Here is a 72,089-nt window from a genome sequence, read left to right as displayed (position 1 = left end):
CTTTCAAAAAAAAGCATATATTCTAGATCTGTCAATGAATTCATAATAAACAAAAAACCAAAGCCCGTGCATCCTTTCATGAAAGCCAAAATACATAGCATTTGTTTCCAACTCCATATCTCCAGTTAACAGTAGTAGCACTGGTAATCACAGATAGAATAAACAGTAAAACAGTAGCTCTTCAATTCCTACTGAAAGGATAGAGAACACTTAGAATTATAAAATTAAACCCTTAAGCATTGTAAAGGCAAAAAGATACTGAAGAACAAAAAACTGCTATCCAATTATTATAAAAACAGGAAGCACAAATGATAACGTTCAATTGAAATGTTTGATGATGTGCATGCAAATAGAAAAGTTAAAAAAAAAGCAAGAGGAGGTAGTTGAGGAAGGCTACAGTGTTTAATTTTTCCTAAGTTTCAAATCTTAATTTCTGTCTCTTGTGCAGTGAGATAGCATTTTATGCATCTACGGCACAGTTTGGAAAGAGAACTTCAGTGATATTCCAGGTTACTAGTCACTTTGATTTAGAAAGTAGTTTCCATGGCTTTTTCAAATCTGAAAATTTTAGCCCATTAATCCTGGTTACAATGCTATGCTGACTCTGCTGTCTCACTTTCTTTGCTGTTGCTGTTCCTAGTACACCTCACACTAAACACAGCTGTCACAAACCTGGACTACTTCTTCATGTTTTGCTGGTAATATACTGCCAGTGAGCTATATGGACATCTAGTAACAGCTTAGGATAAATTCTGTCCAAGTTGTGATTTTATTTCAATTTGCTTTAAAAAGATGTACTAAGATTTACTTCTACTAAGTTTTTTATTTCAGAGTATCATAAATTATGTCTTTGTCTTGTTGTAGCAATTGTGGCTGGCCTACTTTAAATGATTTTACTCAGACTAGTATAACAGTTTTGAAGAAAATTCATTAAAACATTCTTGGTTATTGTCACATGACGTAAGTGTGGCCTCAGTTTCCTTATATGCATCTATGTTGTGTGTTCTATATCCTCCAGAAAATACCTGTCAAAATGGACCACTGCACATTATTCATTTGGGAAGGAAAGTATCTGTTACTACTACATGCTCTATACTTTCTTAGTTAATCTATTGTGCAGTTGCTGATTTAGCACAACTATTCATTATCATACTGTAAAAACTGCCATAATGTTGAAAATTAATGTTTTACAACAAGCTGCATATAACTGACATTCCTTCCATAGAATAGAATATGAAGAGATCAGTTTTAACAACTAAATGAATTTCGCTTTTTGGCCCATATAATCAGGCTGTTACTTGTTAGGCAGTAAGACCAGGGACCCTGTCTCAATCTTGCTATGGTAATAAACAGCAAATCAGTAAATTGGTAATTGAGAGTGAAATCTATAGCCATAATACAAATTTTAAAAGAGAATGCAGCCACTCAACACTTCCCCTTCATGCTGAGCTCCATTCTGAGATGACAATTCTGCAAATATATCTTATTTTTCTTCAGAGCAACAAGCAGCTCTTTTCAGGGCATCTGTTCTCTGTATACAACAGAGTTATTTTATACCCTTCCTCCAAATGAAAATACTGTCTTATTTCAAAACTATCTGCAACAGCTGAAAAGGATAAGCGTCTCTGGATCTGGGCTGGGGATAAAATGAACGAGCAGGTTTCCAGGCAGCCATACTGTTTTTTTTAAAAGCCTCTTGAGAAATCCTGTCTTAGTGAAGTGGTGCATTGCAGAGAATCAGCTAAGAATCGTGGCTTTCCCTCAACAGTTTACTTACTGGCTTCGCAGAGTTTATGTAGCAGGTGTTATTAGCACTTCTCAGTAATAGTCACTTTAGGGGGTTTGTCATCGATCTTAATAATGCCACCAGCATTTCAGCAGATGGTAGACATGATTCCATGCACACACTGCTTCTAAATTGCACCAGAACGGATTTCCATCATATTTTTAATTACAAATGAGAAATATATCAGAAACAGACTTGTCTCATGCTGGCATTTCCAAAGGATTTCTTCCAGGCAGGCAAGGGCTATGCCACTTTCTGTTTTATTTTTTATGTTTCACAAAGATTGAATGATTCACAGGAGATATTTTCAGCTTGTTCAGAGCTAGAATTAAATCCAAATCACTCTTGTGTACCCTTCAGCTAAGCAGTCTCTTGTTTTGAATTGGAAGATAAGGTGCCAGTTTCAGCGATGAAATTTTGTGGTAGAAAGCTCTCAAAAAAAAGCAGAACACAAAATATTTTACCTCAGTAAGACCACCTCCTCTCCAGTCCAGACTTGACTGGCCACAAATATAATCAAGTGTGAGGAGAAATCAGGCAGATAGGAAGACAGAAGATTTTACATTTCTCATTAAATGTACTGTACAGGCAGCCTAAATATGTGGTTAAAATGTCTTCTAAAATGTCTTCTAAAAAGTAAGTGAAGAGTTATGACTGAGAATAAACACTAATTTTGGATATCCTTACGGTGAAGAGTAAGAAAACATTTTTAGAAATAAATATATCATATAATTAAAGAACTTAATTCCTGTAATAGGACCTCCCATTTAGTTGCTAAGCATGTAAGGTAGTAGTAGCACTTAAGAGCCAGTTCAGCAAAGCTCTTAGGCAAACACTTTAATTTCTACTGAAAACAATTCTTCAAAAAGCAACACTCAGGTATTTAGAGTTACAATCACAATAAAATGCATTGCAGGATCAAGATTTTACATAATTAATTTTACAGCAAAAGATCAAATTTCTGAACGTTTATCCTACTACTTCATTTGCTTTCTATGTCATAATCCATTTATCGGGTTATTATTTTCCTTTCAACCTCTGCTTTTACACTTTTTTTTGGGGTCAATTCCTTCTACCCCTCTTTTTTTTTTTTTTTGTAGACATGCATTCTTTTAGTGGAGATCATAAATAAATGACAGTTAGGTGGTAGGTAGCTTTTCTTTAAATAGCACATTTAGCAAGAGTAGTCAAGATATGATGGGATGGCGATGAGAAATTGACATACCAGAATTCTGGGTATTCGGTGTGCATTTTTCAAATACTATTAAACATGTATTATTTTAAAAGAAGGTTAAATACTTGGAACATTAACAGTAGATTTTGGCAGTCTACTTAATGTAGCGACTGCAAATTATTCTTTCAATCTAATGTTGTTCAATGCATTAAAAAAGGTAATAGTAATTTGGTAAATAGTTTTCCTCTATTTAAAACTTTATGTGTTCTGGCTTACTGACTTTCAGATTAGTGCAGGACTGGATAACGAGTGGAAAATCCACTATCTAAATGAAGCATAGTCAATCAGTAGGCTGATTGAAATTGGAATCTTTATCTTTGACATCTCTAAGTGTAATGACTGCATATTCAATGAAATTTGGCAGTCCAATGCTTCATACTTTTCATCATGTCTAGAGGATGATATCAGAACACAAAAATAGCTTCTTGTGTCACATTTTTCTGAGGAGCCTATTAAAAAAACCGAATGTAATATCAGAGCCAGTAACTAAACTGAAGTAATTAAATTATTAAAAGTTACTTACATACAGACAGATTTCAACAAATTGTGTCCAACAAAAAACAGAGTAAATACTGTTAAACAGGATGCACCGCACAAGTCTGTGTATTAACTGAACTTTTGCTCCCATCCTGACCACATGCATACACAGTTACAAAAGCCTGCAGTAATCGGGAAAAAAAAAATCTTATTTTAGTTTTCAGTTAGCAATTTCCGCAAAAGTTGCATATATTAGCCTCTAATTAAGCACCTCTTGGCACAACCTCAGTGCTTTTTCAATAAGTGGCACTTATGGTAATTCTATCCTTATTAAGCAGATGTCTATGCCACTCACTGACATTAGGTTATCTGGGGAGATATCCCAATAAAATAGTATGCAAATTAAATTTGTCCCGATTAAGAGGAGTTTATGGAGATTGTAACACCCTTCAGTAAGTTTTTCACAGTAGGAAATATCATTTTCTTAAAATAAATCTGAGCCCTAGCATTTCAGCAGGAGCAATAGTGCAAGAAAATCATCCTTCAGGAGCCCTAGCAAAACAAGATTTCTGTTTGTGAAATGGTGCTAAAGCATCCTGGAGACTGTCATGTGGGTGCCGCTGTGAGAGTGAAGAGGAGGAACAAAAGAAAATGCATATGGAATTGGTTACTTTAGTGAAAAAATATTCTGTGGAGTGCTACTACTGCTGCACCTTTGCCCCAGCAGTCATCACTGTATACCAGAACAGCACTGTCCTCACTCAGAAACCATTAAAAGGACCATTCACCTATCAGGCATTTAAAGATTTAAAGAGTACGGATAACTAGAGATCATTGTGATAAAAGCTAATATTAGCAAAGAAAACCGTGATAATTTAATTAGAGCATCTGAAAGAGAATTAATACATTCAAAATGTTAAATTTACTGAAGTATAATCATATTTTTGACAAATACATTATCAGCCCCCCAGCCCCTCCCCCCCCCCCAGTCTGTGTAATTATAGAGGAATATACAGTTATTCTCTTTTTGCATACATTATTAAAGACATAAATACATAGAAATGAAAAGACAAATGAACAATGTGATTTGGAACAATAAACATCAGTTTCAAGCTACTTAATATGAAGTTAGAGGAAATGAAATTCAGTTGCCTATAATAAAATGCTTCATGAAACTAGAATGACAAATTAATACCATGGCATAAAACTGCAAAGAGCTTTCCTAGAACTAGTAATTGACAGTGTTTACTGAAATTCCCAAATTATGAAAACACTGAACAAAAACTCCATCGCAGTCTTGAAAAATGGGAATGATGTGCACTACAAATCACAACCTGAGATTCAGACAAGTTTGCAGATGGAAAAACTGAGCACTAAAGTCAACTAGCAATATTTTATGTCTAAAAGGCTTTTCAGTTTTATTTGATAAATACGCTTTTCTGAACTTTAAGATGCAGGAAAATAAGCTTGAATGAAAATACCCGTGTCCATGGTGGCCAACATCTCAGAAATTTGTCCATAAAAATATTTAGGCAAAAAACTCTGAAGTAAGACTAATATTCCTATAATTTATATGAAACATGGCCAAACAATATAAAGATATATTAAAATTTATGTCCAAAAAGCTAACTTATATAAACCTCATGAATAAAAGAATTGCTACTGCAGAGATGAAAACTTGAAAACATTACAGAAATATACTACAAGATACAAGACAAATATAAATGACACTTATTTTGGTCCCCACCTTGCAATAATAAGAATAAGAAAGTGTAAATTCTGATGACTTTTAGCTGTTTCTGGTAACTACAGACAAATGTATTACGAATACATTTGATTGATTAAGAATACAAACAATATATGGACTCAGAGATGACAGCAGTAGTTGAAAACACAGTGTGTTTCGAGTGTTGTTTTTTTTTTTGTTGTTCTAATACTGCAGATGCTAGAGCATTATTAAAGTGATTCTCTGGTATCCTAATGACTGCTGAAAGCATGCACAATGCTGAGGCAATATGATCCTGAGGCTGTTCTCGCTTACGCCAGGCACTGGGTGGTTGCAGAACTGGAGAAGCAGGAGACAGCCATGTTCAGGATGATCTAACACCACGTGCACCTGCATTTTTTTCTTATTTCTCTTATCCTTTCTCCATCCTTCATTTTCCCTCTGCATAACTATTTATTCATCACAGATTGTCTGTACCAGATTTCAGACGTAATGGTCAGCTCTTCAGCTGCTTTTAACCAAAATATCACCATTAATACTGGGTTGTAAATGTAACTGATGATCAGCCCTGAAAAAGGGGTACGTAATGATTAGCAGTTTGAAGCTGTATCCCTTCACACACAAAACATCCTATTCATTTCAGCCACCTGCTGTCTCCTGATCCCCTTGGCAGAGAAGTATCTCATTGCTCTCAGCCTACCTACATCCCAGCCAAGCCATCCTCCAGTGCTGAAATCACCCACTGTTGTGTCTGCATCGTAACCCAGTCTGCTCTCAGGGATTATCTTACTGGCACTGTGTTACTGTGACATTTCTGAGTTGGAAGGACAACCTGTGAGTATCCAACAGAAGAGTGTGGAAGGGATACGTGAAAGTGGTACGGAGCAGAAAGACAGCTACTTTCTTTACTCCAGAAATCCTCCTCTTGCTAGTTTCCTCCAAAAATACTTTCCATAATAGTCAAGGAAAATATACTTCTAACAGTAGAAGCAATCAGGAAAATAATTTTAATTATTTTTAGACCAATTATCTCCTTTAAATCTACTAAATTAAAAAACAGAAAACCCAACAGTGTTGTTTAAGGCTTTATATACCTTAAAAACTAATCAGGCTTAGGTTTTCCAGTGTACCTCCTGGTCTATCTGCTAAAATTATGATCCAGTGTATTGAAAATTTCCTTTCACGCTCACTTCCATCAAGGTGGTAGCAGCACTTTTCTTCTTGAGGAAGGAAGAGATAGGGGAAACACTGATGAGACAAGATGTGTAATGACTGGTGACGCCACAAACATATGTTCTGAAACAAGGGAGTTAAGATACTCATGGCACCATTTCATTTTTTAAATAGCTTTTCATATTATCTCAGAATTAAGGCTATTTGTCCGAAAATATTTTCACCTTGTAGGTATGCTAATCTACAGTAGAGGGCATGAGGGTTCATTAATGGACAGCATGACTAATAAATAGGCTACTTTACACGTTTGCCCCAATCACCTCTAAAAGCTACGTCATTCATTTTAATTGTTTCTGCTGAGCAGCTACATCCCTTGCTTTCTGTGGCCTCTATCAGATGAAGCAATAGCCTAAGGTAAACATGCTCTCTTGATCCTTATAGCAAACTAATTTTTGTTCCCTGTTATATCAGGAAGACAAGCCCCTCCAGGACTTTATCTTCCAGTTTCACTGGAACGTCAATTGCTAGCTCATAACTGTGCACCTTAAGAAAAACATTTCATCACTGCATCATTCTAGTTTTCTTTAAACATTCTTAATAGACTTCCTTTGATTCCCTGTCAGGTTGCATATGTTCAGACTTAATCACAGGAACTCCATATGCTTATGCTTTTTCCTTCATCAGAAATACCTCAATACATGTCTGTTGGCCTTCTGCCCTGATGTTTGCAATTCTCTGTTATAAAATCAAATGCTTCCTTGCTTTCCCTGAAAGCTGTTTGAAGGAGAGACACAGTAGGGCAGGATACAGGCCATGCTATATTGCTGTGGCATATTCAGCGGTGTTCAGACTCAGTGTCTTATAAACAGTTAGCTTTGACCCAAACTTACTCTCTTTATAATAACCTGAATCTTTAGCTCCATAACCTCTGAGAATCCTAATTATTTCCAGAAAAATCATGCACCTGCATGTGCTTCTGCAAAGTAATCATGTCAAGTAGATTGGGTGGAATATAGCATGAGAGTACCATGGAATTGTGTCCAAATATTAAAAACATAAATTGCAAGTCTTATGTTGTTTAGGTGTGAAACTACGAATGTCTTCCTTTTGAAATTCACAGTTCTTTGGCTGTAGGCATGGCTTCACACAGCTAACTCCCAACACCATCTTGGAAATGAATTGTATCCCAGTCACTGGAATCTGGAATACTGAGGATTTCAAATGGCAACATGAAGTAGTTTTTGAGCATGATGGAGGCTGGAAAAGCTAAGTACAGAATTCCTTCATGTTGATAAAATGAAGTAACATTCAAAGAACATATCTGATCTGGCTTTTGGAGCTCAATAATCACAAAATGCATTTGAAAGATAGAATGGTAGAATGCAGTTAAACATTTGATGAGTTTACATATTATGAAATCAGTCATACTTAAGACTGAATACCAACCACACTAAATATGCTGGAATGGTTACTCTAAAATCATCAACCACTTATTCAGGTAAGGAAGAAACTATCCCCATAGTAACTCATTTCCCACTTTTCCACTTTTCTGTGTTATATGTTGGTTCATCTACCAGACAAGATCAAATAGAGTTCTCATATAATTTAGTCATTTTTTAAAAATTGCAGCTGCTTATTCTGTCTTTTCCTCAATAGGCTTCAAATATCTGATCAGTGGTCATTCAGATAGGGGAGAAAGAAAAGTCTAGCTTATTTAATTCTAACACATCAGAACTTTTCTTTCTTTGGAAATGGAAATGGCTACCCTCACGTAAACAACATCATGGGCAAAAATTATAAACAGAAATTCCAATTCAGTTTCATAACATAATGTACCACTAATAATACATATCTCCAAGATAATTCAGCAAACATTTTTAACATAATTATTTCAGTAGACTGCTGTTACAAAATTATTTCAGCAAATGTACAAATGATTGCACCTGTGTGCTCCTTTAACTTACTAGATGTTATTCCTAGACAAAACTGAAGCTAAATTCAGTATCGTATAAAATAGGATGCATTATAATGAATTAGGAGGCCATTCTATGCAGATAAATATACATTTTCTTCATGTGTGCTCTTTTACTAAGGTCGCCCTCCCTCACATTCATTCACCAGTTCAGCTTCCCCAGCAGCATCTCAAGACCAGACTGTTGAACTGGTTTAAGCTATCATAAATAAACTTTAAAAGATGTCTTGAAACTCAGTGGCTTCAAACAGAGATCTTGAGAGTCATGCCTCCCTTCCAGGGCTCCTACAGACCTGACTGTTACCTTATTAACAGGAAAATATGAGTTTACAAGAACTCACATGTACTCACAGACCTCTCTTTAGCACAGACACGACACCATACCATTCTGCTAAAGCCCTGGCTTCTTCTGTAATACAAAGTTTAGGGCTGAGGTTTGAAGTGCTCTTTACCCAGAAATGGCAGAGTTATAATTATTCTCCTTATAGCTTATTAACAATTAGAAGCTCCACATTTGTGAACTAAGTATATTTTTCAAATCTCACTTACCAATAGCTAAATTGTTTTGGAAGACTTGCATACAGCTCAATGAGGCCATGAAATAGATTTTTGCAGTGCATGTAGATGTTCATTTTCAGGCGTTTTTCATTGCTAGAGCAAAATAAAATTGTATCCAATTCAGGTTGAGTTCTAGCAGTAGATCAAATCTGACTTGACAAGGCCACAAAAGCAATTTCAGAGTTAAAACGACGATATAGGCGGGTCCCACAGACTGTGAGTGAAAACAGTCTTCAAGAATATGATTTAACTTTACAGGAGGCTTCTCAATTTTCGGTCTGAATAGTTTCCGCTTCATTGATACCCATCTGCCTATGAAAACAGTTTACACAGTTGGAATACTGCAAAAATCTGTCTGACTGGTTAATTCCACTTACCAAAAAAAAAAGTCTCTTGTATCATACACGTAGCTATTTGCACAAAAAACAACTTGTGTTTCACACTGTCATTTTGTCAGTCATGAGTCTGAAAATGCTGTATGCCAATACACTATTACTACAAAGAAAGTAATAAAATGTTTGTGTTAATTAGCATTATAAGTCAGATTAAATACTATTTCATAGCACTGAAAGTTCCAAGCAGTTATCTAACAGATACTCCGAAGCAAATATCTTACCATATCTTATTTAGTATGACAAATAAGAAAACAGAAATCTAATGAAGAGAACTTGCATACAGCGTTTGAAAAGCTGTGATCTGTTATATCCAATTCCAGTGCAGCTCTGATTGAAGCAAACTTAGAATAGTAAAAATTTTACAAGTGACTTTTTGGTTCTCCCCCCATGCACTAGTCCAGGAAACAGATTCTTTTAATATTCAGGCTAGCAGTATGCACCCACTGTTTACAGGGGATTTTTCATCTTATTTGGAAATAAATATATATTTTAAAAAGTATTTTTTACTATTCCTGCTGTTTCAAATCCTTGACGTAACAGTTGTAGTCAAGACTTTACAGGTGTTATATCCAACACCTTGCACTGATCTGTACTGAGTAGTATATTGTATGAGAGGAAGGAGAAGCACCCCAAAACACAAAGTTCAACACAAACCTTTTGCTTTGCTATAATTTACTCACTTTGCCTCGAAGGGCTGAGACCACAGAGGGAAACCAATGACATTCAGTAAACGGTGGAACATTGGATCACGATAGCGATAAACCATATTCAATTAATATATATCATAGCATAATTGAAAAACAAGCCTCTGAATAATGAATGCCCATGTACATCTGGTCTCATTTGTTGTGTTTACAAAATCTTGCATACCAGGTAATGAAATTAATAAAATTCCCTCTGTCCACTTTTCTATGCACAAAAAAGTGTTTATATGAACAGATGGCATCTTTTACTGTGATCCTTACCACCAAACCTTTTCACTTCTGGAAGGATGAGCATGCAGGACACAGCAAGACACTGCCAAGCATGATGACGTGTTGAATTATAAACTAAGCTGCACACTAATTCACTATCTGCAGTGCCACAGAATTTACCCCAGAGAATTTCGGAGCCCATTACCACCATAACAGTACCCTCTTCCTATCCACTGCCTCTTTGTACCCTTTTCCCCCCTGAAAACTATATCTGTTTCCTACCAATAACTTTCAGCTCACATCACTGTCCTGTTTTCTCACAGGAAGCAGAATGTGAGAGAAGCTCACTTTCAACAACACTGAAGAGTCAGCCTGGGAGCCATTCTGACATCTCTTCGAATGAGTCCAGTGTGAAAAGGGGGAGAGCAATCTTTGAGAAGATGTCATCAGGAAATGGACAGAACAACTTTGAAGGTTAGCTTTACCACTTTGATCTGATTTCCTGTTTTAGTAGTTTACAGCAGTGGTCTCCAAACATTTCTGATGGCACCCCTACCAGTAAGACAATTTTGAGCATGTCCTCCCAGCGTCTGTATATTTATTTACAAATTATATGCATGTACTATTCTACAAGTACCAATATATTATGTACACAATGAAACATACACAAAAATAGGTATTAAAAAGGATGAAAGATGAAATAAACAATTTTAAATGTATTCTATTTATACTGGCACAAGAAATAGTTTCTTTCTGCAGCCTAATTGTCTTGTACAGATCCTGGGGTACATGTACCCTCTTTTGAAGACTACTACTCTCCATTGTAAGAGAGCATATGTACCTGTGCTTTGGTTTAATAGAGAAACAATATTGATGATAAACTACTTGGTTCTGAAGTCAAATGTCTGTTATACAATACACTAACTTGCAAACATATTTGAGATTTCTCAATTGTATACTTCTGGTTGCATTTATATAGTAAATACATGCAATGTATCACTATGCCAGTGCAAAAGCAACTCACTACACGACTATCTCCCTTTTACCTCTCCCCTTTCCATTTATTCCTCCTATTCTCTCAACTCTATGCCGATAATGTCAGAGAGAATAGTGCATTTAATTCCTTTATACATAAATTAAACAATGTACTTCATCACAGAAGTGGCAATGGACAATCAGTCATATAATCAGGGCAGCCTCCAATAATAGAATGTGACATGCTTATCAATGCAAAATCAGCTCACTTTCTTTCGGGGTTTTTTTTTTTTTTTTTTTGGATGAGTGCCATAAGCCCGTTAAGTAATTTTTGAATAAAATATGACAGAATGGATTTATGTTTTGAGAATGTATTCCATGTAAATTTTCATTTATGAATGTTTTCAAATGTTTTTGAAATCTTCAAAGCTCAATAATTTAAAGTTTACTCTTCCCATAATTTTTGATGAAGACAACCCAAATCTACAAATAAATTATCAAAAATATGGGCAGCATTCATCTATTTGTTCAGTTTGGAGAAGAGGAGGCTCAGGGGAGACCTCATCGCTCTCTATAACTACCTGAGGGGAGGTTGTAGTGAGCTGGGGGTCGGCCTCTTCTCTCTTGTAACTGGTGACAGGATGAGGGGGAATGGCCTCAAGTCGCGCCAGGGGAGATTTAGGCTGGACATTAGGAAATTCTACTTTTCTGAAAGAGTGGTCAGGCACTGGAATGGGCTGCCCAGGGTGGTGGTTGAGTCACTGTCCCTGGAGGTGTTCAAGAAACATTTAGATATAGCGTTGAAAGACATGGTTTAGTGGGGTTATTGGTGGTAGGTGGATGGTTGGACTGGATGATCTTGTAGGTCTTTTCCAACCTAGCTAATTCTATGATTCTATGATTCTATTATGAAAAAGCAGTAACTTGATTTTATATTTTGGTGGGGATAGCTTGGATTTGGCAATGTGTTGCCTTTACAATATTTTATCACTTAATTGTGGCTTTCTGTTTGTAAATTTCACATGCCATATCAACAGTAATGTGTCATCTCTAGGTAGAACTTAAAGGAATATTTAGTACTGAAGAATTCAGTTCAGTAGAACACTCATTAACGAAATACAGTTTTCACTTAATTTCACCTGCACAGAGCTAGAATAGCAGGAGAATAAGGATCTTTGGATAAAAGGCAAGATGATAAAATTTACTTGTTCATTAGCCTCATAAATTGAGTATTCATACTCTTTGATGAGTTCAGAGCAAATCTTGACTTAGTTTTAATGAGCTCAACCTCACTCTCAGGTTTCATGCAATACCATGACAAATTCATACAGCTTAGCCTAATATATTACCTCATGCGGGTAAAACATGTATCATAACTTTGAGATGGTAAACACCATGCTGTGCCAGCAAATTGTATCATTCCTGTTAGTTCTTTTTCTGTAACTAGTAAAACATAGCTACACTACATTGAATAGTTCTGAAGCCCATCGTTTTACATTTTCCCAACTTCTGGTCCAAGTTTACTACAGATAAACCACAGTTTGACTCTGGATTGTTACAAAATGCAACTTTTCCTATAAATACTTCCACAACAGTAGTCTTTTTTTTTTTTTTCCCAAACAATGTATGCTATTTCTAGAATTAGAACTGCGAACATTTTCAGGACATGTATTCTTATAAATAGCAAAAAAGTGCTCATAAAAGCTCTAGCTCTCAGCTAGGATCAGCCTTTCTCATGACTATCACTGTTATTGCTTTACTGTTTGATTAATGAGTTGTTACATTTACCATTAAAATAATTTCATTTCTAAGGATTTTCTTCAATTCAAGGAGGATGTGAGAGCCAATGGTAAAAGCCTGTTGTAAATCAGGGTTGAATTCAGCCCAAGTTTTTGTGCAGTTTACATTTCTCTTGATATTCAGTGACTGGGAAGCGGATCCTTGCCTAATGTTGAAGCATTTCACTCAGTGTAACAACAAACTTCACTATGGAAAACAAAACACCTTAAACGTTAGCATAGATCAAGTTAATTTAAATGCTAATCTGAAGAAGAAAGCTAAAATGATTAATCATATTGAATCTGCAGAAACACCTTTTTTTCCTCTCATGATCAATGCACAAAAAGCATGGGCTGGGGTTTGAACCCAGCCTATATGATAGATAGACAGATCCTACAGAATTGCCACATCCTTTCCCTCTACTGAAGCTTTTCTCACATTGTAGAAAGGCAAAAAAGATATTCAAAGAGGCACAAAATAGACCCCTCTCCTCAAAAGCTTTGAAGAAACAGCAGCTTCAGGCAGAGATTAGGAGGCAGATAACAGAGTTCCCTTTAAAGGTGGGTCACAGGAAAAGTACTTTCATAAACATATCTCTGATGTTCCCAGTAACTAGCCCTGTAATATATCATTACCAGTTTCCCTCGTCCGTGGAGATTTCAGTGACATACTTCAAACATCAACCTCCCTTTGTTTTTCAGATTCTAAACCACTAAAACTAGGGTAATAATTCACCCTGACATATGTAATAGAATTTTTTATCTATCCATGAATAGTACTGAATACTTACATCCATTATTGCAGACTAGTAATGCTGTAGTTGAATGCAGTTTTTAAACAAACACGATCAGCTCAGGAACAAAGAACACTAGTACCATGAGCATTATGTCATTAATACTGCAGAGAGAAAAGAATGAAGATGTCACATAGATTAACTGAAATTCATTGGGCTGAGGCAGTTTTTTCCACCTCAGTGAAAGCTCTAGTGATACGATCAATATTTTACTCAACTTTCCTTAAGACATATACTATATATATTTAATGACTTGAATAAAAGTTTCATCTTGGTGAAATGAAGTGACATGCAGGAAGAGCATCTGATACTAGTTTGAATCTAGACCCAGGCACACAGCAACTTACGGTTATAGTCACTGAGTGGAGGTTCCATAATGGCATTTGGAGACTGCTTGGAAACTCAGGCTGGGGGAGATTTACTGTTCCGAGAATGAGAAGTCCTTTCCAGCACATTTATGTTTACCACAATGCAAATCATAAACTTGCATTTTGTAACACCATAAGAGGCTCCTAAGTAAGAGGTTAACATGCAGGCTAAACATTACCTGTTACTTACTTAGCGTGAATTCAGTTATATTACAATGTAAAATTACAGCATCAGTTAATATTAAAGATACGACGCAACTGAACTCCAACAGCATAGAATGAAACACTTTTAATCACACGGCTAAATAGACATAAGACTTGTTCACCTACATGTCATAAATATATTATTCAGGTATTATTTTGTAAGACAGATACAATTATTTCCATTCCAAAGGAGAAGAAATAATAAAAATGTGAATCACAAGAATCCTTCTGTTTGGTTTCTCATGGCCTGCATGTTTAGCAATTCAGACTCAAGTAGACCAAAGAAAAAAGTAAATCTCAGTGAGCAAGACCTCTTCCAGCTATGGCTGCCATGATCTCCTTTATCTATAAACTACTGTGACACTTATTTAAATATCTCTGCTGCGATGTTTTGAAGGACGAGTGATCATTTCTTTGGTGGTCAATATTTATTATTTGTCAGTTAAAGTTATTACTGTAGAAGTGGATTTATTTTAAAAATATTCTCTACATATGGTGTTTGGAGAGCTATATTCATTGGCTTTCAGTGACTTAAAAATGTAACTTTGACTCTTATTTTGAACTAGCTATTGTCTTCACAGGTTAGGCTTCCAAATTCATCTTCGTTAACAGCAAAGATTATTTTATGTTGTGAACATTACTACTTGTTTCCCTATCCTCATTTTTTTTTAATTATCTTTTTACTTTTTTTTTTCCTTTTAAACACAATAACTTTATTTTCTCCACAGACACATGAGTAACAGACAACCTGTCTAAGTTTTGGGAGATAACAACATTGAGAAACAGAAGCCAGCTTTGTGGCTCTGACAAAACTAAAAAGTCTTTTGCCACAAAAGGCAACAGATTAGATTTTGTAGCAAAGAAGAGGAAGAATATTTGTAAGAAATTTCCTCATTTATAATCCATTTAATTAATGATGAACTGAATTCTACAATCCAGAGTGAAATTACTCTGAGGCAAGAGAAAAAAATTGCTCTAAGTAGGAAATCACTTTTTACACATCTTTGGCAATGCTGGCTTAAAGAGCCTCATTCTCTTCTTTTCTCACTTTTAACCCTGTGACCACACTGAATGACAGTGCCTCTCATTTGTGCTGCCAAATCAGTCAGTGCACACTGTGATCCAGATCTAAGAACTGATACAGATAAGAAAAGCAAGAAAATAATAATAATAATTAAAAAATAATAATAATAATAAAAGAAGGTCTTAGTTCAACTTGGATCAGTTCACTCAAGGCCACTGGTTTGATTTACAGTGCAGGTTCTTAAACAGTTGTACCACCACAAGTGACAGGAATGGTGTATTGCAGCCCAAGAAGGAGTGAGAATGAACAATTCTGAAGGTATCACTGCTGTGCAAACACCAGTGTTGTGAAACCTCTCCTTATTTCCAGAGACAACAAGTTGAAGCTTCAGCAAAAGCTGTTAAAATAACAGCTTTGAAATGACAAAGCTTTACTAATGATATTTAGGTCTGTATCTGAGGAAGAAACACAGCTCTGGACAAAGGGACTCTCACCAAAGGATTGACACAACTGAAGAAATCTTAGCACTTAAACTCAAAAAATACAAATTATTTCAATGAACTAATGCCATCTTTCAATGACCTAAGGGTGAATTATCAGCTTTTATTGATGAGTGCACTTAACAGAGGCCTGAGGCTATAGCATGAATTTTATTTGTAACTAAACCAAGCAATGCTTGGTTTGGGGAGTAAGCAAATAGTAGTAGTCATACAGGCAACCCAGTGTTGCTAGGTTCTGTATTAGGTGTAATTGTTCCGTGCATGTTCTGTAGTAAGATTCCTCTGAGTACCTACTATGAACTGAAAAAATCCATTGTGCTTAATTCAGGTTCTGTCTTCAAAAAAAAGAAGGGGGGGGGGAGGGGAATATTGACAATAGCAAGTTTTATGAATGATTATTTATATACTTGATTGTAAAATTATTTACAGGAGAGAGTGACTGTAAATGGAAGGGTTTTCTCTGAAAAATTAACTGTAGGTTAATTAGGTTTCTCATTCGTTTTTGGTAAAAACATTGTTTTCTGCAAATAATATTGTCAAGTTGAAACTATCAGCTGAATTAGTCAGTATGTAGGTAACACACATGATGCTTTGCAAACATATCCGCTAGCTACATACTGTAGGCAAATACTAGACATGGCAAAACGGTGTAAGAATCAGAACTGCAGTTGATTGATTTAAATTGCAGGTTGTTGCTCAGGCTCCAGAAAGCCCACATTAACTAAAGGTCTTTTTCTGGTGCTGTGATCACAGCAACTATTTTGCATATTTAAATGAGGTATACATCATTGCACATCTATTTTGTCCACTGCTCTGTTTAAAAGTCTGTCCCAGTACAGCTTATGAAAGAAGATCCTTGCTAAAGTCATTTACAGCTAGTCTACGTTGGTCTCTAGGGCTGCAGGGCTTCACAGAAAGTTATTTGCATTTCAAATAACTTACAATGAACACTGATTCAGACAACTTAAATGTTACAGGGAATAATTAATTACTTGAAATAAAGTTGTTTAATTGATAGTCAATGGGCTGAATCCTGAATTGAAGAGGACTACTTTTGCAAAAGTATAATAAAGTGTAATAAGAAACTTGCAATTGTGCAAGTTACATAAAAAGGACCAAAAATAAGTTTGATATACTTGATTAGAAGATAGAATAGGCTTAGATTGACTCTGTAATAAAAATATTGTGTGATGTTCTTATGAATTTACACAAGTTGATGAATACAAAGACTTACAGGCCTCTGCAGTTAATGGGTCTTACCTTCTGAATGATCATGTCCATCAACTCCAGTGGTTACCCTAGATTTATGTGGCTGCAGATGATGGAGAAGCAGGTAGAATGGTCTCAAGTGTATCAGTTGTAATCTGGGACAGAAGTTCATACTTAATCTAAAAAGCATCAAGAGAAATGATAGGTCAGCATGTAGGGTCCAAATCAATTCTTCATGGCAAAAACAAATCCATCTTTGAAAAGATGATAGTTTGACTTTTAATCTGTAGTGAATTAGTATCCAGTTTGGGTAACCATCTTTGAGTACTTATGTAACATCGGGCAGAATGTTAGTGACTATTTGCTCCTTTTCTGCACATATAAAACACTGCTTTACAGACAGTCTTCCTTTGTTCCCATAACTAATTACTGTCTTGTTTCTAGCTCAGTTTCAAGTAATTGTTACCTAACTGAGTAAAATCCATCAGCTCAAATACACTGATGATTTAGAAGCATGTTTTTCACATCCCATCTTCGCCTCTGTTAGGACTGTGTACATTTCTGCACCCATCCTGTCCAATAAAGGCAGCAGCTGTCAATCTCAGTTGCATTTTTTGACCACTCTAACAGCATGTCTGGTGGGTGCAGGTGTTTGGTAGTTACATAGGTTTATTGTGCTTAGTTTTCAAACTAAATACATGATCTCCTATCATGTTGAACTTTCAGCCACTGGATATCTTCTCTTTCTCTTTCTTCTTTTTTATTTTTTTTTCCTCGCAAATTAAAGAGATTTTTAACCTGCTCATTTCTTCTTGGAAGGATGACTATGATCATATCAACTCACTATCCTCTTTACCATTAACTAGATACAATTGTATTTTTCCATGTGGGAATATTTTTCTTCTCTGTATGTTCTCAAGATTTTCAGATATCTTTTTCATAAAAATGGTTGTAAGGAACCTTTTCTTTTTTCCTTTCTCCCTTTAAGCTCTTTCAGTTTAAAGATTTTCTTCTTCCTTTCTAACAAGAGAAATTAATCTTACATTTCATACCCTCTTAGTCTCTGATTCTAAACTGAGCAATGTATGCTTCAGAAGCATTTTTTGGTCCATCAGGAATAACAAAGCATATGAACTACATAAAAATGCACAGTCAACGATTCATGTCTCTTAAAAAAGAAGGTTTTTCTAAATATGTGACAGACCCATAGAGGATAGTGTTGTTTTTTTTTTTAAGGTCCTGTGAGAGCCGTAATATACCATTTTGCATTCAGACAGTCTTACGAGAAGTAAATTCCCTATAGGCTCTTTTGAGTATTTGAAATCACTGGTGAAAACTCTTCAACTTCTAGTGGCATTGAACTTAGAAGCTAAAATCTGCAACTACACACTTGAATAAATCTTCAAAACCTGAAAAATACAAGATAATGCTGATCTACAGGTTATTTCTCCCATGAGTTTTGGGTTTTCTATACCAAATGCTTCAATATTCCAGCAAAAGCAAAACCCTCAAACCACATCAGCGCTATGGAACTTTTTACTACATAATTCAGGTATGCCAAAGCCTTATTTTTCTAGAAGTATCAAGTAACATTTACAGCAAGCTTGTGGCTGGGTACCAACAACACCCATTATCTCCACTGAAAAACAATGAAGGCAGTGCTTATAATGCTGTTTAATCTATTGCGAAAACATGGAGAAGCCCAAAACAGATAGTTAATATAGTTATATCACCGAATACAACCAGCAGAAAGACAGAATTCTCCAGTCCTACTATGCCTGGAAGATTTGTCAAGCTTCATTTACTTTTTATAGTTGATATGTTATCATTAATAAAGAATTACATCCTCTGAAATAGATACTATCACATGAGTCCCACATGACAAAGGAGAACAGCTTTTTGTTGGCATACCTTATGCAGGTAAACATAAGGCTCCTATGACAAAATATTTCATCGTAAGCACACATTTATCCTCAAAAGAATCAGAAGATATTACACCTCTGAGTACTCCCGAATGAGCAAAATCTTAGAGCAAAATGAATGAGCAAGAGCATAGATTGCTTAATCCCTTATACTATCAGAAAGGGTTTCATGTTAACTTATAAAATAACTAGCTTCCAAGGGCAGTACATTTCCTTTTTTAAAGGTAACAGGAGAATAGTTTCTATTACTTTCACTCCTCAAGCGGCTAATAATATGTATCTATTAAAATGTTTTTTAAAACAGTCCATTAAATTCATTGGCCCCAATTCAGCAAGGAATTTAATCACGTCTAACTTTAACCACATGAGCGTTCCCATTTCTCTTGACGAAACTATTTGCATGCATACGATTAGGTAGAATGTAAGAATCCCTTGCTGATTTGGAACAACACCAAGAAAGGTTTTAAACTTGTAAATGTTTTTGAAAATTAGAGCAGGGGCTAATAAAAATCATGCTGGTAGTAGTCTGTGTTAAACACTGCCATATGCCTTTGAAATGAAATGATATTGTTGGATGATAGAGGACTATCTCTCTTGGTTTCTGAAGAACATGTTTGACTTTTCCACTCTGTTGGTTAGATTTGGTTTAATGTACAGAATTCTCACTTGGAAGACAGCAGTTTAGTCTCTCCTGATTTCCACTTCCTCTGAAAACCATTTTTTTCCTTCCAGCAAGCTTTCATTGATTGTAACTGTTGCTATACTTTCTTAAGCTGCAGCAATTATTTTGCATATCATTATTGCATCCAATATACAAATGCACAGAAATAAATGTAAATAGAAAATTATCTTCATATAAAAGTTCTGAGTAGGGTGAGGAGAAAATATTTAGAAGCCGGGTGCGTTTATACTGAATGCCATCTTCAGTGCGTGTTTGTATCTATGTCTGATTTTATGGGAGATTGTGATTGCTTACTACAACTGGATGTTGAACACCTATGCCAGCTAAGCAGCTCTACAGCAAATGGGCAGACAGACCAGATGTGCCCTGGCATTCTTCCCTGTTTGGTGGGATACCTCTTCCCTGGCACTCTGTTCTATGCTAGGTGAACAGACAGTGTTTTGGAAAGTCTCTCTTTGCTGCATGTCCTAATGCCAAAGCTAAAAAAATGGCAACTTCGTAAGAAAAAGGGGAGATTGTTGATCTGCGTCTTTTCTTCCTAGCCACCATCTTAGTAAAACAATAATCAAATTCAGCCAACTTATGCAAGAAGAAATGTGACTGACCGAACCTGCATTTTTGTTATGTATACGCATGACATTATGCCTTACAGTTAGGCTTCCAGAACAAGGAGTTGACTCTGGCAAAGGCTATACAGGCTTCAAGCCCTAAAAACATCCAGCAAGTTCCACCCCATAAATGTGGGTAGAAAACAAAACCACCTGTCCCACTCTACTTGCTCCAGAAAAGGAGTGGTGCATGCTTCAGTGGATCTGGTCCCCACAGGATGGTGTATTACAGTGGACTGGAAACTTTGTCTTAAAAATTGACAAAAAAAACTGTTTGAAAAGGATTTTTTTCTTCGTAAAGACATCGTTCTGTAAACTGTATTGATTAGCACTGAAAGACAGAGAAGTTAAGTGCACTCTATTATGTTGTTGGTGTTTCATATGTATGTTAAGAGACAGCTGAAATTGTATGAAGCAGAGGTACTAATTTCTTAGTACATCTGTGCCTAGCAAGTTGATAGAAGAGGAGGATTTACCTGTAGTGCTTCTACCTGTCTCTTCCTCTTACTTTTTAATTCAGTAATTTCCTCAACTTTGAGAAATTCAAAGAGGAAAAACTATGCTTGGATTTTTTAGGGGATTTCTGTGGCTGTTTTTGTTGTTTCAAGGTGTGAGTTTTTTTGGCTTTCTTTGGTAGATTTTTTGTTGTTGTTGGGTTGTGGGGTTTTTTTGAGACAACTTATTTCATCTAAAGCCTGTTTCTGTAATCTCAGAGAATGTAATTGTTTAAGAATAAAAGCAACGCTAGTTGTGACAAACTTATTCCATCCTATTATGCAACAACAAGGAGAAACGTAGATGGATTTAGGGAAGATCAGGGCGTACTGATTTGTGCAGTACAAGCACAAGGATTAAAAGAAAAGATTCTGCTGGCTTTACTAAAAATACATGTTCTTGAATTCTCAAGGATTGGAGTTTCCCCACCCAAAAAAAGGGAGCGGCCTGTTTACAGAAATTCAATGTTAACTCAGTTTTCCGTGGACTGCAGAAAAATAGTGGACAAGAGGAATTTCCAGTGTGTGGGATTAGATTAAACCTCTTTTGCTTCTGATTATAGATGATAGAGATGCTTACAGCATATTCTTTTTCCCCTTTACCTGAAACGAGAAGGAAAAATACATTGATGCTAAATCTAAGGCACTTTTCAAATAAATTCACATGAATTTATTAGAAGAAAAGACATCCTAGCACTAACAAGTCAGTGCTGCTCTTTCAGGAGCACTCTGAACCACTGTCTCCACATTCATTGTTCTGAACTGCAGACAGACAAGCTGTAACACGTTGTCATAAAGGTAAGAACATTCACACACTCTAATGTTGAAAAACGCAGTTCAGTTTTAATTCTTGTCTTGTATCACGTGTGATGAGTAAGATTCCTCTTTTTGCACAGCCCTGAAGAAGTAAAGCACAGTGATATCTATGGGTGCTTGAAAAATAGCCAGGAACTATCCCATGACCTAGAAGTATTTTCCAACATCATTTGAAAATTCCTCTAGCAAATGCTTTATTTCAAGTGTTTACTTTAAATTAAGTTTCTGCAAATCAGTCACTCTTTAGTGAAACTTAATTGCAATATCTGATTGATAAAAATAAAAGAAGTGGAAATAGAGCAAATGATCAAGAGCATCACTGTCTGAATTCATAAAGCTGAATCCTTCAACAGGAGTGACAGCACACAGCCCTTGCCCAAGCTGAAATAGCCTTATGGAAGCAGTGATACTGCACTGCACGCTGGCCATGGTCATAGTTAACACCTGAAAATGGACTAGCTGTTTGTGTTCATAAATTAGCTAGATTACATTTTGAGATTGGAAAGTCACATATAGAGCTATTATACGTGGGTTAAATATTCTTTTCTAAGTTGGTTGTGTTTTGTCACATATGGTTAACAGGTTACAGACTGATTTACAGCTATTTTATTTGAATTCCATGCTACATTTAAAGGCTGGTACTGCTTACGGGTATTATGGGCAACTTCAAATTCCTTTTCCAAGCAAAACTTCCTTGACTTCAGGGACAGTAATGCAGAAGTTCATTTTCAGCACAGGCTTTCAGAATTAGCCTTTAAACATCAGCACTTCCCTAAACATTTTCAGTGAAGAGTTTCTTAATATTATCCCCCATGATGCAGTGCTATCAAGACAAACATGCTTAAAACTGGATGTTTAAAATACGGTGTTCCTTTCTCCCAAAATGTTCCCTAGTTTCAAAAATTGAATTCATTTTGTCTGTCCTAAGTAACTTCTAAACTGAAAATAAGATACTGTTGCTAAAAAGTTGATATTATTGTAAATTTCTACTTCTGCTTTCAAGATTTGAGGAAAAAAATGCACTTGTTTCCTACTCAGGAATTGTGATGTTTCTTTGCAGTGGGTCGTCACAAGCGTGTAAGAGGATTACCAGAAGAGAGTACTCCCAAGGCTGGGAACACAATGATGGACTTCGAGGAGACTGTCTCCTTGAAAGAAAAACTGGCTCTGTATCAGGCTGCTGTGTCCAAGACAGAGAGCAGCAACTCCTTTTCTAATGTAAGATAACAGTGTTTCACTACTTGTTCACCACTTGTTCTGTGCTTGCTCTGGATACCAACACATCATAACATTCTGTATTTATATGAGCTGGTGGATCATTGTGTGGATCAAAATTTAAAACATAAATTAGCAAATGTACATAGGAAACATACTGATCCATCAGTCTCTGTCTCTACTGAATGAGATTTTTCACACTATATACCTTTGGTCATTTGGACAACCGCCTTTAATTCAAGGAATTACTCTTTTTTATTGCACTGCTGCATGAACTTCACTTATTAGGACTGTACACATAGAAGAGTTAAGCAACATGGTTATTCTATTAGCTCATGGTAACAAAAAAGTGACAGATTACTTACCACTAAAAGTATTTTCAATCACAAAATAGTAAAATCATATTCAGAAGATTAAGCTTAGAATTCCAGCTGTTCAAATAGAAGGATTACTACATCATAAAATAGCAGCCCTATGTGATTAGATATAACAAAATGCATTGTTTCATAATGAAATTACTAAAAATAAAGTCATCATATGAAAAAATACTTTAAAAACCTTCCTAATGTAATTTTAACCATCTCTACAGGGCTATCAATAGGAACTGAACATTTTACAGGAAAGTTTAATATTAATACCAAGAAGTAACGGGGATGAACAGTACAAACAGTTTAAAGAAATTGAAGGAATTTTAATTAAAGGAAAAAAAACTTTTTTCACTCAGTACTGTAGGATAGCATAGAAGACAGAGCTTATACTTCATGTGTCTCAAGTAAGAACATCGAAAGATTAAGTAAAAACATCAGTTACGAGTTTGCTGAGAGATAAAGCAAAGAAGTTGGTCATCAGCTTCAAAAACCCAAGATGAAACTGCCAGACAATGAAAGCGTTAGAAAATAAAGTGAAATATGACACTTTCAACATCATAGAATCACAGGAAAAGGTGCAGGTGGTGAAAGCAATCCAGAATTTCATTGTAAGAATAGGAAGATTACTTTCTTATGTTGTAGTAGAAACTTGCCATTATTGTAGAAGATACTGTAATTTTTACCAAAACAATAAAGTAACAGGTTAACAAAAACTTCTCCTCTCCCTGGAAAAGTTCAGTTATATATTCCACAAAGATTTTCATGTAATAGCAAGGCTCAGAAATGTATTTCAATAGCAAAAAGTACTCAATTGTTATAAAGAATAGGGAGTGATCTCACTACATACTGCATTCTGAACATTTCAATTGAAAATATATTTGATGTATATTCTGAGCACTTACTGATTAAAAAAACAATGATCGTTTAGTTCTTTGCATAATAAACCAGAGTACTTTCTAGTATCCCCTGTAATTTTTATATTGCATCTTAATCTGAATAACTGTCTCAATAATAGATTTTGTTTTCATTTGTTATAGAATTAAGACAGCTACATAGGATTTTTACAATGCAGTATTCTCTGACAAATCTGCTAAAGAACGCACTTATACAGATAGCACTTGGGGTTAAAGGAAGAGGCAGGATTGTAAGATACTACTTTATGGTCGTGCACAGTGTGAAGAAAATAATAATCAAAAAGGTAATATTAATTTTATATTCAAATAACATATTATTCATTGTAACGCAGTGGAAAGCGCAGCAATGACAGCAGAGTAGCAAAGACCAAATTTCAGCAAGTAAAATTTGCTCAAATGCAACAGCCTCAAGCACAGAAATAAAAGAAAGAAGCTGCTTATCTTAAGAAGGCCTCAGGTAGGCAGAGATTTTTAGCAAGATACCCTTGCCCCCACTGCCAACCCTTAAATGAGGTCTGGGAAGGGGTGGCTCCTGGCTCCAACCCTGCTGGTCACTCAGGGGCATTGCATGCACCTGAGCTCCCCTGGGTTGGCCCTGCCTTCCCACCAGGCGCTCAACCACTGGTTCAAGCCATGACTTAGCATTTCTGCCACACTTGTAATATGGAATACCATCTAAAAATACAAATGAAAATGAAATCCCATTGCACAGCAAAGTGATGTTGTACCTTCTAACCGAGGTGGTACTTCCTTTATTATCTTAGTAGCAGACCACTTCACTACATATTTAATGATCAGGAAAATAGGAAAGTTAGATTTTCAGATATCAGCCAGCAAAATCAGTGAAACCTATCTCAGTTCTGTTGAATTAATGCACATAAAGGCTAAAGGGTACAAAGTGCATTTTTACCATCCCTTAAAATCCTAACTAGAAGTTGTAGTTCAACCAACATTTATCAGGAAATGGAGGCACTGTGCTGGCTTGGTACAAAAACAGAACAACAGTTGGTTTCTGCTTACACTAGAATTTCAGAGCACAGTAAGCACCCACTTTGTCCTTGGGAGGAGGGGTTTGCAGCAGCTGCAGGGACCTCCTGAGTGCTTGGGTAGCCCAAAAGCCATCTGGTGCCAACAGTCACCCAGGTGGTTTCAAACCATGCAAATCCTGTCTGCTGGTTTCAATCTCCTAATTGCCTTTGTGTATTCAGAGCAGATACCTTCAGTTCTTCTGGCTGAGAAGGTGCTAACTCCTTTCTCCTGCACCTGCATTGCTGAAATTAGTTCTCCCTCTCTGAAGAAGGCTGACCCAACCTAATTTTGTTGAGAGCATACCAACTGCTTCCATTACACTCCAGAACACCTTGCTATTTCCTGTTGAAATTGATTGTTGCCTGAATAAGGAACTGTGTATCAGAGTCCATTAAAGGAAATCAACATATTTCCTTAAAGGATCCATAACTGCATTTAACTACTCTAAGTACCTCCAAAAGGCTGGAAGGTGTGCCTGCAATGTTTGTTTACTAATTACTTTTCACATTCGCTCATCTATTTCTACATAGAATTGTGCCTTCCACGGGAGAAATCTGTTTTTCAGGATCTGCTTACTTACTCATCAGATGTTAAGTACTAAACCTACATTTATTTAGTAATCTTCATTACAATGCAATTTTCAATTACCAGATATTTTATTTTCTGCTTATCAGTTTATAAGCTCAAATGCATAAAGGTTTGCTCTCTTGCCATCTAAGAGGTAAAACAAATAAGGGACAGAACTAGAATAAGGAGCCTGAAGGCACTCTTCTGGCCTTTATCACCGTTGTTGAGGAAGAAAGATCATCTCACAAAGGTCTGCTTTAAGTTCTCTATATGTTTTTCCACAATAGCTACTGAGAAAATACAGAAAGAGCCAGCTGGCAAAACTGAAGGCAACAGAACTCAAAATATACAGTTAGAAGAGAGAATGGCAGAGGTTTCTTCTGAAAAGTGACTGCTACTGGCAAGCAAGTTGATGGGGACCTACTATTTCTGTGTTAAAGATTCTGGCCCAAAGTCCGTATTTTTCAAATATAGGTAGTCCTTTTGTTCTCTGAATCACAATTTATGGCTCTTATTCGGTAGTCTAAGAACTTGCCAGATATGCTATTTATGACCGTCTGTCTTCCCTGCCAATGACTGGGTAATTCTTGCAAATGAAGAGTATTACACGGCTGAAAACATGCAACTAAGTTTCTGAGGAAACCAGAGTCCTCAGACAGCAGTTTTGGCAGAGAGGAATATGCAGCTATTTCAGCTGGATCTATTGCACACAGGAGTGTTTAGCAATTAGTGTTAAATAAATTCTGAGTGTAAAATTCCAAAACAAATTTATAATTTGCAAGTCCTAATTATTGATCTTAAATAAACATCCTAAAGTAGGCCAATGAGATTTAACAATTGATCTTAGCAATATATATGTCTTCTGTATTTTGATGACAAATGTAAAATAACTGTCTTACTGCTATATATCTATTCTGAATGCTAATGCTAATTCATACACAGTATTGAAATTTAAAAAAATTACAGATTGTGTGAGCTGAAGTTGAATGTAATATATGAGAGTATGGACGTATTCAAGTGCATTCAAATTGTCCACTTAAAATTAAGAAGCATTATGGTGTACTGCTCTTAAGTACTATATATATATATAAAAAAAAAAAAAAGCATATTCTTACTGCAAATGGAAAACAACTGGCCTTATTTTATTGCTCTAGACTCCAGAGAAAACCAAGTCCTCTACTGTGTCTAGTGGCCTGGCAACAGTAAGGAAACAGTTTGAGAAAGGGAAGATGTCTTCTTCAAACAGGACCTTTGTTCAGTACCAGCGCCAGCAGAAATCTGCACAGGTAACAATGGCATTTTTAATACTAACAAATGAGGTATGCCCTGCTAAACAGCTTGATGGAAAAATATGATTATATGCTTTAATGAAGAGTTTTCATTACAGACAAGACAATGTTTCCAAAGCGTTCATACTTGTAGGATTCTCTCTTTAAGGATATACTATATTACACATGCAGCAATCAGCATGTCTGAAAGCAGATTTTGGATATAAAACTAAAAAACAGACAAAACAAACAAAACAACCACCACCAATTATCACAAATGATGCAGTATGCTGTAACAAGGTTACACAGTAAAATAAATCTTATCTGGAGGATGGCCACTGTGCCCATGGTGCCTAAGCAATGAGTAAATTAGGAAGGTAACTGCAAACAAGAACCTAAGAAATCAGAGAATCATGGAATGGCTTAGGTTGGAAGGGACTTTCCAGTTCCAATCCCCCACCATGGGTAGGGCTGCCACCCAACAGGTCAGGCAGTCCAGGGCCCCAGCCAACCTGGCCTCGAACATCTCCAGGGATGGGGCAACCGCAGATGCAATAACTGAGTTAATACAAATCCCAATCTATTGCTGGGTGATGTGTACCCCTTCATTACTGGGAACTCTATAGCAGTAGCATTTTACTGCTTTTCAAATGAAGAGATGGGAATATGGAAAAGAATGTGCATGTAAAAAAGATGGATTTAAAACTACAGTTTAACTACAATTAATTAAAATGCTGAAACAAGACCACAAACTGATTATCACTATAGTCATTATTCTGGAAGTAGTTTAATCTAACAACTGTAAAATCCCACTAGTAAGAGCAAGCAAAAAGGTAATGAAACAAATGCTTGAGTAAGCTAAGAACAGAAAAGAGATGGTAAATTAAAGAGACTCACGTTCAAGGACACAACAAAAATAAGACAGACATATTTGGGAAAATATTAATCAAATAAAAAGTAATTATTCTACCCTCCTTCAAAAAACAGTAGCTCTGCTGACTACCTAGGTTTGGGTAGACATTAATAAACTAGGCAGTCTCGCTAACTAGAGTCAAATTTTATCGTAAATTAAAAAATAGTGCAAACAAATTGCTTAAATAACTTTTCTGCCTGGGCTTCAAGTATTCCTTTGTTAACAAAGACACTAGTCACTTCATTGCTTTATAAAGGTTTATACCTCCAACTTGCATGAAAATTAACAGGACAAACCCAATTGTCTTACCAACTTCATGGCAAATATTCATGGGAAAAGCCAGGGATTCCTGAGAAAAGAATAGCATTTCTTCTTTTTTTCTTGTAATAATTTCATTCATATCTTTCCCTTCAACTTAAGACATTTGCATATTCTTTTCTGATTATGTGATCCAAACTTGCTGCCATTTACTGGATGAAGAAATGCAGAATCATGCACAGAAATTATGTGACTTTTTCTCTTACTCAGAACTAAAGAGTTTTCTTTTTGTGATAATGAAGATGACTACTTCTGGCCAAGAAATGAACTCTAGTTCTCTACAAAGCCACTATGACAGCTTCATTTCACAAAAATGTGATCTCTAAGCACAAATCATTAGCAGAAATCATTACCGTCACAGGAAATAAAATCACTCAAACAATGTAGAATAGTTTTTGAATTTAGGTTGAATAACTTAGAGAAAGACCACAAAATCTCATTACTAACGAATGTAAATGCACTCACATTGAAAATGGGATTTTATACTTAGGTAGCTGAACTGACTCAAGGTCATCAAATCGATCCTTGGGCAAAATACAGAAAGCATGTCATTTGAACACAGATCTCCCGATCTGGATAAAGCCAAGGTTAATCAATGCTTAAATAAGAAAGAAATTATTATTTTTTAAGCAGTAATCTAAATAGCTGAAGATTTTACTAGATATTCAAATATTTCATGAAGAATGCATGGCTCATCATTCAAAATATTTACATGATGCAGGTAATATTTAACTCTTTATCTTTCTGGTTTTTTTGAGACCACAGTGATCACTTTTAGCTCTCTCTATTATATGAAAGATTGTTCCTCTGAGAAGTGGTCTATCATTGGTAGAAAGCACTAAAATCTTGTCCAAAATGGTGAGCAGCAATGAAAGCTTACCATAGAACTGCTACCTGATTGTTTAAAGACTTCATCTTTAACTTGATTGCAGGCATCATGAATATCTGTTGTTCACAGCCACGGGGCTAAGAAGATGTCATGATCTTCAGTATTATTGCTCTGAAAATTCTAGCCTGGAGTTGTTTGCTCACAGTCTGGAGCAAAAGCTATGTTTGCATGTGGTAAAGCTGCTTAACATGTAACTGAACAACCATCAGGCTGAGACTTTGGGAGAACAAAACAATTATAAAATTTTTGGCCACTATATTCTTTACATCAAACCCATAGGTTGCTGTTCTTCACTGCCGAAACAATTACATGTCTGGTATAAGCAGAACAGTAAATCAGTGATTTACAAACAAACAAACAGCAACAACAAAACAACACTCCAAATCGGAAAAGAACTATTACTGCCACTCTGGAAATGAAAGTAATTCCTTGATCTTGCCACAGAAGCTGTAAAATCACTGTTAGAACAGATCTGAAGGGCACAACAGCTGCTCAGACAAAATCTCATTATCCAGTGTCATACATAAGCACTTTCTGGCAAGCAAGCTTAACCTCCTACATAGGAAGGATGAGTGAATTTTATTGGAAGTATTTGATTTGCACTCAATATTACAGTATTGTCTGCTGGGAAAGACACACATATAGGTAAATCTCCTTCATCTAGGGTCATTCCGTACAAACTTTTTAAAGGTGGCTAGAGTAGCAATTACCAATTTTCCGGTGATTGCAGAAGCTAAGAATGAATAACGTGACAATTTTAGTGAATGGTGGAAACCTAACCTTCTCATGAGAATCTTCCATACTGTGTCCAAAAAAAGTATTTACATAAAACAAAACAAAGCAGACAAATCATTGAGATGAAGTGCAGAATTGCATTTGAGAAATTTCTGTAAGATTCTCACACTACTGATGTGCAGATGGTACCACGATAAGAACATAAGTATGTAAACAAGGATAGTTGACATCAGTTATTCCCCCTATTTGTGATTTTGTGATAGAAGCTCAAGGTTCACAATTTACTGCTGCTGCTGCTGCCTAAAGGGAACAGTTATTTGGTACAACACGTTTGGAACAAGAAGTTGTAAATATGCTAATACATAAATGATATTATATTATCTTGGCCAACTTCACACAGTTCTTATATGATGATCATATTGTACAGCTCAATAAGAGTGAGCAAAAGGTTTCTGTGCTTCTGCAAAGTTTGGGGCTGCTTGATCTTCTTGCTCTTTTTTTTTTTTTTTTCAAAACATACATAAACTTGTATACATGTTTTTATCTACACGTATGTATTACCTGGTGCATATTTTCTGATTCTCAAAACAGAGATTCAGAACAGAGAAAAACTGCAAACTGCATCTATGATATCCCACAGTCTGCCTTTATAGAAGAAGGGATGAAATAATGGATATTCCTACGTTCCACTTGTTTTGGAGAAGCAAGCATCGTTTTACCCTCTGTTAATGAAATTTCAATCAGGAATCACGACAGACACAGAAAACATGAGAACCTCCAACCTCTCTTCCTCCCTTCGTACCCAGAACTAGGCCATGTAATTATATTGTCAAAATCTGGCCCATAATGTTTAAGCAGCTATGGCTGTCACATTAAACTATTATAATCTTTTTCAATATTGCAACTACTTCATAAGCAGTACAAAAGTTATAGCAATAAAGCAGTACTGGTTTTCAGATTAGATTTGCTTCCTGACTACATTAAGCCTAATTTTATATTCCTTTTTAATATACCACACCATTCAAAGGACACATAATGACTATCATGAACATATTTTGTGTCTCATGAATGAGCTTTTCCAGTAATGAGAGCTTGACTTACATATCTAAAATATTAACATTGGAATGGAAAAGCATGTATTTGGTGAAAAAATCACATATACGCATAAATACATTCAAAAGCATAGCCTTATATAATGAAAAAGCACATTACACTTACACCCACACATACACATACTCCTTAACAGAGAAGAGATGGAAAAACTTTCATCCCGTTTTCTTTTCGCCTTGCTAGGGTGCTAACTGTACACCTCCTCATGTTGTGTGGCTCTCTCAGCTGTTACACACAACTTGTGCACACAAATCATGCTCTGACTTGTCCTGCTCAAGCTTCACTTAACCTTGACAGTTCAAGGTAGATCGGATTATTGTGATGCTAGTAACATGCTAAATCATTTACATACGCTGCTGTAAAATAACTATTTACTAACTTTGCTAATTTATGTGATTATTTTTACTTATCTTTAGGAGGCATCTACTATCAATCAGCCTAAAATATTGAACAGCACCAGGGAAGCTGAATGCAATGGAATGACCTCTGAAGAAAGTCTAGAGGAAGCATTTCAACCACAAGAGGTAACTTTATCAGTTAATCATTATATTGTTAGGTAATTAGAGCAAGATGCTGATACTCATCTGCTTTGCTTATTACTCCATTACTACTTAGGCCAGAAAGATATTGCTGTTCTGCTGATGGCAGCCCTCATGAGGCACTATATAGCAATGGCTTTAAAATACTGTTTTACTTAACAGTGTTTTTTCAATGTGGTAATTAACTGGGTTTCTCATTCATACTTCTCTGTGAAGTTTTAAACACAGTTGCAGAAATAAGGAAAATTTTTACATGTCACACTGAATCCTGTAGTGAAACAAAGGTTTTGTGCACAGGTTTCTCCCGGGGAGCAAGTAACACCTGAGACAAACAAGGCTTCTACATTCACACAGAGCACTGATGAAACAGGTAAGAAGTGGGCTCACAAAGGAGCATAATGGACCAAGCTCTTGGCAATTGTCTTTACTCCCACAAATGTCCAACTCTTAGTGTACAGATGTGGTTCCTTGCTCTGAATTCTTTAGCTCCTCCTTACTCAGCTAAGCATATTCATTGATTTCAACAGGTTTAGATTTTGATGACAGAGGTGAATTTTGTGCAAGTTTGCATGGTTTTAAATATGTGCTTAAAGAATTGGGCACTTTAAGAGTTGTCTGAAGATATATGCAAATACTAGCCCATGCACAAACAAAATTTTGCATGAGAAAGGCTAAATTTGTAGGCAAATGGAATAGGCCTGCAGAATATGAGCACGGTGTTGAGATGCTGCTTCTGCAAGTTAGTGCCAGTATTAGAATTCATGCATTATATTAAAGCAAAGATCTCAGTCAACCTTGAGCCCTGACATCCATGCAATTCAAGCATGGCAAAACAGTGGGCAGTAACTCGACCCTCAACAATTCTTCTGTGTTTTTTCTTTTCCTATGAATTTTTGTTCATGACCACGTGACTCACTAGAGTTCTGCAAAGCCAAGTATTATTTGTCAAGAGTAATAATGGTTTACAATTCACTGATCGAGTCAATTTCATGAAAGGCAGGGGGAGGAAAAGAAAATCCCTTCTTTGTTTCTTTCATTGCAGTAACCAATGCAGTTATGAATGAGGACTTCCCAAAAATTTCTACACAGATTTTAAAGCAGCAGTTTGAAATGACAGCTCAGGAAAACACTGTTCCCCCTGACAGAGAGACTGCAACATCTGCAAAAAATGTACAGGTTTGTGCTTTTAATCAGAGGAATCTTTATGCTAATGAGAAGTGTGGAAGTTGACACAGTAGTCCATCATACTGTTTGAATTTTTATTTTCACGATATAGTTGCAATTAAAAACGAGAACTGTAAAAGTGGTGGGAGTCTGTGGAGTATAGGAGCCAAGAACACATGCAGTAATGTTAAGTACCTTCAGTAATTCAACAAGTAACTTCTACCATGTGAAAATGCAACTCAAAAACTTCTGCTTGCCTTGTCCTCCTTTACTGAACAGTCTCCTCTTTGCTTGTTTTGAGTCTGTAAAGGTATATAATTCAAGACAGAAGAGCAGCATGGATTTTTCCAAGCCCAAAAGCTTCTCCATCTGTGCCCCTTACTGGTACGAAATAAGCCTTCTATCTGTGCTTTGGACTTTACAAAAAAAAAAAAAAAAACACCAAACCCACAGTTTCTTACATAATTAATTATGCTTACCACAAGAAAGGATTTGATAGAGTTAACAGATGCAGCTTTAGCTAACTCGTTATCAAAAATTTACTCAAGTATCAGGTCTGAAAACTGTAAAAATCACAAATACTTATGTCCATTGTGCACCTGCACCCTACAAGTGGATTCACTGCAAGTTACACAGAAGTAGATCTCCCTGATGTACTTTGGCATGATGAAGCAAAACCTCCTCATCAGAATACGTACATCCTGCTCAATTCCACTTCTACCAGTCAACCTTCCGCTATCCTATCCCAATTCACAAAATTAGTATTTCTTGGGAATCTCCTGGTGTTTCATGGGAAATGTGGAATAGTTCTTCTAAATGTATAGATTTCTAAAAAGGTAAGGTGACTTGTTTAGCCACTTTCAAAGCATTACTGGTAGTTAAACAGAAATGAATTGGTAGCTAACGGTTCGTGGATAATTAAAAGAACACTACAACTTAAACAAAAATATTATGCATATAACTGGTACAGTTAAAAGTGAACCACTATATGAGGATTAGACTAACATATAATTTTCTAATACTTGCATCCAGAAACTGCTGTTTCAGGAAAACGAAACATGCACACTCTGTCAGCAGAGAGTTTATCCAATGGAACGCCTAGTTGCCGACAAGCAAAATTTTCATAAATCATGTTTCCGATGTCACCACTGTGGCAGTCAATTAAGGTAAGAGGTAACTGCATGTTCATTCATAGAAAAGCTGCACTTGAATAAGAGTTCACAAGAGTTGAAATGATTTTCAAGCATGCTATTCAGCTTGTAGGATTCCTCTTTTCATTTCTGTCACAAACGTTTGCTCTGTGACTTGGAACAAGGCCTTTATGTTCCCTAAAGCCTTCATTCAGCCTTCATCCCTCCAAACTCTTCTGCAGCGTTTCATCTAGAAATAGTGCTAGGCCTTCAGGAGAGTGCATAAACAGAAAGCAGTAGATAAAGATTTTGTCATGGAATTCAAAACGTCTGACTGGAGGCCCAATTCTGCCTTACTTTTCCTTCTCCATACAATGAACGAGGATGATTCTCTGCACCAGCAAACTGCTCTTGTAAATATTAACATGAATTGGTCCATCAGACTGCATAGGCTGTCAATTCCAATCTCTGAGATCAGTTACACACATTTCTTTTATTTCATATGAGAGCTGAATACAAATACAATTAAACAGAGAAAGGCTAATGAAAATTAGCACTGTATTTTCTCCCCCTATTTTATAGAAAAATAGAGACATTAGACTTCAATACTATGTGGAAAAAAAATTCCCAATAATCCCCAAGTGCTGTTGAACATTCTTGTTTGAAGCTTAAGCTGTGTAATACCTGAACAAGTTTATGTTCTTTCTTAAATCACAAGGCATGACTCTTCTCCTTCAAACTGATGGACTTTGAAGTGTTATGGGAATTTGCAATTAGAGGATTTAGATACTAGCTTTGGGTGTCAGAATTGGCTAGTACATTGAATTTGTTCTTTTTGCACTTCCTTTATATACACTGTCATGTAGGGGTACTTGAAATACCAAGTAAACTGTAAAATTCGTGGTGGTTTTAGGATATATGAAAGTGTAAAGCCAGTTTTCTTCCATTTGGCAGCTTGGGAAATTATGCATCTCTCCATGGACAAATATATTGTAAACCCCATTTTAAGCAACTTTTCAAATCTAAAGGAAATTATGATGAAGGTTTTGGACACAAGCAACATAAAGATTTATGGAAGTCTAAAGATCAATGTAGCTCAGCTGGCAATATTCATGCTGAAGAAATAAATCCTATTAATCATACACCCGTTGATCCTAAACTACTCAGAGAGACTGATCAAGACTTGTACTCAGGTACTGAAGGAATCCACCCTAACATTTTAGATAATAATTTGATAAAATCCACAGAAAGAGGTAAATTAAAGATGACATGGCCCCCTTCAACAGGTGATACAGCACCTAAGAAAACATTCTCTATTGAAGAATCAGCAAAAATAAATAAGCCAAAGTGGCCCCCAGAAGGTTTGGCTCAAGAAGGTTCTAGGTTACATGCCAATAAACCTCTGGGCAATGAAAAGAATCTTCAGAAAGAAAATGCTCCAGCGGAGCAGAAGGAGAATGACACTGCAAGTACACAACAAAATCAACACTCAGCCTTTACCTCCCTATCTGCAAAAGAAGACACAAGTACCTGTAAAACTAAGGGCAATACCAGAAAAAGTGAGGAAATTGAGAACAAAACATGTGGATCAGAGATTAGGGGGGAAACTGGAAAGTGTATTAATGAGAGTGACAACATGATAGGGCATAGTACTGAGGAAGAGTGCAAGAAAAAATATAACGAAGCTGGTGATTTTGAAGTTGTACAGGTTACTAATATTGACGATGAGACGGTACAAAAGAATCATAAAGAGTTCCACTCGAATAGCAACAACAATAACAATTACACCACATTTTTGCATCCAAACATTTGTCGGCAGGAAACAACTCTCTCAGCTACATCTAACCAAATGACAGAATTAAGCCATGCAATTTGCGCTGCACTGCAGCATTCCTTTGAAAAACTGGAAAATCAGTCTGGGAATGAAGAAATATTTCAGATATATGAATCTTTTGAGAGCCATTCTAGCAATACAGTAACTGTTTCACTAGAGGAATGGAGTTCAAAAGATGCTGGTACCTCTATTAGTCTTCCTCAATTTAATAAAGATGCCACTTGTCCAAAATCTTGTACTAATAGCACATTAGTTATAAAGCAGATAACTAATACAACATTCCCTGTTGATACTGAGTTGGTATGCATTGGAAAAGAATCAAGAAGTGACAAAAATTTAAATACTATTTTATCTGACACTGTGAAAGCATTATTTCTTAAAGAAGACTACCTTGTTTCAGACGTTATTCTGATAGACTCTGTGGACAGAACCAAACATTCCTCCAGACCACATTCAAAAGAACAAACGAATTGTGATAAGGAACTGAATGATGTTAATGTCTCTCAAGAAGACAAAATAGGCAAAAGGTACAAGAATGACAGAAGCACAACTTTAGAGTTACTGAACTCAAGATATACAACCTTTCCATCATCCCAAGAAGAGAAAGTAAAATCCAAATAGCTCACTGCAGAAGAGCAAATTAAAAGAAATGTATTCTGTGATGAATATTAACAAAACAGCTAAACTGTCAGCTATGTCTGTCACTCATTATCAACTATACAGTAAATAAAATTTCTTCAGTTCAGTCATAGTACTTCTTGAAGAATTTAATATCTAGAGACTACATATGAAAATATGCATTATATATTGTCTATTGCTTAAACTTTATTTACTTAGTTTACATTTAATGAAAAGGCAAAGAGGATTTTATCAGTCTCTAATTAGAACAACTTGTATCTCTATGTTCCTAAATGTTGCAGGAAATATCTTACTATGTGGCTGTCCTCCAGAAAGAATACAGTTTTACTCTACATCATTTGTAACAAATCAAGAGACAAAGCAACTGTTGTGTACAATATAAGAAAAAATATATCCCTAACCACTTTTTGTACATATTGTCATTATTGAAACTGAGTTGTTGGTCCATGACATAGCATGTATGTTCACTGTATTAGCTCATATTAGAAGGGGGTTTTTAATTTGTTTTGTTTGTTTGTTTGTTGTTATTGGGTTTTTTGTTGTTAGTTTTTTTTGCAATATCATGCAGTACATAGTTTGAAATGGACTAGTAATTGAAAAGTAACCATGCTGTTTGACATGCAGTGCTGCTTTCCTACATTCATGGCTTTATATTCACTGACAGGAGAACAAATGTGTGTAAATTTTAAATCAAATAGGATAAGAACAAATATCACAGGCAGAACTGGAACAAGGTTTGGGAGGACTGAGCAGTGAAGGTTAGTAATTGTTCCAGTAACTAATCCAATGCCATTTTAACCAAAGCAGCTCTCAAATTTTATATTTAAAACTGTACAAAAGTATGCAGATTTAGCCCTTTTCCTTAAAATGTTTATGAATTAGTATTTGCTCTCCTAATACTATTCTAGCTTTCATGAAACAGTAACATAGCATTTTACTGTTGACAATGCTTAATTAAAAAAAAAGCACTTTTAAAAATTATTCCAAGAAGGTTTGTTTGTTTGTTTGTTTTCTTAAATGAATATATACATGTGGTTTTCCTTAAACAGTTTGTGAAATTCCTTCCACAATAATTACTTTAACCTAAGGTGTGTGTCAGAATGTGACTCTTCTTCTTTACCTAATATGGAAATATCTACAAAGTACACACACACATAGAGAAAAGCTGCATACGCTATTTCTTTCATAAGAACATATTAGGAATGTGAGGCCTCCTCTTTATGCATCATGCTTCACTTCTGTCAAATATTCTCACAAAATGCAGAAATATAGAATAGGCCCTTTAAAATGAATGTTTCCAGATGGATAATTAGCATTCACACAAGGCACTCATATACTGCTGTATTTGATAACTTTGCAAAAAAGCATCAACCTATAGGCCATTCTGAAGTGAACCTGCTGACAGGTACATATAAGCAACAGAACAAGAGAAATCCCCAAACAAACCAAATCTCTCTCTCTCTCTCTCTCTATACATTTAGAACCAAGATAAATTATCTCTCTCTATATAACATAACTTCCTTTGCTTACTTTTTTTTTTTTTTTGAGTTACTAACACAGCTAGAAGTAGCATCAATAAAAAACTCCTGCTAAGACAATAAAAAAATTATCAGGAAATAATGCAGGAGTAATCATAGGCAAGTAAGGCTGGATTTCACATATGTGATTGACTTGCTTCTTTTTTTTGCAGAAGGTAAAAGAAATGGGAGATTGTATATCCCCCATTACATATACATACATCATCACTACAAAAGTCACATTCTGGAGAGAATATAGCCACTGAAAGTGAGACTGGGATAAAAGTTGTAGTTAGAAAGTAGCATCCTTGCAGATTCTCTTCAAATTAAATGCTAAAAGAATAGTAACTTAGCTGCCAAAAAGCCACATGCATTCTGGGGAAGCCATACAAATTTATTGCAGCCAAGGAACAAGTCTTTACAGTTATAAAAGATATAGCACCCATTGGAGCTGTACATTTTGTGAAAGTCATCATTCTAAGTTTAAATAGCTTAAAGTTAACTTCTAAGCTAAGTTGTAGTATCTAAGTTTAAGTAACCAGTCATCAGTTTGTAAAAGTCCCCACTCTTTGTGGAGATCGTAAACACTTCTTGAGAGGAGTCATAGTACTGAAACCTCCATTCTCTTAGCAGGTTAACTTCCTCTCAGTAGTACTACGTTTTACCCCTCGTCTCATAAACAGGGTATTTAGCAATGCCTAGGAATGGGACCTTACAGTCATGGAAGGCAGAGCTGATCCATTTCCAGTACAGCTGCAGCCAAGCACTGTTCAATAGCAAACCAGCACTAACAAGCAGCAGCAAAATGAAATGTCACTGCATCATTATGTAGTAGAGAAGACTGGCAGTCTGAAAAATCTATTTTCACTAGGTATTGCCAGCTAGTCAAGATGTCCTACTGCTTTTAGAACACAGCAGGGTTCAAGTATTCTTCTATACTCAAAAGCACCAATTAGACAGATTAAAGAGCTTGATTTAATGTCTTGTTAAGGAGATTCTGCATTGCTGGACTAGCACTGGTCTTTTATAGGACTTCTAAATTTCAAGTCCCTTTGCAGACACATTAACATAATTGGCACCAAGACTTACTTTGAGTTACTTAAATTGTTTTTATAGATGCAGCATATCAATTGATCCTTTTGAAGTCTTTGTAGAGTCAGGGGCACCCTTAAAGCCACAGAGGGACCTAAATAACACTTCTACTTTATGCTGAAGTGGACTACTCCCGGGTGAAGAACTTACTGAAAGCAAAAGCGTGATTACTGCAGAAGGTATATTGCCTTGTCTGCCTTCTGTGAAGCATTTGTCTCCTTCACACATATTAATAGGCACACCTACATTAGCGTCTTATGAGACATAGTGCTCAGCATGGATATTAAAGTCACACTAAGAATCTGCCTTATTCTAACACAGAACATTTCTTTCAACATCTCTCCCACAAATAATTATAGTTCAGACCTTACTTTAAAAGTGCAGGATAATTATCAGAATTACTTGTACAAGATTTGGGTCACTTCAGTCAAGTACACCTCCAGCTGTTAGGTATAATTGCAAAAACATTAACTACCCTGGGTACACTCACAACAAACAGGAAAACATCAAGTCAGAAAGAGACAGATAAAAACCTTTGCCTATTTTCATGAATTAGCCCATCCATTAGGAGGCACCTAAGATAAATCCTTTGGGTGAACTTTATAGCCTTTCACAAGCAGCATTTCACCTTGTATGTGCGTTACATTTGACGATTCTGACATGAAAAGCATTTTTAAATGTTTTAAAGAGAGGAACTGTGTTAAAATGGGATTAGGGAAATAATCAGAGTGACCTTGCTCTCAGGCTTTCTAAAACATTCAATGACAATTTAACTATGAAAGACCTGAATTTTCAGTGTAGTCCTCAAAGAATAAAATAAGGCAGCTGTGTACTGCTTCAGGGAAAGATGGGAAAAATTCAAAGACTGAATTCTCCATCAATCTATTTGCTATACGTTCTTCCTGCCTCCTCTCTTAGGAGGAGAGAGACAGTAAGAGAGAATAAAATCTTCAAATGTATTATGGATGTGTACACTGCATTTTTATTAAAAACAGATGAAAAATCTACAACACATTTGCAGCAGGCGATCTTCAAAATCTCATAATCTGTTTAAATAAAACAAGCTCTCCTTGAAAAACCTCCAAGGAAGATCCACATGATGACAGCTGATTTCAAACACACTTTACCTTTTGGCTCTTGACACCATAACCATCATTCTCAGTAGCCACTTAAAATTACTTTTAGACTGATGGAAAAATAATATGACAGATGCTAACAGGAAATAGCGTTCTATCGCAGTAGCTATCTACAAACTAGCTACTCTTGGCCCCACAGAAACCACATATTCAAAATTGAAAATAAAGTTATTTTTCCAGACACACTTGGTGCAGAAAAATGGACCAATTTCTTCATTTCATGATAAAGAAAGACACCTCTCACAAAAAAAAGACGATTGTTTAGTACAAAAAGGTGAAATAGTTAAAAAGATATGAGTAAGTGGAGATGTAGCTGTATCATGAGGGGATGGAAACTGCATAGAAAGCACTTCAGTATACTATTTGATAGATCAGACTATGTCCTTAGTTGTATTAATGCTGAACATATAGAAAAGTAATAATTAATCTATATGAAATAGTCCCTTGCCACTTAGAATGTGCTTCCTGTTTCTCTCTATGATCATGGCTAAAAACTCCATATGATATTAGATTAAAAGGAAAAAATAGAAAGCTATGTATTATTCAGTATATGTGATTGGACATAAAAAATATTTTTTGCACACTGAATATTAAAAGAGTTTGGACAACTTTTCATATAGCAATGTTAAGAGTGGAAATAGCACTGCACACTGTGCCACACACTGTTAGCAATGTTTTATCCTTTAGTACCCCCTGGCAGCTGTTGGTCTAATTTGTTGGGACTCCTCTATTCAAGGCTACAGGTTGAGTCTGGGTGGCTTCGACTGAGGAAAATATTTTGTCGAACTGGGCATTGGCTTGTATGCACTTGGAGAGAAGGTAACGAAAAACAGCTTTTACAGGCTCTGGAAGCTATCCATGCTGGCAGCATGCCATAAAACAGAAACAGCATGGATTCAGCTTCTTGGGCAAGAATGCGAAGCTTAAAACTTTTTCTTTAAAAAAAAAATATATATATGACAGCAATCAAGAATACCCTCATATGCTCTCAGAGGCATGATATAAACACCTGCCAAATAATACGTGGCAATCTATATTTGAAAATACTAATGTTATATACTAACACAGTGTAGAGTGCTCCAGTACTTTAACTGTATTTTGTTAAAGACAATATATGTGCACTATAGATAGTGGCAAGGCAGCAAAATGAGAATAAAAAAAATAACAGAAATAATTTCTTTGTAAAAAAACCTGTATATGAAAACTCAGCTTTACAAAATTTCACCAAATGGCTTCCAAAAAATTTAGAAAGGACGTGATTAGGTCTCCAGATGCTTATGTTTTGTGATGACATTTCAACACTTCGGCAGCACTCCAGAAAACAAACTATTTTCTTGAATCACAGAAAAATTTCATCTTCTCCAAGGGACAGAGATCACGCAACAATAAAGAGCATTATATTTCCATGCTCAGGCTATTCCCATTTGATGGAGTAAATTATTATGGCCAAGTATTATAGAGAAAGGGTGCCATCTAAATTTGCCAGCTCTCTGCCGGACTAAGAACTGAAGAGAAATGTACATTATCCAAAGTGAAGGAGATAATCAACACCATCTCCCAAATACCTAAGATAAATATTATATAAATCGAGACACATTGCTTAAGTGCACATGGTCACCCTGATCAAAACCCATTAATTTCTGTAATAACCACTGTACAGACTAATCTCAGCTAGTTTTTGTTTTAGTGAAAATTTGCTATGAGAACAGCATATCAGTCTAGTAAACTTCTGTCATAGTAAGGAACAGCTGTTTCATTTTAATTCTGAAAACTTTTAAAGTTCAGAACCAAAATATCATGCTTTAAAAACTTCTAGACTTTTATTTTTTTATAAAACTAGGAGTAATTCCTCACAATTAGTTTAAAAGGTCTCAAGTCTTGAAAGAAAAAACTAGAATTGGCAATAATTGGATAACTATTGTGCAGAGTGACAGTATAAAGAAATATATTTTCTGGAATGATTCTTCTTTAACTGACGTGAAATGCTTTGGTAGAGCAAAAACCAGTACTTGTCTGGGGTGACTTCAGTAAATGACACACTCCTACTTCAGTAATATTATCCTGCTAAATTGTGATGCCGAAGTCTATGTTATATCCAACACAGTCATGTCTTAATTGCAGAGGAAGGTAGTACCATTCCAGTACCAGTTTAGCACACTTTCCAATTAAAAATGTTGTTGTCAATTCCTTACAATTTTATCTGATGTTATCTATTTGTTGAAGCTTTCAACACGTAAGAAGTGAGAGACAGACTGATATCTTTTTAAAGCTCTACCAAAAAAGGCTTCCTCCATTTCTGAGAAGAACATCTGGCAAGAGCATGGCATTTTGCCCATGCTAAAAAAGTATCTTTCAGCTGAATAAACAGATCGATCTAATGCCTCCGTTTTTACATGGTTCTATTTGGCTATATTTGCAATCTAGCTTTCAATTTCACCGTCTCACATTATTTTTTACAGTACAGATCATGCTCTAATGATATATAGCCATGGGAATATTTTTATTAGGACTTTTTTCTGAATTGCTGTAGCAGCTGGAAGATGCATAGAAGACTGTAATCAATAAAGCCCAAAGCCATATTTTTAATCATTTGATAAAACAAAATATTAAATAATCATGTAAGTAGCAGGATTCATCCTTTCTATGCTACGAATAAGGTAAGTCCCAAGAAAAACTGCATGCAATCACAAAATTAAAGACTATCTCAGAAAGCTTTTGACTTCAGGCTTTCTGACTTTCAAACTCAATATTCTTTTAATGTAATATATGAATATCGTATGTCTGTATGAATATAGAGATAGATACTCATGTATACATAAGTAGAACCACAAGCAATCAGCAAATTACTTCAACATCATCTGTGTATATATAGATCTAGCAAGTTCAGTACAGTTAAATTGCTTTATAATTGGATGGCTTCACTGTTTTATTTTTTCTCATTCTTTCTATCCATATACTCAGTTTTTTCTTTTACCATTACTCCACTTGCAGCTCCTCTCTTTGGAGGACTGAGACTATTGGAAAATTTTCCTTACAGATGATAAGCAAAAGCACACGTGGTCAAATATTCCTAATACAGTTCTACTATCTATACTTTGAATATCCTTTGGCAACAGCGTCCTCAGCTCCTTCCCAAGTAGGCATCCTTGTCTACATGGATGCCACTACAGAAAAACAACCATGTGTGATTTTCCCTAAGATGCTCTTCAGTGTAAATAGGGGTGACAGAACTGGGCCTATGTGTCAACCATAAAATTGTAACAGTGATAACAATTCCAACCTTTGCAGTGCTTGCCTCTTGCGATGTGAATCCTAACTTCCGGTAGATGAGAAAATGGAATTCCATGTCAAGTCACATCCCTCTGCTGGTCACTTCCCCTTGCTGTTAAGGAAATCAGATGATATCTTCGTTAGATGATACAGAACCAAGCTCTTTGGTCTATGAATAGCAGTTGTCACATAATCCTGCAAGAGCCTCAGAAACACTAAATTACAAAATTAGTTTAATAAAAAACAAAACAAATCAATCACGATTAAGAAGAACCACACTCATTTTTTTCCAGATGGAAATTATGTACTTGTTTTTCAGGACAGATGATACACTGTAAAATGAAATATGGGGTGGGAGACAATAAAATCTCTAGAGATAAAAATAAAAATCCTTAAATTGACTGGACCAATGTTCATTCTATGTCCTGATCACTCATGCAAAACAGAATTGCTTGGATACGAAACCACACTCCACCAACCATCCTTTTATTAACACAAAAGGCCTGTCTTAAATCAATGTTCAAGGCAGTCACAAATAAATATGTATTTATGTATTTATGTAGTCTTTAAATGCTTATAAGTATATTCATTATGATCTTCGTAGTGACATTGCTATGAAGGACACTATATAAATGGAAGCTGTGCTTGCAACTGATCACTTATGATAAACAAACATCTTGAAGGACTCACCAAGCACACAGAAGTTGCCTTGTTTGTTTATAAGGGAGAAAAGCTCTCTTCAGATAGCTTAATATATGGTAGACATAAATCAAAAAATAATTAAATATTTCTTCATGCAGTGTGAAACTATTTCATAATGCACTTCTGCTAGAGATAGCCTGTGCAAAGCCTTTGGGTCAAGGACCTTATTTCCTTGTTTTTCTATATAGTACCTGGCACATAACTGTGACTTATATCACATAATACACATCTATATAAAATAAACAAATTTGTTACGAGCTGAGGCTAACACTGACAAATTATAATGCATTTAAAAACAAATAATAAAATATTCCTCCCACAGATGTGTACAGACAGTGTTCCATCTATATATCAGTCAAATATTCAACGGCTACCAAAAGGGAGGAGAGAAATCATGTTCATCTCTAAAAGACTACTTTACATTTGATGTAAAAGATTTCCTCTTACACTATACCCCTAAGAACTCGATACAATATTTGCCTTCTAACACTGCCAATACTCAGAGGACAGGACAAAGCAAAGCTAAAGAAAATAAGGGATATTTTTTTAATTTCACTTGTAGTAAGGTGCCAACTCATTAACAATACTACCAGCCTAGCCTGGATAAAGCAGAGGACTGGTCTGTTGCTTCTTAAATTAAAAAGGTGTTTCCTGCTGTGTGAACCACTGCAAAACCAACTATGCAGACTCAGGCTGGGTTGTCATTAACCCTCCTGCTAGCAGCCCATACAGTGCTGTGCTTTGCCTTTGAGGCTCTCAGTGTTGAGAACACACTGATATTTAGGCTACTGCTGAGCACTGCTCCCACAGCAACAGGGCTGCCTCTCCATCCCTCCCCACCCTGAAGGCCAGTAGCTTGTGCGCAGGCGAGAGGTTGGAAGGAGCCAACCAAAGGGCTATGCCATACCACACAATGCGCTGCTCAGCAGTAAAAGCTAGGGAAAAGGAGGCAAGGGGACATTTGTGGTTTTTATCTTATGAATCAACCACTATACATACAGAGGCCATATCTCTCAGGAAGTGGCTGGACAGGGCCTATTGATGGGAAGTGGTGAATAAATCCCCTGTTTTTGCTTTCATTCCATGAGCAGCTTTGCTTTGCTTATTAAACTGCGTCAATGTCAACCCACGAGCTTGTCCATCTGACTTTCTCCCTCTGTTCTGTTGCAGAAGAGGTGAGGCAAAGGTGTTTTGGGGGCTGGCAGCCAGCCCAGACCAACTCACCACAGCAGACAATGTCCACAGTATTTATTAGACTGTAGTTTTGTCAGCCTAGTACCACCCAGGAGAAGGTTTTGTGCTTTCTGGTACTCCTCCTGGATCTCACACCAGCAGAGCAGTTATTCATCTTTGAAAGTTGGTCTGGGATAGAATCAGCTATTTTCGTGTTCATACAGTTATGTCCTAGCAATCAAAAATGTGACTCACATAGAAAGAAACCAGTAGCAGGTAATGATGCAGTTCATGTACATCTATAGGTAGAGGCTTCAGCCAAAGAAAAAAAGGAGAGACAAAGACAGACGACTCAGTGGAAAAGAGACCAGGTGAAGCATGGAAAATCTGAAGACTGGATGTTTAGTATAATCAGTCTGCAGTTGGCCGTGTAATTAAAACATAAAACTAAGATTCCACTTACTGCTACCTACATTAGAAAAATATCAACCTTTTGTAAGGTGACTGTCTAAAAACAATATGTTTCTTATGTATAAAAAGACAGCAGAGAGACCAAACGTAAAATGCCTGCACAAAACTAAGAACAGGTGGAAGCATCTTAATGTTGGGAAGCCCACACCATCTTCTTTAACTGAGGAACTTCCAGGGGTCACAAATAATTTCTGGATGATTATGGAGTATTTCCAAAGTATACAGATTGTTACTACACAGCAGAATCTCTCCTAAAACTCTCTAAACAATGAGGATAAAAGGATATACAGCAACTCTTTTTCTTTTTTGGAGTTGAATATCAGCATGGATCCTAGTGTCTGCCAAACTCTCAAATGCTAGAACTTTGGCCACAGTTTGCATCTAACTGGCAGTCTTAACAGCTAAAACAAAGATTTAATAGGTGTCCTTCATGACTTATTCTGTCAACTCTGGAGTTTTGATCCAGGACAGAATGGACTTGTGCTGACAGAGCTGTATAGGTGTATTTCTTATACTGTTTGTGCTGTGAATAAAAGTAGTCCAGCTCCTGTACGTCCTGTCAGGACTTTTCAAGAATACGATGTTGTTTTATAAAAAGAATCATCAAACTCTCCTTCCTTAGACGTGACCAACAGCTAACTTGCAGTTTTGTGGACTAAGCCAACCTAAGCAACTCTATTCAGATATACACACACCACCACCACCAACAAAAAAAACAATTTAGCAAGGTACTAATAGCTCTGCTAAATTTTTGAAAACTATTAAAAGTAATGTAAAGCCCTTTAATGAATGGCCCTATATTTTAGGATCTCATTCTCACATCTTTTCCGCTTGCGATTATTTGGTGCTCCTAAGCCTGTAACAGCAAATCTCCCCCTGACAAATTTTGTCTCATAAACAGGTTATTTAGCTGTTAGATGATATACCAGCTTTCTGTTTGGAACAAATTCTCTTCAGTGATCTTCAACACTTCTAAAAAATTGTGGTAAGATATATTAGTTTTTTTGTAGCTAAGCTGCAGTTTAGTTCCTGGCCAGTAATGATTTAGTTACCTTACACACTGAGCTGTGTATGCGCTTGGGAAAAGCTGCTATTAAATTTCAGAAGCCACTCTTTTAATGCGAAAATACAGCTCAGACAGGATTTCTGAATTTCTCTTTACAATTTTAGATAAAGTTTTAAATACTACAAATAATGAAAGTTTATGTCCTACTTGCAGTGAAAGAGCTGCACTCGCATGGATTCTGTTGGTGTTTCCTTCTCTGCACAAGTTACAAAGTTGTAACTGAGAATTGCTTTAGTGAGCTCTGCAACAGTTGTAAAACTGAACAGTAAGTAAAGCATGGCGGGTCTTTTTCCAAGCTGAAGCTGTGGCTCTCTGACATTGAATGTAAAAAGCTGCTCCTACTTCAACAAAGAGTAAAAATAGTCAGGCTTTTTGATACATATTAAATTTCATTTTTGACACTTCATTTTCTCAAGACTTGCGGTAGCTCCTGAACTAATAAAGACTATTTTCCAGAGGAACGACATCTCTGAGTTATCGCACAGAGCACTGTACCCCACATTTGCAACAGTTCTCTAAGTTCCTTCCAAACAAAAGTGAGTGCATTCACTACTCACACTGGACACAAACCCCAATGTATAATTGCAACCAAAAATGGCAAAACAGTTAAAGAGAGGGAGGGAAAGAAATCTACTGCGGGATCAGGCTCAACATAATAGAATTTACATTAGAACACTGCTGTGCAAGGAAAGGGCATGACCGCCAGGTTGCCTAGCAGAAGGGGCAGTTCTGAACTCAGCAGATGAAGGTACCATTCTCTGGTACAACTGAACAAGTAATTCTGCCCATAAATAGTAGCCAGGGTTAACATTAACAATAAATTCCTTCATTAAGACATAACAAACATTTGCTTATCAACAGATTAACTGCAGAGGTTATTCAATTTTAGAAACAGTTCTGAAATGCACAAAATATGATGGTAAGCCACGATGAATTGATAAACCTTCATGCTTCTTTAATTCAGGCTCTAAGTATATATGTATTGAGTTTATGAGGCAAGGATTTGGTAGCAGGGAGCTGTGGCAGTGGCCCCTGTGAGTAGAGCCCATCACTGCCCCATGTCAGAGCCAGCTCCAGCTGCTCCAAAAGGGACCCACTGCTGAGCTACAGCAATGCTGGGTGCACCTCTGGTAGAGCAGATTTAGAAAAGGAAAAAACTGCTGCACAGCAGCAGCTTGGAGAGAGGAGTGAGAAATGTTGGAGAAGCAGCCCTGCAGCCACCAGGGTCAGCACAGATGGAGTACAGGAGGTGCTCCAAGCACGGAGCAGAAGCTCCATGCAGCCCAGGAGAGACCCATGGTGAAGCAGGTTGTCATCCTGCAGCCCATGGGCACCACACAGAGCAGATCTCCACGTGCAGCCATGGAGAAGCCCATGGTACAGCAGTGAGCGTGGCCTGGAGGAGGCTGCAGCCCATGGAGAGCCCTCCCAGGAACAGCACCTGGCCGGAGCTGCAGCCCATGGAGAGGAGCTCGTGGTAGGACAGGAGTGCTGGGGGAGCGGCTACCCATGGAGTCCTGTGCTGGGGGAGCTGCTACCTATGGGGTCCTGTGCTGGAGCAGTCTGCTCCTGAAGTATTGACCCTGTGGTACAGAGCTGTGTTGGGAGAGCTGCAGCCTGTGGGAAGTCCATGTGGGATCAGGTGGGGAAGGATGGACGTCTCACTGCTCTAGTCTGTTAGTTATCGGCAATAACTTATATTGATCTCCCAATATTGAGTCTGTTTCTTATGCATGATGGTAATTGGTGAGTGATCTCCATAACCTCATCGCAACTCCTGAGCGCTTCTGTATCATGTTTTATCTCCTTGTTCCTCTGTGGAGGAGGCATGAGAAAGCAGCTGTTCTGGAGTTCAGCTGCCCATCATGGTGAAACCACCACAGTGTACCAGCAGGAAAAGCACAAAACTGAGTAAGGGACCTTTCCTGACAAATTCTGAAACAATGAATAAAGACCAACAGTACCAAAAAGAGCCCAGCAGTGAAACATATATCTAAAATGTTTTGAAGTAATATTCATCTTGCCTTTTGGAGAAAGAGACCAGAACAGAGGGAAGAGATTTTTGATTTTATGCTCACCCTTCCACTGCTCCTCTGGATCCCCTGGTTGGTGTACTCACTGTAGACTGGGGATAAATGAGAAGCAACAACAGTAAGTTGTGAGCATTTGGAGTCCTTAGGCAGGAGGAACATGATGTTCACGTTGATTATGTTGTTCATGTTGATGAATCTCACCTCCGTTGGTGAGACTGCTGTTACAGCCAAACCAAGTAAGCAGAGGTGCAGGTGAAGTTCAGAGACACCAAGCGTGACAAAATCTCCGGTCCGAGTCCTGGCAAACGCAGCACAGACCTCGCAGCACCGTACTCAAGGGCTGCACGGTCCTAACAGCGCTGTACGCCCAGCGGAGCCAGCGTTCGCCGAGAACTGCGGTACCTCTGATCACTTTACGCCCGCTGTTAGCTGCAGGAGCAGCGAATCACGCAATGGTCCCTCACGGAGCACGCGGAGCGCGGGCCAGCGCTGCCGGGGAGGGCGGGGCGGGGCGGGCGGCACGGGCTCCGCGCGCGGCGGGGCGGACCCGGCGCGCGGCAGTGGCCGTTGCAGCCCTTGGGGACGCGGTCGCGGTGCCCTCTGAGGACGGCGGCACCCAGCGGGGCGGAGATGTGCCGCGGGGCGCAGCTTCAGCCTGCACGCTTTCGCCGGGAAAATAAATAATTTTTTCTTTAAATCTTTCTTTTTCTTCTTTTTTTTTTTTTTTCCTGAACAAAGCGCCCTAATGTGAAATTCGGTGCTGCTGCGGACGCCCGGGAATGACGACGCGCGCCGCGCTTGACAGGACAGCCCTCAGCCTCCCTCCGGTGTTCGGGAGCTGCTGGGGAAGCGGCCCCAGCGCACGCGTTCCTGCTGCCAGCGGCCACCGCCTCGGCTGCGGTGCATCCCGGAGAGGCCGAGGCCCTGTCCCAGCCTCAGCCCCGCTGGGCCCGGCCCGACCGAGCAGCACCGCCGCGCTCTGTGGGCCCGACACTGCCCCTCACACCCCCGGCAACCCCCGCCGCCCGCCTCGGCTGCCCCCTCCCGGAAACAGCGCCGCCGGAGGGGCGCGCTCCGATTGGCCCTTACCCGTGACACGGTCCCGCCTCCTCGGTGCGGCGCGGGCGGCGATTGGCTGCCGGCGCCGTCAGTCGGAGAGGGCGAGTCCCGCCGCTGCCCGGGCTGCGCTCTCGTGGGGCGGGCGCTGCTGCCGGGCGTCGCGGCGGCTGGTGCTGGTGCGGCTGCGGGCGGAGCAGGGATGCCGGCTGCGGGGCAGCGGGCGGCACTCCGGCACGGAGCGGAGGGCGAGCGCTGCCGGTAAGCTTCGGCCGCGGGGAGGGAAGGCGGATGCCTGTCCCTACGCGCGTCCGTTACGTCTGGCGCCGGAGGGGCCGACGGCAGCGTGCAGGCACGGGCGGAGCACGGGCGGCGGCGTGCCCGGGGCGGACCCCACGCAGTGCCCTTCTGCCGTGCCCTCGTCCGTGTGCCCGGGCGGGACCGGCGGCGCGGCGGGAACTTCGGAGCGGCGGGTGTCGCGGCGAGGGGGCGATGCTCGCCCGGCGGTCAGCGGAGCGCGGCGCGGAGCTGTGTGCCGCTTCGCCGCCGCCTCGGGAGGGCTGGGGGCGCCGCGGGGGCTACGGCGACGGCCCTGGGGGTGCCGCCCTGCCGGCGGGGTGCGGCGGCGAAGGACGTGGGCCCCGCGGCTGAGGGCGGTGGTGGAGGGAAACCTTCGTGAATCGAGGACCGCACCTGAGCGCGGAGGGCTCGGCCGCTCGGCGGGGCGGTGCGCGGGGCCGGGGGGAGGCGGGAGGCGGTCACGGCTGCACGCTGCGCCCTGAAGTTGGCGAAGCGGGGAGGGAAAAGTTAAAGGAGGTGAACCGTCACCTTGGCGGTGGTAGGCGGTACGTGACCGCTGGCTGTGAAGGCAGAGGAGTTCCGAAGACGAAGTCCCGTTTGTCCATGCACGCTCTTTTTCATTGTTCTTCAGCCTCCTTTACTCCTAGTGATTGGAGGTAGTGCTGGAGGGCTTTGGAGAATTGCCAAATCTCGCAGACCAGGGAGGAAAAGAAAAAGCCTTTAGATGCCCATTATGGTCGTTAATGTAAACATTCAGAATTTTGATTGTATCGCATTGTAAGGAATATTGAGGGTGCTGCCAAACTATGTGGTGATGGACCCGATCCATCAGTCATGGAAGGAGAGAGGTTTTGACATCGATTCAGCGTCCAAAATTAACAGCTGAAGAGACAGCAGCTTCTGTTATATCTGTGTTATTTTGCATATGGAGGCTTGGGCTTTTTAAGCAGTATGAAACAGTTTCGTGTCTTTAGGAAACACCAAGAGCATTTAATTCTAGCTCTTCGATTCCTTTGTAGCTGTAAGCTTCCGTCCCTGCTTTCTAGGAGCATATTGACTTGGTTCTCACCTTGTTGATCCATAGTGTTCTGCTTCCTTAATTCAGATCTAAGGGGGCATTCTGTCACGTGATGCACAACGTGCTTTCAGAAATTTACAAAATCGTGCAATGTGTGGCACGCATGGATAAATAACCAGTGTAACCAGAGTAACCGGTGGGAGCCCCGTGGTTGCTTTGGAGAGCTGAAGCCTTGATTTACAGCTGCGTGGGAAGTAGTAGAAAACAATTAGAGGTGTTGAATTTATAACTGATGCAGGTTAATGCCGTTCCCTCCCTGCATACTTATCCAATAAATATCTTTATTGACAGGGCATAAATGGCTAATGAAATTTCAGTTTCCTGTGTGTCACCAGTTCTGGATAGATCCAGGAAAATGTCATATTGGCAAACCAGTTTTTCAGAAATACAGTTTAGTTACGTGAATCAATGTCTTTAGAGTACTTCAGGTTAATTTAGATGCCTAGGGCAGAGAGTGATCCCGATCCAAGTGGCCGTGACGCAGTGTCTGAGATGAACTCAGCTGTGCCAGGCTGCCTCGTACCTCACCTGTATTTCCCTTGCGTGCTTCCTTTGGGAAGTAAAAGGCAAATTTCATGGGGAAGATGAGTGGAATTCTTGCAAGACCGTGGGCTGAAAATACCAACTTTCTTTTTTCTTTCCCTTAAGGGTGATATACAAAATCTAGAAATCCAGTTTCTGAATGGGTAATCTGTAGAATCACCATCACACGAGCAGTCTCTATTTGTGATACTCATTTCACTGGGATTGTTCTCAGGAGGATTATGCAAGCAGGAGAATGTTTGCGACTGAATTAGCTACACAGCCTTTTTCTGAACTATTTTTTCATCATAGTTCTCCTGACCTTTTTCAGAAGATCAAAACGTTTCAATTGTATATTTTCCGAAGGATGCTTGATTCACTGCTGATTTCTCTTTTTCTTTGTCTGTTAATAAATAATGAAGGTTTTCTGGAGCATTTTGTTAATTATTTACTTGTTAAAAATATTAATCAGCTATGGACTTAGTGACAGTCATCACTATTATCACTGCATGATACACATACCTAGCTAAAGCTAGAGAACACACAAGTTGCAGAGACCATTAGACTGCTCTTCGTAGTTTCATGAACACAGTATATAGAACATAATGAGTCTATCTGTATGCTTTACGATTAGAAGGACACCAACAAAAAAAATTTTAGACTTTCTAAGCAGCTTTTGTAGTAATAATTTTTTACAGGAAGTATTTCCATATGCATTGTAATAAGGAATGTGGAAGTGAAGCAGTCAGATAATCCTGTTACATCTGCAAGATTCAAAGAGGAGCATTTCAGTTTCCCCGTGTGTAGGCATGGGAAAGTGCCACCTATTCAGCTGTGTAAATAAGGATGGATACGAAAATATTAGTAATGTAATTTACCATGAGTAGTAGGCAAATTATTTTGATGCAGCTAAGTGAAACAGGCGGCGTGTGTTTTCAGAAATACATATTTACATTTTGTTGAACTACTGAAGAGTTGCAGAAGGATCATAGAAAAGATGAATGAATGATGCATCTCCTTCGAGTTGTATTAGATCACACAAATGGAACGCTGTTCTTTTTGGAAAAGCTAATGCTGTTTTTGAACTGCAGTTAAAATACTGACTCGCAGCTGCTCATACAGTCTCCAGAAATGCAGTGACTGCATACACTGATGTATGGAAGCTCTGCAGAATTCAAGATAAGCAAAGCATAAAATGCCTCTGCATCCAAGTGTTCCCTTTCTCACTTCCTCACTGGCTTCAGATGTTTCCAAATGGTGATAGTATCTGCTGCTGCCCAGCACTGCCGTAGGCGTATGTGAGATCCCAAGACTGCTCTTCTTCAGCTCCCGTGTATTTGGTGAATGCTTTCCAATGAAGTTAGCAAAGAATGCTCTTAAACTTGATGTGGGAATTCAGCTCCTAGGGCTGAGGACGTAGTTTTTCAGCGGAGAAGCAGGGGAAAAGAGTGGAGATGGGCAGTCCTGTGACTGACTGATGCTCAGTCAGGCAGGAGCACATTTCAGCAGAGCTGTGCAGACTGCAGATGTGTTGGTGGCTGAGATCAGCTTTCTAGAGTTCATCCAGGAGGAAGAAAATACGTGCAGTCTCAAAGCCTTGGGCCTGCGTGTGGGTGGTATGAGGACGGACAGGTATCAAGGTGTGATAATGAATGATATGTCTCATTTACAAGCAGTTATCTCATATCGCTACCTAAAATGTAATATTGCTAGACATTTTGCACATGTAATGTGGAGTGGACACTATTTTTTAATGCTCCTGCATTCAAATTTTTGTAGCTCTCAATATGACCTGCCAACTATAGGGAATAATCAAAATATCTGTAATAGTTACTAATAGATACTAATGCATATATAAACATACAATTTAATGTATAATATATGTATTTCTTAAATATATGTAGTGATGCATTAAGTATACACTCTGTCCTTCTAATTAACAACAAATTACCAAGTACTGGAGAGGGAGCTAATGGGAAGGATGAAGGATACATTATACAACTGAAATCATGTGAGGATTCTGTTGAGCTGTATTTATTTACTTCCATGGAGTGTTGCCAGCATACCTTCTACTTTTGCATAAGGTGTTCTATATTAACAATGGTCTCAAAATACTTCAGTTATAATGTGCCTCTGCTTTCATGTATAAAAAGAGAAGAGGTCGGAAAATACCCTATAGATACTGTCTGCCACCCTCATTTTTTTTTTAAGACGTCCATCTGAACACCAGTCAATTTTAACTCTTACTACCTTTTGAGATTTGCTGTAGTAGAAATGTGAATGACTTATGTGCCTAACCGTGCCTCCCTTTGAGCTGTTCTGCAGTTCTGCTGCTGGAGGAGCTGATGTTTGTTTCTTTTGTCCCTCAGCAGGTGGTTACATTTTCACTGAAATAGCTGATCCTGCTGTGGAACAACATCTGTGGCTTTCTGGGGGTTGCACTGGCTGAAATAATTCAAATATTTCCTCCTCAGTCTGACCCTTATTTTTACTTAAAGACATAGTGCTAATTTGTTGCTTAACATGGGATATTATATATTAGAACATATACTGAAGATCTTCTGTTACTTAGATCTGACCCATATCTTTCATAGCTGATGAGAAGCAGCAGTGTAGCCTTTTTTCATTTTTTTAAAATTATTTTGTGTGTTCTATCAAAGCTTGAAAGAAGGTGTTGAAAGAAAGATATAAGGACAGAAGGAAAACTCTATTGGTTCAGACCAGTGGGTTGTCAGACTCGAGGTTCTGACTCTGGCAGTGACATTGAGATGCTATTTAGGGACCGTTACACAAAGCTGGCTGCTTCATATGTTCTGTTCCCTTGTACTTTCCCAGCATACTTAGTGTATCTGGGATGGTAATGCTTTTTGCTTTTAGGGCCTGTTTACAAACTTGCAATCCAAGAATTTGCCTAATTTTTCAAACCTGTTAATGCTTACTGCTTTTACAACCTCCTTTCTTGTCAAGTTTCAGAAATTTACTACTAACTCTGTAAAGAAGCTCCTTAATCTCTTATAAGCTGATCTCTTGTTAAGTTTTGTCAGATGTCCCTGAGTACTCTAGTACTGGGGGATTTTGCAAGCAGAAGTTTTATTTTATTCACTTCTCTCATGGTTTGATTGATCAAATCTTATTTCAGCCTTATCTCCAACTGAAGAGCCTCTTCAGTTTCTTTTTCTAAGGCAGGCACTCATCCTTTTGCTATCTTATTTGCCCTCCTTTAGCTTCTGTCCAGAGAACAGAACTTCATACAGTCCATGAGCTGTAGGTGGACCAAGGTTGCACAGGTGTCTTCAGTCCTGTTACTAGTGCCTTTTGTGATGATATATTAGCCCAACATTTTATGATTTTTTTTTCTGGTTGCGGTTGAACACAAAACTGGCAATTATGGGGATACGTCAATCATGATTCCTAGATTTCTTTTCTGAGTTATTTGTCAGCATCATGAATACATGATATGGATTATTTTTCACTGTACTTATTAGCTTTTATTTACCTAAACTGAAGCTCACGTATCATCCTTTTGTATACTGAGTTTGTCTACTGAGTTTTGTGAGGCACTTCTGGATTTTTTTGCCTGTAGCATGGCATTAGTTCTGTACTCTCTGGCAACTTTTGTCTTTGACATATTTTTACCAACACTATCATTTCTTAGGAGTTTTTCTCCCATGTACATTTTTACACATGTACATGATGGGTGAGAGGGATAAAAGTGTTACGGAAAATGTTTGAAGATCTTAAAACTAGCTTGTATACATGCAAAGCTTTGCTTTTGGGATGTGTTTTCTTTGTTTGTTTGTTTGCATTTGTTTGGTTTGGTTTGTTTGGGGTGTGTTTTTTGGTTTGCTTGTTTGTTTTGAACATCAGCAAACTTGAGCTCAGAAGAATAACAAGTTAAGTCTGTCAAGAAACCCAGAATAGGCAAAAAGAATGAAAAATCTGAAAGGTGCCATTCATAGCACGTAATCCAGCTGCTCTGAATGGTGATATATGGTGTTTGATTCACATTGATTGCTGTCAAAATTATGCTTAATTAAAACCAAAGAAAGTTTTAAAACTATCAGAGAGCAAAGTGATGTTTACTCAAAGAACTTTAGTCCTTACTAAGCATCTCTATGAATTCACTACAGAATGGTCTTGACTGCACTACTTTCTAATTAATCACCTTCCATTTGTGTGCTGCATTTCACAGTAATATGAAAATTATAAGCAAAGCTTCCCTCTCCCGCCCCCCTCCCACACATACACACCTCTTCCCACTCTTCCCAGTTTTATTAGTGGTCAGGCTGGAAGTCCACCATGTAGAAAAGATCTCTTCATATTCCATGTTCAAAAACAGGCTTCTCATTTGATATTCAGAGCATGGCACTTAGAAGAGCTGCTGTACTGCAAACAGCATTGAGGGTGAGGTTTAAAGAAACATTAGAAAGATATTATTAGTGTGCTGCACTATTGCTTGGTATTACTTAGTAATAAAAGTGGTTTCACAGCAGTGACTCCAACTGCTGTCTGTGATGATCCTGCCATCCCCTTCTCCCACCTCGGTAACCCCATCTCTCTGCTGTACCAACCCTTACCCTTTGCAGAACCATTTCAGTGCATTAATCTGGCAGAAAACAGCTCCTCCCAGCAAACCCCCACGGTTTAAAAAAAAAACAAAACAGAAAAACACTTTCTGCTGGCTTCGGTGTGCTTCATGGCAGACCTTATAAAGGGTGAAGAAAAGAGGGAATAGCATGATGAAGGTAAATGCAAAAAGAGAGCAAGGTGGTTGACAGGCAGCTGTTAAATTGGCTTATGAATTTGTCAGACCACAGCCTGAAGTGCCGTTCTCTTCTTTGACTTACTATTGTTAGAGTACTTCGCAGAAGCATACGAGTATTTTAATATTCAACCTATTGCCTTGTTAATTAAAATATTTAGCTCGAGGAATTATATTTTACATCCTTTAAAGCCCCCAGCTGTTCTACTATCCGTTGATGAGGTCATCTGCTGTGCAAATCTGGCTCTCTAGATTGTGCTACCAGCTGTAGTTATTTTCAGCAATAGAATTCTTCTTTCACTTGGTTTTCCACCATAACATGTTTAATCAAAATAGCCAAAATAGAAATTAGCATGTTGTATTCAAGTATTTAACAGTCATAATATTTCTACTATTAGAATTTAGTAAGGGGTGGTCTAAAGCCAGCTTCCTGAGCTATTTATTGGCTCCTGTTTGGCAGAATCTCTAGCAAACAAGAAAAGGTAGTGGTCTGCCACAGAAAAAGGCTTTGGTGTATCACTTTTGTGTGGAATACCCAAAACTCTCCTAGCACTACTTTATGACAAACAGAGTGATGCTGGCTCTGTGTACAGTAGCTGCAAAGTCATGGTCAGCTTCATATTAGCTGATACTGCACAAGAATAATATGTGTCATGGTTTTATGATTTTCGGTTATTGGTATTCCACATCATAACATCATGTAGTGAATGTACCTGGTTCTCAGAAGAGAAGGACTACTACAGTCCCCACGGCACTTTGCTCCTTTGTTACCATTTTCCAGCCGGAGGGAAAAGATAGAAGCTCGCAGTATAAAAACTTGCAGATCACGAGACCTTGTCCCTTTTTCCGCCGTCTCTCGTCTTGGCAGCACCTCGCTCCCCAGCCGTCTTATCGTCGGTAGTAGAGTAAGGCCTACCTTGATTTTGGGACATTCTCTCTCTCTGTGTTGGATTTATCAGCTTAAATTGTAATTATATTGTATTATAGTGTGTTGTTTTGCATTCCGATATTTTATTTAGTAAATTAGTTTTGTTTCTCCTCAGATTGTTGCCGCTGTTCTTTGCTCTCAGGGCCATCTCCCTACCCTTTTCCCCTTTCCCCTTTTCCTGGGACGTGGGCCCTTGGGTCCCCCATCCCCTTTGTCACGGAATCGGGCCTAACGCCCGTAAACCGTTGACAATATGCAATAGTGAGCTCGTGATAGTCTGCAAAGATGCCATAGAATCATAGAATTGCTCAGGTTGGAAAAGACCTTCAAGATCATCAAGTCCAACCGCAACCTAACCATACTACTCTAGCTCTAACAACCTACCACTAAATCATGTCCCTGAAGATATAAACACTCATTAGCATATAGTCTGCTCGTTGGTTGGTTGTGGGCTTTTTTTTAGTACTTACTGGACATGTAGCAGTAATTGATGGATCTCCTCTGAGTACATTTAGAAGCGTACTGATAGAGCTGTGCCACTTATGTTGCTTATCTGCCTTACACAGACTATCCTCATAAAGTAGAACTTGCCTTCTGCTGTTTAATTATGACAATATCTTCTTGTGTTAAGATGTATGCAATCATTCATCTAACATTTTTTCTAAGGTAATTCCCTAGAAAAAATCAGCTTTCATGTGGCTAGGGTGGTTCATGTAAAGGAAGCTACTGTGATGCCCGCCTATTATATTGATAAATACAAAGTCTGGGGAAGCATGTATTGGTTAATGTGACACACTTGAAGTCACCTGGCAATCATTTTTAGAATTTAAAAACTCAAGGAAAGGAAAATTTCTTGATATCCCAGTAAAAGTAAGCAACATGCAGATGCTAATTGAACTTGCCTTTCCTAAAGAACGTCCCTCTGCTCTGTTTAGTCATTTAGCCAAGTTACTGCGTGCCTTCATTTCACTACTAGGTAGTGGTTTGAAGTACTTGTCTTGCAGTGAGACAGGACATCAGCAAAGAGGTACGTTGTGTCTGAGAATGTCCTGTGTACTTGGTACAGCTGTCAGTGAACTGAAGACTCAGACCTGTTGTAATTTCTGCAAAAAACCTTTTGAACTCAGCTGGTTCTGATATGGGCTGCAAACTACCCTCTAATCTGGAACTAATCTAGAGCCTGTACTATCCAGAATTATTTCTAGCAGTTCTTTCCAGAAAGAAAGGATTCAACACTGTTTCTCAAACTGTCATAGATCTACCCAAACCTTTTAAAGATATGTTTTGCCCATCATTCAAACTTGATCAATTTTGATGTTATTGGATCAGTGAGAACAAGTTACATATACACAACAGGCACTTGCTTGAAAGTTATTTTCAATCACACTTTTAACAACATGGCTTTAAGCAGCTGGAATTATGTTACATCTGTTTACTGTTTAAAGGTGTTTTCTAATTCTTTAAGACATAGTATGTGTGCATAGATGGAAAGAAGCACCTATTCTCCTTTATGTTGCAATATTATCTGAACGAATTATACAGCAATTAGTACTGGAATTCAGTTTTAGAATTAGTTGCATAATTTTAGTAGTTCTTGGCTTTTTACAGTCTTTGAGACTGCTTTATCTATAGAACAAGTTAAGAAGTTGCTACACAGTGCATCAAAGATACTGACAGTTTTGTCTCCCTGATTCTCTGCTGTTCTGAACACCAGAGCAGATCTGCTTAGGCCAGCGATGAAGAAGGGCAATCCTGGCTCGATATAGTGGATCAGTTTCCAGATCATGATCTAGTCACTCTGTGCTGTAATTAATTGGGCCCATCAACAGGGGAGCAGCCAGGAGAGCCAGCTGAGGTCTGCTGAGTCTTAAGGAGCTCTCAGACATGCAGGAATACCTGCGTGTACCTACAAGTACCTGCTGGTACTTGTTCTTGCTGGGATGGGTCAAGAGTGTTAAGAGTTTGGTCCCCTAGTAGCCTGAGCTGGGAAACATCAGCTTCATCTGATAGTTTTCTTGGAAGACAGCAATCTTAAGCTTTTGTAAGTAGTAACGATGTCCTTCATACGTAAAATGCTATCAATTGTTCTACTTTTTGTTTATTTTACAATATAGTGACTGGGTAAAAATATAGTTACAGTACCAGGTTATCTCATATGGTATATTAAACTTTCTGTTTAGAGAGGCTAACATTTATAGCCTTAAATAATTCTGATGGGTGATGCTGTAAAAAACGATTACAAGAACTGCGGAGATGAGCGCGGCGTTTAGAAAATAAGTAGCGATCCCATAATTGTTTGAATTGAGAACTTGTAACTAGAAAACCCCATTTTAACTAGTAAAAATTTAGTCTGGACTTTTTTCCAATGAGATGCAGTGACATGGTTAAAGACAAATAGATTTTCTAACTGTATAAGTAATATAACAATTGCAGCAGAATTGCCAAGTCACAGCCTGAACCAATAGTTGAGCACCAGGTGAGAGGGTGCAGCTAACCCAGGGCATTCAGGTGCAAGCAATGCACCTGATTGACTGGAAGGGCTGGAGCCAGGATCCACGCCTCCTCACCCTCCTTTAAGGATTAGCAACCAAGGGAGCGGTATTTCTTTGGACAGAAATTGCACTCGTTTCAAGCTGTCATTGGCTGTCGGAAGGAGTGAGCCAATTTTTTCTTCTTTGTTACCTGCTATTGCTCCGAAGTGCTTGTATCTCATTAGAAGATACTGTCATTGCCTTTTTCTGCCATACAATAATGAAAATGCAGATGCTCTCTATGAAGCAAAGCAGTAATATTTCATGTATAGCCAATACGGAAGTGATTAAATTGCTTTACAAGGAAAAGTTGGTGTGCCAGTAGTGAAGAGCATTACAAGCTAATACTGCCTCTATCTGAAGATGTATTGTTTTGTGGTAATGAAATATTGTAATAACCTCAACCTCTAGAGAAGAACCTCAGCTTTGTCTCTCTGGAGTTATTCTTCAAACAAGATTATTATTATGCATAAATAACTTATGTAAAAAGCAGTTACAATAAACAGAGCTATGCGAATGGAATGACCATATTCAGAGTTAACAAATACATAAAAGGTGAGCTGGTACACAAGTTAGTAGATAGAAATTATAAAAATAAAAGAAAATAAGAAAAGAGGAAAAAAATGGGTTTAAAGACTGTTGACTTCTAGACAAGTTTCATATTGAAAGCTTTACCCAAAGCCCACCAGACTAACTAATACAGTCTTTAAGATCTCAGTTTAATTTCAGTGGCCAAGTTCTCTATCCTCTTCCATGAAAGTGCAAAGTAAGAATTAGCTGAGTTTCAGTCAGTCGTTTTCAGGATTTCAGTAGTTCACTCATCTTCAGTGCATTTAACAGCTTTCTCTTGAACACTGCCTTGCAAAGAGTTATAGCTTCCTTTTCCCCTAACGCTGTAATCTGTAGGTTCATCACGATACTTACTACCTACTATTTCATGTTTGTTTTATCTTTGCTTATGAGGACTTTGCTTCTATAGTATAATGTAACTGTCAGGAAAATGTTATTCAATTTTTCTACTATATTCTGGGAATGCTAAGAGAAAATAATGAAAACTTTTTTGCGAGTTTGGGCTAGAAATTCAAGTTGCCAGTGTAGCTAATCTTGAAATGCAGATTTAATGTAAGATTTAATGCTTTAGGTAGCTTCAAAGTGTCAGAGGAAGGGGAATTTTGTATTTGTTTTTAGCTCATTCAGCCAAGTTTTTCTCAAAACAGTGCCTTCCAAACAAAACAGCAATAGTCTCTTCTTCAAAAATGTTCAAGAATGTTTAGCGTTTCTTGGTATTAATGGGAGTTTTGGATGTATATGCAGCAGACAGTATAATTTGATATTCATGAAAGTAAAGCAGAGACATGATGGCAAATATATTAATTAATATTTTTCTCAACCTATGTTAAAATTGCTATGCCTCTGTATAAGGGGTAAAGCTGACATTATTATCTTCATATTTAATTCTTAAAGATTTTTTTCTCTACTGTACTTGGCTTTTTGAAGCAGTTGAACCTTCTTCCTTTTCCAGGGTACTTTTCTTTCTCTTATTTAACAACAGGTATTCAAATTAGCATTTTAAGAAAAAAGGCAAATAAAAAATGACATGCTTATTTTTACAAGGGTGGTTTGAAGGCTAAGCATTCCTAGGAAGCATGTGTGTACATGAATATATTTACTTTTTTTTTTAAATCTGAGTGTGAAATATTTTTCACTCTTTCCTCTCCTGATCTACCTGGATATTTGTACGTAGGAAGACATGTCATGTGTATATAGTGTCTTCATCTGCTGAAATATAAAAATTTTTCATCATTTCTGGACTAAGTTTAATCCAGTTGTTTCTTGTTGTGAGGAAATTCTGAACTCTCCTATGGAGCTTGAAGACAACAGTACAAAAACGTGTTGCCTAGAATTCTGGTGCCTGTTAGGAGCTTAAGAGGAAACACCTCTTCTTGCTAGATCATGCCTTGTATATTGGTATGAGAATTGTTGTATATACAGAAGACATGACCTTACAGACCTAAAAGACATGAAGCTCATAGAAAAGTCAACAGGAACTTCATTCATGAAATGAGAATTCCAGTGAACTGAAGACTGTGCTACTAGTAATAACACTTTGCAGCAAGCTCACGTTTATAGTACTGTAGCAGCTACACCAGCTACATCGAACTCTCTTCATAGAGTGGAGTTTGAGCTCTTAGTGCTTTACTCTGTACAGAAGTGGTGAATACCTGGTTGTATTGGAAATGCTTGTGTGTGTGTACCTGATAGTTACCAAGTGACACTGAAGATGATTGCTTTGGTTCAGGAATTTGGCATGTCTTTAGCAGTTATCTAGCTAAGGTGCATATCAGTGGTGGTGACATGACATAGAAAACGTGTCTGCTTCACAGAATCAGTTGTCTCCAGGTTTATGTTCTAGGGTTGTGTTAAAACTTGGCCTAAGCTTGTTTGTGAATTTTATTAGCACTTATTTCAAGGTCAGTTTCCCTGAAGGGTTGCAAGGAAGATGCTTAAAGTGTAGTCACATGCAACTCATCCTGTACTTTTTTTTTTTTAATCAAAGAGGCTATCGATCAACATATGTGTTGTTTATTGTCCTTTCCTGATCTACTGAAAGGATAGCTTGCATTCTGTCTAGAGCTCTATAACAGTTGTAAAGATGGATAGAATTTCCTACGGGGAGAGGGTAAGTCTTCTCTGCTTTTGCTGTTTGAATTGCTATTGTCTGTGGCTAACAGGTGCTGGCTTCTCTTCTGTCCCAGAATTGCTGTCTCTGTGACCATCAGCAAGGCTGCATGCCAGTGGAAGATGATGTAGATCCTAAGTTTTGTTAAGCCTTTACAGGACTTCTCCTCTGAACTGATGAAGCTGTGTGCATGTGCTTATTTTTAGACCATTTGCAACTGAACCACATATGTTTCACAGCGTGATAGAAGGGATACAGGAGAGCTGCTTAGGCATAACAAGCAGTTTTGAAAACCCGAGTGTCCTGGGCTATGTGCTTTTTTACACAATAGTGTTGCAGAAGATGTTTTTGAAGGATTGCAGTAGAGTTTTTCAGTTGAATTTGGTAGTGGTGACAAGTTTGACATCTGTAAAACATGAACTCCTCCTTTTATCTGCAAAACAAACAGAGCACAAGCAGCAGCAACTTAAACTAATCTCCTCAATTGCAATGTGTTTTATTTATTTTATAACTTAGCATCAATGCCTGGTGAGCAAACCTATGCACATGCTTTATTGTTTGCTTAGTTATTGTCTGAAATAATAGCATGAGTTTATTTGTGCATAAGTACAATTTTTTTTTTAGGATTGGTTTTTTAAATGCCAGTATCTGTGACAATAGCAGTGCTTTTTATTTTTTGATGTGGATGAAATGTGCTGTAAGCAACTTTAAATGAACATGACTGCACTGAAAGTCTGCTCTGTGGGCAAAGGTACCCAGATGACTCCTACACTTAGAAGCAAGACAGTCACAATCACCTGGTATGTTAACTGGCCTAGCCAAGAAGATAGAACCATGTCTGAAGTGTGTAACACTTGAGTCATCCATCTTTTCACTGAACCCAGAGTCAATCCTGTCTCTTTTAAGGATCTGGTCATTTTTATGTTGAAGTAAAAGATAGCATTTCTGGTAGCATGACTGCCTGTAAAATCTTAATTAAAACTTCTTCAGTGTCCATAGCTTCCATGTATGCCAGTATTACAGAGGCAGCAACAGAGAAAATGCATTATTTTTGACAAAATGATTTCTCTAATATTCCTTAAAATAATAGCTGGTTCAGTAGGAAAAAAAAATAGAATTGAACTGTAATGAAGAATATTCGCCAGTATTAATACTAGTTGATTGTAGAATATTCTGTTGGATGAAGAGTCAGAAATTCACTCTATATATCATTAAAGGAAGACACTGATTTGGTAGGGTATCTTTATCTGGAGTTCAGATAAAATTATTTGTTCTAGTGTTTGCTAATGTCATTCCAGCACCATGCACATGCAAACACACAAAAACTGGTACTGTAAGCACAGCAATTGGTAATATACAGCCCTTTACATGTATATAGCATCTTTTAGCTAGGGACTTCTTTTTTTCATTCTAAAAGCATCTTTTAAATAAAAGTTGGAAACTAGTGAAGTTCTAGACAAATACAAAATGGGTTTGTAATTTTTACTCCTTGAACATCTAGTATTTAATAGATTTCTACTGCTGTAGCATGAGCTTGGTATAATTTTGTTTGGCAATAAAATAATTTTCTTTTAAAGCTTAAGAATTTGTCTCAAGAAGCTGTTATGCATGTTGTATATTTTATATGTATTTACAGTGTTATTATCACACTTAAAAAGACAAATTTGAGGCTTTATTCAAAACAGAGAAAATCTTAATTGCTGCAGATGTGCATGTTTGGTCTAGTTATCGTCAGTAAGAAAGCTGGTGCTGGAAGGTCAGAGGAAAAAAGGATGACTTGACTCAGTGTTGCAGAGAACCTGTCTCTCCATCACACGTCCTTGGTTTTTGAAATGTTGTGGGATTCAACCACTAGGAAATATACTTTGAATAACGTATGACTAGTGCTAGCTATCCTTGTCTGCAGCGACTACCACAACATTAAGTATAACAGTCTAATAAAGAGAGTAATAAAGTCATGGTACCTACTGTAAACCAAGCCATTCTATGATTCTATAATTATAATCAACCATTGAGCTAGATCCATAGTCCAGAAATGCCTTTTTGAAGCCAAATTAATGGTCCAGTTTGAAACTAATCGGTACCAGAAAGTATAAAATATGCATCCTCTGGCTCAGTCTTTCCTTCTCAGTAATTCCCTCATCACTTTTTTGGTAACGGTTCTTGTTCACTGGTTGGTCCCTATTTAGCAGTACAAGAATACTGAGCTAGGTGACCCCAGCGTGAATAACGTTCACCTTATAGGCTTGCCTGTGGGTGGGGAGGTTTCTGGCTGCTGCCACCCCCTCTCCCTTGACAGAGGTCTCAAACTGCTTAAACTTTGATGCAGTTTAGTGGAAGGTTCTGTTCATGTTTGGAAGTGCAAGTTAGCTGCTATTACTCGGTTATTTCTATTAACATATTTTCTGGTATGTTGAATGAATACAAAACTTGCTACAGCCCTAACTTCCCATTTGCTAGATGTGATGCAAGCATGAGGCTAGTATTTTTTAACAAGGAGTAGTAATCTCTGGCTTTCCCCAGAAAGCTCATTTAAAGAGATTTGAGGTTACATGGGAAGCAGTAGTCCACTTAAAAGCTGGTAGTCCTTTGGAAATATATGCAATCCCATTCAGTTTGTCCCACCAAAAGGCAATCTTTCTGATGTTCCACAAAATAAAACGTGTCACTCTTTCCAGCATGCTAGAGGTTTCATTTCACATGTAGAATGGATTTCTAGCTTATGACAAGATGATATTTCTTGTATAAATGGTTTGTTTTTATTGAAGAGATATTTCTTGTTTTGGTGGGGAAAAAAAAATCTTGGTGCTAAAATTATTGAGATGGCAGGTTTGCAAGAGAAAAACTTCAGTATCAGAACCCAGACTAGGCAAAGGGCTAAAAATGCATCTTAAGGACCATTAGTCAGAGTAATTTGAGCTGACAGTAGCCAAGATTGTTTTATATATGAAGTTCATAAAATAGCAAGTTGGTTTATTGAGATGGGGAAGAATACCTAAAGGGGTACATTTTTGCTGCAGTTGCTAGGGAGCTGCTTATGCTCTATTTGTGGGGTATAATGGGAGTCATGTGTGAAATGCACTACGCTGATAATTTGTCTCAAACTGGTTTGAACTGCATATTATATTCACAGAGCACATCTCATTGTACAAGTGAAGATGATGAGATGGATGATGTTAGTAATGTTAGGTGACAGAGCCACTGTGGTATACAAGGTACAGTACATGTGTCAGTAGGCTGTCAAGAGCATGACATTCCTAAATGATTCATAGGTGGGGGCATGATTCTGCCTATGTTATTTGGGAGACAAGCATGCTGTGACTGGAATTTATTTTTGTTGAAAATGCAGCCTTAACAGTTTAGTATTCTTAAAACTATAAATTATATAACCATATTATTTCCTTTTTTCATAATATAAAGCATTTCCAAAAATTATCCAAAAATCATTAAATACTTCCATTTTAATATCATATTTAAAATTTAAAAAATATATATTTCCTTATTGAATCAAGACAATGATACTGTCTCGAAGTTTAAATTAATTGCTTTGCTCCTCTGAGCAGTGATGAACATTTTTCTCCTATGCTGTATGTAGAGATCAAGTGTGTTTTCCTCAGCTATTACGGCATTTGTTCAAAGTGAATTAGAAAATCAAAAACATTAGGAACTCTCTTTAATGAGATGATTAAAGAACCACGAAAGCAGTGTGATGTTCAAATGAAAATGAAAGGTATTTCTTAGCATTTTTAGACCGTGCAGAAATTCGGACAGGACACAAGTTGCGCTGCATAGTTAAACTGCCACAAAGGTTCACAGTCTCTCAGAAAGTTGCTTGGCACAACTGTGTTCGTAGTGCTCAGTCAGTTTTATCTTTCCAGGTTCACCTGCCTCACCGTGGAGAATGCTTTCAATAAGCAACCTTGCTGTAAGCTGTATGAAAACACGACGTTACTCCTAAGAGCACTTTGAAACTCACTAGACCCAGCCTTCTCAAAAATTTCTGGGTGGATTATTGACTAATGCATACTCACAAAATGCAGCTGAAGCTATGACAGTGTGCAGTAGCCAAAGGTTGGGGTTTTTTTCCTCAAAAAACATGTATATTTCTCTTTTTGCAGATTAACTTCTCTGACCGTTCCAAAACTTTAGGTTTTTTTTTTTTTTCTCTAGTCAAACACTGGGTATTTGACTCTTCCTTTAGAGCTTCCTTCCAATAGTCTAAATTCTGTAATTTTTCATAAAAGTCCAATTGTTGTTTTTTTTTTCTCCCAAATAGATCTTCTTGTATTGAGGCAACATCTCAAATTGATTCTAAGAGTTCTGTTCCCTGTTCAGACTTTGTGTGATGCCTTCCCTTGAATAGATTTGTTCCAGGCACATTGTACAGAAAAACAATTGCTTAATTTAAGAAATGTTCCTAATTTAATCAAATGCAGAAGCCTTCTCTGGAACATTTTACCTTTTTCCCTTATTCTCATTTTTCTTAATTCATTTCTTTCTAACTTATGTTATCATATGCTTTAATTATTGACATTTATTTTTCATTTAGTTATTTGGGTTTGCTGTTACAAATGAAACTTGTAAAACTAGTCACTCCAAAAGGAGATGGGCCCCTTCATCATTTAAATCAAAGTCTGTTGATCCTTCTTCGGAAGTCCAGCCCTAATTTATTAGAATTTTTATGTGTGAAACTATTTTAAAAAAAAGTTGGATCTTGTTTAAAAACAACGTTTTCAATCTGCAGTTGCGGATTAATTTGTCAGACATTCCCAGACATCATACTCAGCTTTTTATAATGAAATATTTTTTTATGCCTGCAAGAGAAAATGTGATATTTAGGGAAACACTTCTTCATGAGGGGCTTTTATATCAGCTTGCAGTCAGCTGATACTCTGCTAGAGTTAGTCCTAGTGGTTGTATTCAGAGAAGTCTGTTACAGCAACATAGTGTAAGTTCTGAGATAGCCATATACTACTGCAAAATGGAACATCCATCAGAGTCGCATTTGATTTTAGTGCCATGCTCTAATTATTGATAGTATTATATATGGTATCAATATTATTGTATTCTATATATAGTTATAGGATATTATAGTATTATATATATAGTTACATACATGTAGCTTTGATCCCTTTTCAGTATGCAGTGTAAATGCAGCTAAAAACAACAGCCCTTTCTCAGAAAACAGAAGCACTACGCTGTTAGTGATTCAATCCATGTTACATATGAATTATAGGCTACCTTGGAATTTGTAATTTTTGCTGTCAAGAAAAAGCATGTTTAATGGAAGATAAATATTTTCTAGTAAGCTGTAGTTTTACAGACCTTAGGTTCAAGTTTGATGAGCTTGTTGATAATCTACTGGTTTCTCTCTACTTTGGAAAATCTTTTAGGTCAACTGAGAGTTCAATGTTTCATCACAGATACAAACTGTAAAGTCAGTGTGATTATAGATGTTGTACAGACAGTCTGAAAACTGTATTCACATTTCCAGAATTTTTCCATTTCTACTTCAAGTAGGTTACTGGAGAAGAAATATTCTAAAAAATTGCTTATGCAAAAGGATGTAAGAGATCAGCGCACAGCAGTAGCCTTTTTTATATGATAACTATCAGACTGATGGTTGTGTGCGTTAGTGAAGTGTATTTATAATTTGTGGAGATCTGCACAGACTTTATAGAGAATTATACATATTATACATATACATTATACATACACATATATATTATTTGGACAAGACCAGGATTTTCAGGCTGTACTGAGGGAAAAGGACACAGTAGTAGTACAGCACTCTAATTTTATCATTCACTACGCTTTTGTTGGGAACAAAATCAAGTGGGCTTTGGCACTGAGCTGTTAAAACTCAGATATTTACAAAAGGCAAAATGAAGATCTGTGAAACCTGTTTCCAGAGCAGCAGCCACCTGAAGTGTACGCACTCATATGCAGATCCTTGGTTCTCCCAGGGAAATGCTCAGGAATATGAGGTGCGGCATTGGGAAGATACTGCGGTTACTGCTTCTGCTTCCATAATCTTATAAATATATACAGATATGTGGCTTGTTTGGCTGCAAGGGTAAATTGAACACTGTTGGGCTGATAAAGCTTGAATTGACAGTAATAGTCCTGTAGGGAGTAACAGTCAAGAGTTGCCATAATGTGACTCTGCCAGTGGTGCAACTCCTGTGTCTGAGTAAGGAGTGTGTGCAGCTAGCTTGTTTAGTTTACAGCACATATGGACAATTCTTAGATGTCCAGAGGGAGCAGCTTTGTGGCTAGTACAGTAATTCAAAGCTGGCACCTTGTCTTTAATGGAATATATTGTGTTTTCTTAATGCTAGACCATTCCCAATGAACCTAAATAGTTAGCGAAGTATATTCCTGGTGCAGACAGTAGCCAAAGCGCCAAGAAAATCACACAAGTCTGTATGAATGTACTGGCGGCCAGTATTCAGAAAAAAAATAATTCACACAACTGTGTGTGTGTATATGAGTGTGCTAGGGAGAGATAAAGCTGCATGATTTTAGAAACACTGGTGTTCATGCTGATGGTACCTTTCATCATTCATGATGGGCATCAAGGTGATTAAAATAAAATAGATATTCAGGTGTTCATTTCATTTTTGTAACTTGCTCCTAATCAAGATATAATCTCTTTTCTCATGGGTTAATCACACACACAAAGCAACTTACTTTTTCAGTATTTTACTGAAAGCATCTTTCTCCCAGTATGTTTAAAATGTTTTTGTTAGAAGATAAAATCCTCCTCACTTGTGTCTGCTTTAAATATCTAAATCAACAAAACCAAGTACTGCAATTGAAGCAGGATTTTAAGAATTCTGATAATGTCAATTACTGAGAAAAAGGTTTTCATAATACTTTTTTTTTTTTTTCAGAATCTCTGCTAAGGAAGGTAAAAGAACAAGAAAGGGATTTCTGGGATTTAAAGAAACAGAAATAAAGGCTCGATTAGCATGAAAGTAAAAATTTGTGCTAAGCCTCAATGTAAACTCAGGTCAAGTGCCTTTCTCTGTAACATGAACATAAAATTCCTTTTTTAATCTTCTGGCCATATCACATACATAACAGACTTTTTTTAAATTTCAAGTCTTTAGAAATATGAAGTTGTGCAAATCCCAGAGTATCTTGGGAAGGAACCTTCAGTAAAAGCAAAACAAAACAAAACAAAGACTCTGTGTTTAAAGACATAAGAGAACTATGAAAAGAAGCAAAATATTAGTCCTTGAGGGAATTTTTGAAGTCATAATGGATGTCTAGCTTTAGTCTCTTTGAAAGATAAATATGTGTTAAAAAAATTGTAACAAGGAAAACTAATTTGAAAAGACATGTTGTGCATTTATGAGTTATGTTGGTGCTGTCAGACTCCTAATTAATGAGAGCAATAAAACGAATATTCATTGGAAGAATCACAATGAAATTAGAGTTTAATCTTTAAACAAACTTTCTCCTTCCGAATCGTACATTTGTTCCTGTTATTTGCTGGAATAGCTTGGGGTGCACCGAACTTGGGTAGCATCTGCGTGCCTGCAAAAGCTGACCTGTGGCTGGCCAGGATGTGGCTGGGGAGGGAGGTTCCCTCTGTTCTGTGCAGCAGCAGGGGGCTAAAGCTGGGGGCTGCTTCAGGCAGGTGGCACTGGAGCTGCTCAGGAACGTGGCCCAGGGCAGCGTGCCTCTGAGGCAGTGCACGTAGTGTATATGCTTGGTGATGCATTAAAGGTATGGCCTTGCTGTGCAGAAGTGATCTGGAAATAATGAACACTAGTGAATCACCTTATTCTGCCATTGCATCATTAATTTCCACTGCAGTGCTTACCACAGTTGTTTTATAACGCATAATTTCAAATTTTTCATAATATGAACATGTAATGGTTAATAGATTGGATCTTGAGACGTACACTGAAAAGTGCCTTTGACAGAAGGTTCTCAGGGAGTCACCCATGACCTTGTTAAGAACCACAGGAACTTTGCACGTAGCTGGCAAAGGGTTGCTTTGATGAGTCTGTCCTGGCTAGGCCCACTGATGGCTGGGCCATAGGAGTGACTTGTTCTCTCCAGTTGTGTGAGGATGAGGAGGGGTTGGCCAAAGTCACATACAAGCACTGAAGAATTTAAGCTAAGTTGTGTAACAGCTACGTAGTGCCAGCCTACCCAGGGAGTTACCACCTACTCCTCTCTACTCCCATATTGGCTACTCTTTTTAGAGACACAGGAAAAAAAAAGAAACATTGATGATTTTAGTAAGGGTGAACAGAGGATGACTGGTGATGGCCTTCCTTCAGCTTGTTGCTTGTGTCATCAGTAACAGTTACTGTCTTCTCAATGTAACAGTTGCTTTTAAAAGGAAAGTAAGAAAGCCCACTTCATAACCACATCATTTTTTACCCCTGCAAATTCTGGAGATGCTGAACAGGAGCATCACATCCTCTGTGTGGGCATGTTTGTTTAGCATAGGCTTGCGTTTGTTGTTGTTCTTTTGCTGCAAACTAATTTTAAGGATGCTCGTGATCAACATCCTTGATGATAAATGAAGCAGGTAAACAAAGAAGACAGAGCTCTTTTTTTGCTCTGCTGAAGTGTGGGACAGTAAGAATGATAGCATCCATAAAACGGCACAGTCATTTGCACTTCTCTACTCTTTTGCTGCTGTGTTTGGTATTGTAAGATATGGGGCCAGGACAGAACACCAAAATTATGCATCCCAAGACCTGAATGAAAAGCAGAGGGCTTTTTGTTCACCTATTTTTTTTAAGTAGACTGTGGTACAGTACAAGGACCTTTCAGGAGCTTCGTACAGGGGATCCCTTCTATGCCTGTATTAGAGAACCAGAAAGGTAAACAACACAGTTCTGCCTCTCTTTCCAGGAAGAAGACTGGCACAGTAGGTGGATTAAAATGGTGAGCGCTCTTGGGCAAAGTAAAGGCCTCTAAAGCTATAAACTTGTCATGTGTACTCAGTATGCTTTTTGTCCACATATCTGGCTGCTAACCTCCTACATAAACTAAGTGCCCTAATACTTTTTTGGTCATAACTGACACGCAGGTATTAGCCAGAGGTGTCTTCTTTGAAGAGGAGGACTGTACCAAATCTAATAGTCTTCAGGAATGTATTTAGATTCAGAGCCCACTTGAATTTAGAAATAAATAAATAAATAAAATGTGTATCTAATAAAGATACACTTCTCTGACTGATAACAGCAATTTAATTTTGCATCATTTTTTCACCAAAATCAATGACCTTCCAGATACTTCCAATTGTATGTTCTGAAACACTGTTAATGCAGTGAACATTATTGTTCTGCCATTCAGTTTTTGTTGAACATCTGGTGACAGAAAAGACAGCTGTGATGTATGAGTACTGTACAGGAGTCCTTGGCCCTGCCTCCAGCCCTTGATCAGTTGAAACGTAGAACTTTATAGGGGGCAGCTGGGCTTCTGACCCTTTGAAAAGGGCCTCTCCCTCTGACAGGGAGGTGTTATGTGTCATTCAAAAGCTGTCTCAAATGACATGTT

The 72,089-nt window shown here is 37.8% G+C and overlaps 1 protein-coding gene across 1 annotated transcript; it reads left to right on the top strand.

Annotated features, from left to right (window-relative positions):
• XIRP2 (xin actin binding repeat containing 2) lies at positions 32,871-36,223 on the top strand. The gene is made up of 3 exons (XM_021399939.1): positions 32,871-32,948; positions 33,671-33,804; positions 34,723-36,223. Exons 1-3 carry the CDS (start codon positions 32,871-32,873, stop codon positions 36,221-36,223), a joined length of 1,713 nt encoding a protein of 570 aa, XP_021255614.1.

This window comes from Numida meleagris, chromosome 5 (assembly GCF_002078875.1).
Source record: "Numida meleagris isolate 19003 breed g44 Domestic line chromosome 5, NumMel1.0, whole genome shotgun sequence".
NCBI lineage: Eukaryota > Metazoa > Chordata > Aves > Galliformes > Numididae > Numida > Numida meleagris.
This window is presented reverse-complemented; position numbering and strand designations above follow the sequence as displayed.

What these genes read in the sequence shown, in the direction of transcription:
- XIRP2 (XM_021399939.1), top strand. Translation starts at nt 32,871, where the DNA reads ATGCAACTCAAAAACTTCTGCTTGCCTTGTCCTCCTTTACTGAACAGT. An exon ending in CTTGTTTTGAGTCTGTAAAG is followed by an intron (nt 32,949 to 33,670) that starts GTATATAATTCA and finishes ACTTGCATCCAG; the next exon opens with AAACTGCTGTTTCAGGAAAA. An exon ending in CACTGTGGCAGTCAATTAAG is followed by an intron (nt 33,805 to 34,722) that starts GTAAGAGGTAAC and finishes TCCATTTGGCAG; the next exon opens with CTTGGGAAATTATGCATCTC.